The sequence below is a fragment of the Cheilinus undulatus genome, linkage group 2, assembly GCF_018320785.1.
Source record: "Cheilinus undulatus linkage group 2, ASM1832078v1, whole genome shotgun sequence".
Lineage (NCBI taxonomy): Eukaryota > Metazoa > Chordata > Actinopteri > Labriformes > Labridae > Cheilinus > Cheilinus undulatus.
In genome coordinates this window covers 35038307-35108956 of record NC_054866.1, presented here as the reverse complement: position 1 = coordinate 35108956, position 70650 = coordinate 35038307, and the positions used below count along the sequence as shown (strand labels likewise).

The following is a 70650-nucleotide window of genomic DNA, read 5'->3' as shown; positions in this document are numbered from 1 at the left end:
TGTATTTTGGGTGGAAAAAAAGACATTTTTAACTGAACTCTTTACATCTATCTTATACTAAATATTCCTCCTTTAAAATGACTGGATTTATGCAGATTTCTCACTATCAACTAAAATTCCAATTTTCTCTGTGTGACATTTGAACACATCATAAAAAGGTCTTAACTTAGTCCCCCCTTCGATACTAGAGTCTGAGTTGTCATTAAACACATCATAATTTTACAGAGGCTTTGTTTGCTCTGAGGCTGAGTTAATTTTGACTGCTTTTTTAAAAAAAAATTTGGCCTAAGTCTTGATTTTACAGTGTTTTTAATACTAGAAACATTTTCATTCATTTTAACCGTAATAGTTTTAGTCAACAAAAGCCAGAAACATTTTGGTCCAGTTTTAGCCAAGAAAAATTCCTCACATTTTAGTCTTTACTTTTACTTGAGGCATTTATTTTCTTTGAACTAATTCAATCAGCCAAACTGTAAAATAATAGAACCGTCACACACTTATGTTAAGCTCTATAAATACTTTGATTTGAAATACACTGATGAAAAATACTGAAGTTCACAATATGCACATGTGAAATATAATGGACTTTGAATATCCAACAGTTCAGCACAAACATTTTAGTCTCATTTTAGTCTTTTTGACAAAAAAATAAACTTATTTTTTCAAAGTTTTTATTGGCAAAAATGTATAATTAGCTAGTCTCAGTGAAGTCTTCATGGGAAAGAAGCTTGTTGATGAACAGTTTTAGTTATAGTTTTAGCCAACAAAATTAATACTGCTCTAAGGCAGTCAAATGAGATTTGCACATATTACCTAAAAGCATGATAAAATACTTCTGCATACTTTATTCAGATGTTTTTTGAAAAGAATTTCCTCCTTTTTTCAATGCAATTCAATTCCAAATCACTTGAAAAAACATGCCCCGGGGGCAATTCAAGGCACTCAGTGCTGCAGATTTACAAAAAAGCAAGATCTGAACTCTTTCAATGAATGCCGTAAATGATTTGTAAAAAATATATAGTACTGTGTAGAACTTTTAGAGCTATTTAGACCAAAAATTGAAGCTGAAGTAAGGCGTAGATGTGGGGAGTATGCTGTGGAAGGAGGATTGACACAACCCCAGTTTTCCGCTACCAGCCAGGGCCATGGGAAAATAATCTGACCAAAGAAAAACAAAGTACACACCTTTCTGGCAAAGTAAAGGGTGTATGTGTTGAGTAAGCATGGTGTAAGGTACGTCCAGTCGGGTGGTGGGGTTTTGAAGGGCCTCTTGTAGAAGCTGTAGATGTCCCAAGGGCCCTGAAACTGCTGGGCTTATTACCAGGGGTGAAAGGGCCCAAACAAAAGAGACACCATCAAGCTTGAATTTGTCTGCCAAGCTACACATGTGATAACGTGTCGAGGTTTAACACAAGCCTCTCCAGTCCCTGGCTGTGGCACACTGGGCCCCATGATGAATTCTTAGCACCATAAATGCTTACAACTTATTCAAATGACTGTTTGTCTTTTTTATATGTTTATCAATGAAACATTCACGTTCTCTTCTTTTTTTTTTTTACATCAATGAGTCATGTTTGGGTGTGGGTGCAAATGTAACTGCAACAATATTTCAAATACCAAAAGTAGCAGTCGTCATTGGAGAGAACTGCCTGCTCCATGTTAGTGGGCAAGGAGGTATATTACATAAATGCATACACCACTTTGCCAACACAACAGGAGAGGATAAGCAACATTTGTTCTAAGTTTTTTTTTTAATTCACTAAAGTATTAGTGAAGGTTACACAAAACTGTGGAAGCCCTGTGCAGACATAAATCCATTCATTTTATCAGACTCCTTTTTTTCTTTTTTTTATGAAAACAAGTAAAGTTGGCTTGTTGTCTTAATATTATGACTTATTTACCTTAAAGGGATACTTCAACATTTTGCCAAATTTGCCCATTGCCATAATCCCTATAGTCTTAGTAATAGGTTTGTTTCCTTTAGTTGTTGGTGTAAGCTGTTTGTAGATCTGGGGGGCTGATATGCCAGCTGCTCAGCTAATGCTATGGAGACCTCCGGTATTTTTGGCTTTACCTCATCAAACTCCTCAAATACACAATCCAACAACTCCAAAACGCTCTCATGGACAAGTTGTGACCTGCACATTCACCACACTATAAAATAATAATGTATGATTATGTAACTTTACGACACATGAAGCAAATACTCAGAGGTACTTTCTTGAGTAAACCACCGGGCGGGATGACACAGTGCGCACCTCAGGCAGTGCCGTAGTTACTTGGTTTCACCTGGAGTATCATTTGCTGGACGTAGCAGAAATGGCTTCTTCTCAAGTTTTGTTGAGGGAAGTACCTGCACTAAACGTGCGCTTTTGAAATCACTCCGCCCAGCAGCCACGACTGGAGTGTAGTTCCGGCTTTGCGTTTGCCTCTGAAACAACTTCATCTTGTAATGATCCATGATTAGTTCATAGCGTGGTGAATGTGCAGGTCACAACTTGTCCATGAGAGCGTTTTGGAGTTGTTGGATTGTGTATTTGAGGAGTTTGATGAGGTAAAGCCAAAAATACCGGAGGTCTCCATAGCATTAGCTGAGCAGCTGGCATATCAGGCCCCCAGATCTACAAACAGCTTACACCGACAACTAAAGGAAACGAACCTATTACTAAGACTATAGGGATTATGGCAATGGGCGAATTTGCCAAAATGTTGAAGTATCCCTTTAAATGAACAACACTGGTTTTCCAATGACAATGGATGTATTTCACCATCTGGGGTGTCAAGTTAGCTTTAATGTGCCTTTCAGCACACTTTGATTACGCTACTTCACCTCCTCCCTGCAGCCACAGTGATGTAAAATAAGTCTATCACTGCTCCTTAATGTCTCACTTCAGTTGAAAAAACCTCACAGACAGCTCAGTGGACAAGTCAAAAGTCATCTGCACCTTGCGAAATTAAACATTCATATTTTTAATGTTCCATAATTTATTTTTTTAAATCCATAACAAGTTTCTTCTACAGAGCAGGTCTGATTCTAAACAAGAAGTCAATTCCCCTTAGGTGGTGCAAAAAATCCCAAATTTCACAAAAAAACAGTGTTAAATGCAAAATAGGGATATTTCTCAAATTTGGAGATTAATTACAATTTACTGCAGCCATTCTGAAATAAATTGCAATGCCAATTTTTAATCATGACTGCAATGAAGTTGGCCCCCCTTTTGCAGCTATAACGAGTTCCACTCTTCTTGGAAGGCTTTATATAAGATTTTGGCATGTTTTTGTGGGAATTTGTGCTCATTCATTCCATTGAGCATTTATAAGGTTAGGCACTGATGTTGGGCCAGAAGACATGACTTGCAATCCCTGTTCAATCCAAGATTAAAATATGTTTAGATCCATTTTAGAAGTATTTATATGAATGGTGGCTTGCTTTTATGTAATTAACACTATTACTTAAATCAGTGTAAGGCAAGGCAAGTTTATTTGTATAGCACATTTCAGCAACAAGGGAATTCAAAAATTTTAAAAGTGAACCCCCTCCCCCCCAAAAAACAAATAAAACCCACAAAAGATAAAAACAAAGATATTAAAGTAAAAGTTACAGTGAAGAGTTGTAGTTAAAATTTAAAATTAAAAAAGTGATAAAGTGTTTTAGTCAATGGCAGGTGTGTCGTCCACCTTGATTTAAAAGAGCTCAGACTTTCAGGACACCTGATGTTTTCTGGTTTGTTCTAGATATACGGAGCATAGAAACTGAACGCTGATTCTCCATGCTTAATTCTGACTCTGGGGACGCAGAGCAGACCTGCACCAGACGACCTGAGTGGTGTGGATGGTTCATACTGTACTAGAAGGTCTCTGATGTATTTTGGGCCTAAATCATTCAGAGCTAGTCCTTTAATCCTAGAAATATTCTTGAGGTGATAATACGCTGACTTTTTATGTGGTTTTAAAATTTAGGTCTGAATCCATGACAACACCCAGATTTCTGGCCTGGTCTGAGGTTTTAAACTGTAGTGACTGGAGCTGCATGCTGTCTTTTAAACATTCTTCCTTGGGTCCAAAAATAACTGCCTCAAATTTTTCTCTGTTTGTCTGAAGAAAATTATGGCACGTCCACTTGTTAATTTGTTCAGTGTATTTATCCAGTGCTTGTATGGTAATGGTCATGGTTATCTGGGGACACTGAAATGTAGAGCTGTGTGTCATCTGCATAGTTACTATAGCTATGCAGCTAAGTAAGCTTTTGCAACTTATGCTTTAGCAAACGTAGCTAAAGCTTACATAGCTAAAGATAACGTAGCTGTATAGATAATATAGCTACATAGCTTATGTAATAGCCTATTTTTTGAGCTTATCTTGAGCTGCATTAGCTATATAGCTACATTATCTACACACCTTATGCAGCTTAAACAGCTACATATGCTGGATTAGAGTGATTTCATGGCGGACAAGTTTGTTTCCTGTAAGCAGACTGTTTACTAGGCTTCATTAAACATTGGGCAGTCAGGTTTTGCAGGTCAGTTTTTTAACTTTAACTTTCAGTATCCAAATGCTTACCTTAACCCTAACCCTAAACAGAAGTTTAATCCTATTTTTTTTTAAATAAAGTTTTAGTGCGTATTTCCATTCCTACATAGACAGCGCCTCACAGGAACGATAAAGCTGGACCATGGATCATGGCTTTGAACTAAGACAGTGCACCAGGAAGTATGTAAAGAAAAACAGAATGGTATGCTAGTGAGGCAGCAGGTTTTGGGTTCAAACTTGACTGGGGTCTTACCATGTAGGACCAAAATGCTGTAGCTGTCTCCTACTGAAGTAGGCGAAATGATTTTGACAATTTTAAGGTACTGGAAGGAAATCAAAAGCTGCCAGGAATGACTGACAGAGAAATTGATAGGAGGCTTCTAAGTGTGGTGGTCAGGGGTTGAGTGTGTTCTGGTTCTTCCTAATGAAAGGTGGAGTTTATGCTACTGTACTTTTAACTACCCAAATGGACTGGACAGTAGATATATATATGTATGAAGGTTACGGGTTAGTATTCAGGGAGAGCAAAAGGAAATTTAGTGCAAAAAAAGCTAAAGGGATAGGTAGTGAAGATTTTTCTGTCACTCCAACGACATATTACTTTAGAGAAAGTACATGCCTTGAGATATTTTACTATTGATTATACCTTGAAATATCAGCTAGCTGACATATTAACTGATGGACTGACTGATTAATTATCAATAACCTAATGTCCTGCCTACAACACTGTGACTGGCTCGATGTTACACAACTTACCACCGATCAACACTGTGGCCTGGGTGATACTGACATGGGGAGAGCAAAGCATCACTTCCTGTTTCCTCCTTCTACTGTGTTGCTCTGTAAGTTTCTCATGTTGACAAAGCTTGAGCTAAATTGTTTTTTTGTTCTTAATCTCTAATCATGCATTTTTAGTTTCATCACATTAATTACATTTTATTTTCCATAATAAATGCACATCAAGTCCAAACATTGGTAGTTGGTCTCATGCACTTCCAATAACCTGTAATATCAGTATAGGCATCAGTAGGAAAAAAGATCACATAGCTCCTGTACCAGCTTCTCCTTCTGAAGAAGTCAACAAATATTTAATGATAGTAATAATAATACTTCTTATTCTTATTCTTATTCTTATTCTTATTCTTCTTATTATTATGCCTTTGGTAAAATAGTTCATGTATTTTATTACTTATTTGTACAATATTTTTGCATTTAATTAAATGTTGATACATAATATAAAATACTTTTGTGTGTAATGAAACTTATTTGGCACTCAGTAAGACAGATTTTTTTTAAATTAAATACTAGAACATACTTTTAAAAAGTTCTTGTCTCAGTAATTGAAAGAAAAAACAATGGTTAATATTTTGCTTTAGTTAAGTATTTCTACTGTTGTCCTTCAGAGCTGGCATAGTATTAATTTTTTAAAACTCAACTTCCTGCAAAAGCAATTCAGTAAAAGTGAAGTAATGGTGCTTATGGTGCATTTAAGGAAATCTAAGAAATTTAGAGTTGCCAGTCGGATACGTCATCATAAATGCACCCTAAACTCAGAATACTGACTCACAAACTCTGTGATTCAACTCTGCTGAGATGTCATCCACTGCTGTGACATCCCACTTTTCAGGTAAATGGAACGCAGCATTAGTCCACACTTATGAGGGTTCCAGGATATGTGCCTCTAGAGGATTTTTAGCTTTTCTCAAGTCATTTTAGAAATCTAATTTAGATTTCAAATGTCAGCAAATCTATACACTTTGGGAAAAGATTGTTAACATTTTCTTAAAATGGAAAAAAAAAAAGGTATCCGATATTATTTTTAAAACCACACAGATTAAAAATCAGCGGTTTTAACTTTACTGTGAAAGAATCAAAAACAAAAAATAATTTTGTTTTGTCAGTTTGGCCACAGAAATAAAATTTGAATGTTGTGGTCATCAGGGTCAGTCCATTTATTATTAGCTAAGCTATTTCTTTTTGCCCTTATCTATCATTACACTAAACAGCAACATCGCACTTTTTTTTATCAACCTTAAATATTCAGGGCTTTTTGAGAAAGCATTTGGGTTGTGTAGGCCCTGCTCCACCTATAAAACCCTGTATCCCTGTGTATGCTGTACGGCTGTAAATCCTTGTGTCAGCCAGTTGTGTATCTAAGACTTTTATACACAAGTTAAAAACTTATTTATTCAATATGTAGTGCTTTATGATTAATTTGGTTTGATAAAAGTTGTTATTATTATCAAACCAAAATGCTTTTTATTCCACTTCTATTTCACATTTTATTGTTAGAATAGGGTTTTTAGTATTTTATTGATGTCTTTTTATGGCTTTCTTATCTCTTTATCTCTCATTTAATCACTTTAGATTTTTTAATAATCTGTTATGATTGTTTTATTACATTATACTAACTTTCAAGGTTGATTTTATTTGTGTATTTTTTTTTTACTCCTTTGCCTTTTAATTTGGCCTCTTATGATTTTAATGTATCTCTTATTTTAATCTCTTTTCTCCTGTTTACCTCCGCCAAGAAGGTCATGTGATTGGGTGGGTTTGTTTGTTTGTTTGTTAGTTTGTTAGTTAGTTAGTTTGTTTGTTTATTATTTTGTTAGCAACATAACTCAAAAAGTTGTGGACGGATTTTGATGAAATTTTCAGGAAATGTCAGAACTGGCATAAGGAAGAACTGATTAGACTTTGGGAGTGTTCCAGATCACCGTCTGGATCCAGGAATTTTTTAAAGGGTTCTGTACTATTGGGAGATTGGGCTAATGGCAGAGGTCTGCGCTGTTACCACTTTACACCAGAAGATGGCGGACATGAGTAACTTCAATCCCAGCAGCAGTTTCTGGGTGTGTTTCTTTTCAAAGTTTTGGAGTTTATAGAGTTTGAAAGACGCACGTCTGGTCAAGGAGACGAGTCGGGGCGTAACAGAGATAAGGACTGCGAATTGTAGTGAGAATACTCACAATCCTGGGAAGAATAGAGGAATATTCACCCTCTGCCATGACTTCCAGTCCTCCAGTGAGACCATTGGTGCATCTGATGGCACGTGTAGCAAAGCCAATGCTTTGCCTCACCGTGTTTCCACCCCACCGGGGAGGGAGTAATCGGCGAATGCCGTGGTTGGGGGCACATGAGGATGGATCCAGAAATGTTTTTAAAGGATTCTTCACTATTGGGAGATAGGGCTAATGGCGGAGGTCTGCGCTCTCTGAGTGCTTTTCTAGTTGTTATTGTATCAAATTCATATTGTTGTGCATTAGTCTCGCTTTACCATTCTATTTTGTCAATCCTCACTGTCTTTTAAAGAACTTCGACATGCAATTGAATCTGTCCTAAAGGTGCTATATAAATATAGATTGATTAATGTTGAGAACAACATTATTTTGATACGAGTAATGGTAGTGCTTTAGGACATCACTGATGCTGTTGTATGCAGGGTTCTGTAGGTGTCATATTTAAATATGGGAGGATTTAATTAACTGGATTTTTTTTTTTTTACTCCCCATGATTATTATTTTGTTCATGTGTGGTTCATTTGCAAACATCAGTCAAGTAAAAACAGATTCTTCCTCCATTAAAAGGACATCAGATTTTCACTCTGTAACTCTGTAGTACTGTCTTTGACCACACGATGGCAGCAGAAGCTAATTTTTACAAAGTGTTGCTGGTGATGACGTCCATGATACTAAAATGTCATATTTTACACATCTCTGGCGACTTGGTGGTGACACAGCTTTAAAATGGCTCAGCAGATGCTGGCTGGCCCCACGCCGTCACTGACTCAGGGTCATGGGACGAGGGGGCCTCAGCTTACAGTGATCTGTAAGATTACTTTCATACAATTATTGGATATATCATGGTTTTAGATTGGGTAAAATGTCAAGTTTGTTTCAGGTTATATTCATACAACTAAAACAAACCAGATTAAACATTATTTTTTCCTCATCATCCCTGTTAACACAGACTTTCTCTGTGAAAAGGCTACTCTGATCATTTATTGTTGGTTATACTGGATGATGTATACCTTGTTATTGGCAGGGTGGAAGAAAAAATGTATACCTCATTATCAACCATATACCATATAATATATGTTGTATATAAACACATACACAAAATTGCGTAACACCTTTTCAACACAGAGTTTATATGAATGTATTTATATCCTGATGGGTGTTTCACTTCTTACATTACAGTACATCCATTAATCCTGATGTGCACAATGACCATCAAATAATTTGTGTATTAAATGATTAAATGGCAAAAGCTTTGCTGTTGCTTAGCAGACTACACTTTCAGAACATGTATTGTCAGTTTTAATGGAAAGCCTGCATATAAAGACATGTCCATATTAGATTAACATTAGTGCATTTTTTGACTGTCAGTTGTGCTAAAAAGCACCATAGCTTTTACATTTTTTGAAAAAAAAAAAAAGCAAAAAACAACAACAACAACAACAACAACAAAACAAACAAAAACAAAAACAAAACAAAACAAAATAAAACAAAAAAACATTTACATGTGGGCTGCCATTGATGTGCAGTACATTCCAGGTAAAGATGATGATGACTGCATTGCTCTTCACATCTTTCCATTTGTACTCACTTCAGTCTACATGACCATTATTTCCTCCTTATTGCCATCTTCACTAAAACTACACTCAGGATAAAATTAAATAATTTAAAGAGGATTCCTCAACGGAAAAGATGCAGAAAGTAGAAGAATGCAACCATATGACACCACTTCCAAGAGTGCATTGCACAACATTGGTAGTCTACATGTGGATGTACTTTTATAGGGGAGAATGGGGTTGGTTGTCACACTTTCTACTTCAGTGTGAATTGCTCACCATCAAAACATCTTTTAACAGTCATTCAGACATTGGATTGAAGCTTAAGGTGTTGGCTTGAAAAGTGTATCCCTCTCATTTTCCAACTTATCTTAACAACGAGGTAAGACACTCTGACACATTGTGACAACCAACCTCATCACAGGGGTGGTTATCACACACTATCAGGCTGTTTGCCATTATGTTGTTTTAATGGGAAAAATCTTTAAAAGAAGGTAAAAAGGCATAAGTAAATCAAAACTTCAATTGTATTAACAAGTTGACAAATACACAACTTAACACATCTTAACACAAAATGAGCAGGGAACATGAACAGGAACATTTTTAGGCCAGCCTACAGGCCAATAGCAACATGAAGAACATTACAAATAGGCCTAGCAATTATAGCCTACTCAACTGGGCTACACACATTCACTATCTGAGTTACACTGACGGCAAATGTAGGGTCTGTGAGCTCCAACTAAGCAGAGCTTGTGTGCCCATAACACTTACCCCATACCTCCCCAGAACAGCTGTGACAACCAACCCCAAAGACAATGTGACAACCAAACTTAACTGGACTTTATTGCCAGCATCAAGGACAAGGACCGTCTAACAAGTTAGCTAGCTAACAACAATCTGAATTATAGATTTCCTTCAAACTTTTGAAGGGTAACAACCGTTTGTTATAAACCCATTGTGTAAAAGCCTACAAGAAAAATACAGAGGAGCTGAATATTAACAGGTTGACATGAAAAACACAAGTCGTCTTACCTCAAATTCAGCTGTCCTACTCCAGAGAAGACTATGAAGATGATCTCTGATCCCAACTCTTGAAATTTTCATATCAACTTTTGGGAGACTGCGCCCTCTGGTGGTAATGAGTGTTACAACTAGTGTGAAAACTGACCCCGTTCTCCCCTATTTGCTCAAAATGTAGAAACTTACTGCGTTTCTTTGTGCTGCATGCAGATGAGGATGAAATGTGCAGAGTAAAATAATGTAAGCATCCAAAGTTTAACTAGGATGTTTGGAACAGCTGTGCTATAAAATCATTGCTCTGAGAGCTACATACAAAGCACTTTGGGTGCCTGGAGCATCAAGAGGCCAGAGGGCATCGGCACTTATAAACATATTTTCTCTCTCACTGTGTGAAATTCATTCACAAAAAGAAACTTTGGTTTACTGTATCATACCTACACCTTATGGAGCTCAGTTTAAAAGAAAATTCACACCTCAGTTAGAAAAAGATAGTAGGCAACAGACATAGGTGGAGCACAACGCTTTTTCGGATCACCACTTGTACATTGTCACTTGAACATGTTCAGGGTTGTAGATTACAGATGTACATGTGTGCACGAATTTATGTGCACTATATTGCCAAAAGTATTTGCTCACCTGCCTTGACTCGCATATGAAATTAAGTGTCATCCCATTCTTAATCCATAGGGTTTAATATGACGTTGGTCCACCCGTTGCAGCCATAACAGCTTCAACTCTTCTGGAAAGGCTTTCCACAAGGTTTAGGAGTGTATTTATGGGAATTTTTGACCATTCTTCCAGAGGCGCATTTGTGAGGTCACACACAGATGTTGGACGAGAAGGCCTGGCTCTCAGTCTCCGCTCTAATTCATCCCAAAGTTGTTCTATCGGGTTGAGGTCAGGACTCTGTGCAGGCCAGTCTAGTTCATCCACACCAAACTCTCTCATCCATGTCTTTATGGACCTTGCTTTGTGCACCAGTTCACAGTCATGTTGGAACAGGAAGGGGCCATCCCCAAAACTGTTCCCACAAAGTTGGGAGCATGGAATTGTCCAAAATGTCTTGGTATGCTGAAGCATTCAGAGTTCCTTTCACTGGAACTAAGGAGCCAAGCCCAGCTCCTGAAAAACAACCCCACACCATAATCCCCCCTCCACCAAACTTTACACTTGGCACAGTGCAGTCAGAAAAGTACCGTTCTCCTGGCAACCGCCAAACCCAGACATGTCCATCAGATTGTCAGATGGAGGAGCATGATTCATCACTCCAGAGAATGTGTCTCCACTGGTCTAGAGTCCTGTGGCGGCATGCTTTATGCCACTGCACCTGACGCTTTGCATTGCACTTGGTGATGTATGGATGGATGCAGCTGCTCGGCCATGGAAACCCATTCCATGAAGCTCTCTATGCACTGTTCTTGAGCTAATCTGAAGGCCACATGAAGTTTGGAGGTCTGTAGTGACTGACTCTGCAGAAAGTTTGCGACCTCTGTGCACTATGTGCCTCAGCATCCGCTTCCACGTTGTTAAAACACCACTGACAGTTGACTGTGGAATATTTAGGAGCAAGGAAATTTCAAGACTGGACTTGTTGGACGGGTGGCATCCTATCACAGTACCACGCTGGAATTCACAGAGCTCCTGGGAGCGACCCATTCTTTCACAAATATTTGTAGAAACAGTCCTCATGCCTAGGTGCTTGATTTTATACACCTGTGGCCATGGAAGTGATTGGAACATCTGATTTCAATTATTTGGATGGGTGAGTGAATACTTTTGGCAGTATAGTGTATGTCTGTTGTCTTCAGTAAGATGCCTCTCCTTACAACCATGTTTCAGATTTCTTTTCTGAACTGGTTCATAGAATTAGTATATTTTTTATGTGGATATGTATTTTATTTCATTTTAGTGAAATGATACATGAAGGAGCAGTGGGGAACCAGTTATAGAGCTTAATTTCATCACAATTAATGCATTAGTGCTGACAGCCCTAGTCTTGATTAACCCTATGTTTTTAATAAGAGGAAATCATTCTCTTAGCATTAATGCAACAGTTTTTTTGCTCCTAAATTTTGTAATGAGAATCAAATATATGTAGTGGAATCAAAACCTAAGTCTGCTGATATCACACCCTCTAAGGAGGAAAGATAACGGAAGTTGTAAACCCCACAGCTACAAGGAAGGAGAGGCCCTTTCTCCTTCCTAAATCCTACCTATGTTTATAAACCATTCCTGTCTTTGGAGTTTCCCAGGCATTAAGACACTAAAACTGACACAATGATGAAAGACAGCTTCCAAGAGAGATAAACACCTTAAAATCGGAATCTTTCGATTGGTCGACCCAAATGTTGAACCCTCTCAGACTAAATGCTGCCTTCCTAAAAGCTGTAAAAGCTCTGCACCATGTCTCATAAATCAGAGACTTCTCCCCTGCAAGGCCCTGTGGTTGACAGTAACAAACCAGACAAAAGCCATAAAATTTCCTTAAGGTTGTGGAGCTGAAAGTTTTTTAACTCCATGAAACATCATGTTTTTAAACAAGAAGTGTTGATATCGTTCCGAGTCTGTTCATCAGTAACACAACAGTGTTTTTCTTATTTCTCTGAGACTTTTGGTTCTGGATTTATGAAATTTAGAATCTAATCTAGATGTACAGACTTCACTGATATCCAGAGACTGAAAATCTTTCATGGAACCACAGTGACATCCAATGGTCGTCTCGGTTATTACAGCTCTTCAAGAGAATCTGTAATTAGAGAAGAAATGTTCGGTTTTAACATTGTGTATGATCATTTCACCATGTTGTGTCATGTTTACTTTGTGGTAGTTTATTGATTTTATTCTAGAGTCTTGTAAACCATTTATGTTCTGCATTATCTCATTAAGTTACTAACTTGGTGGAGAGTGGCGATCGAGAGGAGGGCTTAGGATACAAACCCCTCCCTTTTCCTTCTTAAAAAGAAGCCGTGTTAGAACACGCGGGCAGTTCAACTGAAGGTGTTCATGAGAAGGGCTCTGTTGAGTTCCTCTTCGGCCTCCTAGGCTCAAATTTTTCCTCCAAGTTTGTGCCGGATTCAATATAACAATGGGATCCTGTAACTCTATTTATTTTCTTATCCAGCACAAAATCCTTTAATCTTTTCGTAGCCTTTGTGCTAGCTTTTTGTAAAGCAGAGTTTTCATTTTTCCTTTTTCCGTACGTCCATCACTTCATCACTGGGAGCCCACAGTCACATAATGTCGATGTTTTGAGACATTCATTCGATATCAATTGGAAAATCAAGAACTGTTTTTATTGGAACCAGACAAATCCACCAGAGTCCTTGGACAACAATCCAGTTGCCATGTTCACCAGGCAGAGCGACCCATCTGACACCGTTACAGGACCGGCGAAATATTTCTAAAATTCGATCTGATTCGCCTTTTAATGACGCAGAGACTATTTAAGATGCTTGAATCTCTTCTTGCCTTGATTACTGCAAGTCTTTTTACCTGCCTGAGTCAGAAATCAATAAATCGACTTCTGCTAGGGTTTTAACCAGAAAGTATGATCACATCACTCCTGTCTCAGCATCTTTAAACTGGTTCCCATTATAATTTTAGAATTGATTTTAAGATTTTAGTGATGCCTTTTAAAGCTCATAATGGCCTTGCTCCCAGCTATATCTCTGACGTTTTAGTACCATATGAGCTGACATGTACGTAGAGATGCTCAAATTCAGGTCTTCTGGTCGTTCCCAATACCAGACTGAAGACAAAAGGGGACATTTGAGAGCCCCAAAACTGGAACAACCTGCCCAAGGAAATCAGATCAGGTGAGCCAGTAATATCTTTTAAACTTCTTTAAATAAACTTTTATTAGAAAGCCTGATTTTTGACTTCCGAGATTCTTGTCTTTTTGTATTTCTTTAAACAACTTTTTTCTTTTTTGTTGAATTTTATGCCTTAATATTTGAATTTTACTCTTCACTTTGATTTTGATCTTATGACCTGTTTTTTGTTTAACTTTATTTTTATTATTACTTTTCTTTTATAGAATGTTTTAACTTTGTTTTTAAAAACTTTTAAAAGATTATTATTATTAGTAGTAAAATATTTCTGAGATTTTAATTTTGAATTTTTTTTTTGCGCCTTTAAACCTCCTCTTCTTAATTCTGAAAAACTGTTTGATAAAGACAACATAAAGCTCAGTGGCTTTTCCAAATGTACACTTTATTTTAAACAAAAGTACAAAAACAAACATCAGTTATTTACAATACTTGCATGGCAATGTTCACTTTCTTTGGTCATTCTTCCAATTTTGATGGATTTGAAACAATGTAGGCAACAAACAGCAGCTTAGAGGTCTGAGATTATCACATGCTGAATCTATATTCAACCAGACGCTGAGCAACCTACTCATGACTCACAACTTATTTATAGCTCGGTTAAGTCTGCAAGCAATTTGCCAAATATTTAAATCCAAGGTATGATTATTGAATTTGCCTACCAGGATGTTTTTTTTTAACTTGCACAATATAAATAGCAAAAAAAAAAAGAACAGAAAACTAAAATCACATACTTCACAATTATATCCTGGTCTTGATCCATTTTTCAAAATGTAGTAAATGCTCCTGAAGGACCAATAATGTGACATGTACAGCTGCGCGTATTCTCTCGTATTCTACACAAATCTGACATGAAAATATGAACGCTAGTGCACATCACAAACTGACGTTCGTACAGGTAGATTTTCAAAAGAAGGCAAACATATGACGGCTACTTTGAGACAGACTCCTTGTCTTCTCTTTGTTGTGGTTTACAAAATTAAGCACAATAAACAATCATACCGCAACACTGGTGGAGAATTCACGATAAAAAATCAGGAGCTATGCCTTTAGCTTTAGAAAAGCATGGTTACAAACGATGAGGTTATGTGTGCAGCCACAGCAGAATGAGTAATGCTTCACATTCTCTCAATAATCTACCTGCTTGTGTTATACAGTGGTTATGATGACTGTACAGTACATTTGAAAACAGAATTTTATCCCCTCCTGGTCACTTTTTTGAAAAAGAGGTACACACGATCATAAAAATGAACAAAACAACAAAAGTCATGTAACACCAAAGGACTCTGTGGCACATCAGCTACTTCCTGTAACGTGTAAATCATAGAACCGTCTATAACTACCGCCGAGTATCACAAAATACCCATAGCCCTTTCTGGAAATCTTCTCATTTATAATGCCTCAGTGAACGAAATCGAAAATAAAACAGATTGAGTACGATGATGTCGAAGGCAGAGCTTGTTTTGACATGAACAATGTAACCGTGTTGATGTTTAAGAGTCAGACTAATGACGGCCTACACATCCTTACAGTAAAGGCAACTGGTCTAGAAGTAATTTTACCTTCAATAGCTAACAAAACCAACAAAAATCCTCATTTTCTCGCTTTCCCAAAGTCCATTCTAACAAACATGAATCCTAATAGTAGACAGGTTTACACATGTATCAGTAGTGCAGACAAGTTATGTATTTAACATACAGTTTCCATTCATTTTTCTTTTTTAAGGAATGAAGGTGAGGGGCATGGGTGGGTGGGGGGGTTGTCTGGATATGCTTTTTTAGTAAAATTCTCCCTGAAACCAAATCCAAACCGTCTTCATCCCAATGTACACTTGATTTTTTTTTTTCTCCGTAGACAGAGGTGAAGAGAAATGTGCAAAAGTTCCATGTTTTCACTGGAAAAAGATAATTACAAGAACAAATGTTAATCAAAAGAAGTTTATTTACTTTATTTAAGTATAAGAAGTGAATGCCTTCTTTTTATACCTTTCACATTCCCAAAGGTGGCGGCTTCTTCTTTACACCTCAGCTTTTTGACTGTTTTCTTCCACTTTCTCCTCCAGTTTCTTCTCCTCCTCTGAAGAGCCATCCTCCTTTTCACCAGTCTTCCAGCTTCCTTGTCTGTTAAACCAAACATAGTGACATTATTCTCAGTTACTGTAATAAGAACGCATAAATGAAAGCTTTATTTCCTCCATGGGAATCTTTCTAGCACCAAGAGCGTAAAAATATAAATTACAAAAGATGTCCACATCTACTTAGGAGAGTACATAACATAAAATCAATAAAATACATCACCAAGGTCCATCATTAAGTAGCACATGATAACATGTGAGGAATGTCAACAAGCAAGGTCAGTGAAGTGCAGATTACTACATACATGCTATATGATCAGAGCTTATTAAGCAGCTGAATGTTCAGTGGTCCAAAGGATGTCATGTTTTTTTGTCCTCATCCTGGGTCTTCTGTACCTGCACCCTGAGGTTAAGAGTTCTTCACATGTGTAAAAAGAAGCTGTGTTTTGACTTCATATGTGCAGAATAATCTGGAATACACACGCTCCACCTTGACTAAATGGAAGCATCAATAGCAGGTTGTGTTTTTCAACAATGAGGAGCTAATTCCCCTAATTTGGCAAATGCAGGTTTGATTACCAGGCAGACAAAAGGGGCCAAGCACAAGATCTAATTTGCTAAATTGTTTGCTAATTTTGTTAAAGAAGTAACCCAAGGTTAGATGAGAAGATCAATCTCATATTTGTCAAATGAGGAGCTGCACTCGATCAGCTTAGCCTAACACTGAAAACAGGGGGAGATCATCCTGGCTATGTCAAGAGGCAACAAAATTCTGCTTACAGGTGCCTTTAAAGATCTCTTCACAGCACATTGCATGATGTTCATTTAATCTGTGCAGTTACAAAGTTGTAAAAATGATTATTTCTGGTAGGAGAAAGGTATGGAATTACAGAAAAGCAACTGCATGTCCTGGGAAGTCAGTGCATGTAACCAAGCTATAATCTGAGGTACATAGAGACTAAAGTGATAACTTTTTTTTCCATTTGCTAATGCATTTCTTATGTTTCAGATATGCAGGAGTGTGGTACCAAACTTCTCATCTGACTCTGCGTAAGAAAGCTGGTAAGTGTGCTTCCCCACATAATAAACTCATTCTTGCCGTCTTAAAATAAAGGTCATGTGAAATAAAGTTAGACTGTGCTTAAATGTTTTGTATTCATGCATCTTAAGTTTTCTTGGCATGTGATAAAGCAGATGTACTGTCCTCTGTGTGTACTTGAGAATCTTGGCGATGATTATATAAACACAGGGGATGTGATAGAAAAGTATTGCCTGTTCAGCAAAGAATTCAGATTTAAAATGGAGGCAGGCACGGTTCATGCAGGAGTATTTATTGTTTAGTTGAATAAGAGAGTTTAAGTGAAAATGAATTGTGTAGGTGTTTTAAACAGCAGTTTTCCTCACATAATGATAATGTAGTTTGGCACTAGGGATGGCAATCATGCCCTGCCTCATTTTGTGCATCGAATTTTTGGTGTTTCTGCTATTTCAATAGCACTTATCAGCAGAGTGCAGAATAAGACAGTAAGATAACATGAGATAGCAGCCTTTGAAATGTTTCACTCAATAGTCCTTTTAGAAAGTTTATTGTTGATGAGGTAGCATATTGCAACCAGGAGTACAGGGTAACATCAGCAGCAACGACTTGATGTAAAAAAGCATACAAAGCCTCCTTTTTAACCTGAGATGTAGCTTCTCAGCCTGTGCATTGAAAGGAGGTGCGCATTAGTTAATGTCTCTCTAGTGTACCAAGATTGTGATCACATACAAAGCAAAAAAAAAAACATCAAAAGAGAAATGGTCAGAAAATATAACTGGGTGGCACACCCAAGTATTGCCCATGTACTGGAAACCTTGTACAGTAGCTCACAGACATAGTCAGAATTGTTTTATTGTAGGAGATAGTACATAAATCTGTGAGAAGGCCCAGATGAATAAAGCTTTTTTCTTATGCTGCAGCCAAAACTGCACAAATCAGGCCATGTAAGCTCATCAAGCCCACAGTAAGTACTGAATTTGTGAATTGAAGCATCTAAGACTGTATTGATTGCAGCTGCTAATATCTCCAAAAATGTGCATTATTTGCTTCATCTAATTCATCTCAAGGTCTAATTCACCAACCATGCACTGCTTATAATATTCAGCTCAAACAATACAACTGTTTTACTCCTTGCAGTCTGCTCTTGTTTTTAACCTGGGTGTGGAGAGAAGCTACCAGCATCTTATCCTGCAAATGTTACATCTATTTCACGATTTAAAAACAAAGCTTCCTCCATGAGTAAAGCAAGCAAGGACAACTTGAGGGGGGGAGAAAAAAACATGCGTCAGGTCCAGACCTCCCCACAGATGTGGATGAAGTGTTAAGTTTCAGATTGATTTAACCACTGGTTGGATTAAGAAAGGCCGTGTTTGCTAAGTATTTACAGACTTTGAGCAAAATTTATTTGTATCTCATACAGAGGCAGAATTTTTTCCTGATACCTTGGAAGTTTTCATGTGACAACTCTTCAAAATAATGCATCCAAGACCATGAGCATTTCATTCTTATTACATGTGGCTGTTAGCACTGTTGCTTGCAAATTAGACACTTTTTGCAATGAAACTCATTTGAATAAAAAACAGCTAATTTTTCTAAAAACAAAAAAGGTTAATGGCTGACTTAAATATGCACCATCAGCAACAATGCATATAATGCTGTTTATGCATTTACAAATGCATTTAACCCTCTGTGTGTGTATTGTGTGAATTAGACACTGCCTTTGTGACTCATTTCAGTAGGTGCAAAAGCTGCAAAATCCTTTTTTTAATCAAACCCCCAGTCAGTACAAATCAACTGTACTATTTTTAAAGGTCAAGTGTTGATTTCTTACTTGGATTTCTTCGAGTAGACCAAGTACGAAACGCCTATAACAATGGCGGCAACAAGGAGACCGACAACAACTCCAACCACCAGCTTAGTTTTGTCGCTGTCGTCTGCTGTGTCTGTAACAGAAACAAAAGTGAAGCATCAGTGATTTGCTTACATGTTTAAGTATTAAACTCCAGCCTGGATGCATGTGCAAACAAAGAAGCTGAATTTAGAGCAATAAATGCATTGATGAGTGACCACATCCGCACTGTACATGGTTATGACCCACTGAGTTTAATGACAAATCTGTTTTTGGTTATGACTCGTTTCATCAGCCAATGGGATTATGGACAATGTGGACATTTAGTCAGGATGCTGGTAGCTCCATTCCTCTTACATCTGCCTTTTATTAATAAAAACACACTGTCCAAAGATCGACCTGTAAAGTTCATGGTGATGTTGAATATTTCATTAAGATCCTTATTCAGTGCCAAACATTTTTTACTCACCCCCCCACCACTGTTTCTTACAAGCAAAAAATCCACTAGAACTTACCTTGTTTATCCATTCTCACCTCCTCAATTACTGAAATCAGATATAAAATAAAAATTAACGTCCAACCGAAAGAAAAAAATAAACAGTGACTGCTCTACTTCTATTCTACTTACGCATGCAAGAAGTTCAGAGAGGAAACAGACTGAACCCAGCATCCCAACATACATACACCAAAAGAGGAAGGAAAGAGGTGAAATACAGTCTCACACACGCAGGAATGAGTAAGCACAGAGAGCAGAGAATGAATGTTAACACTGCATGCTTCCAACACACTGTGCACAAAGAGCGAGGTGCATGCACCGATAACATTTCGACACTGATTTGGCAGAAGCCCAGGGTCAGACCTTCACTCACTTCCAACCCAACAGAACCTTTTTATACCTCAAAAGTTTTATTTGTTATTACTGAAGTTTAAATATCATATCCTTTTTAAAATATTATTGTAGTTATTGTTTTCAGAATGTGTGTCTTTTTCTTCTATGAACTATTTTTTGATCAAAAAGAAGTTTATGGGCATAGATGGCCTAGTGGTTTAAGGTGCACTCCTGTAGGCAGGCAACCTGGTTTTGAGTCCGGCCTGTGGCACTATTACTGTATGTCTTTCATCCCTATTTCCAATTTTATCCACTGTCTTCCTCTATCAATAAAGGCTTAAAAAATCCTAAAATATACATCTTTAAAAAAAGAAGTTTATGCTCATGTATAATTTATTGTTATTGAATATATAAATATTAGATAATTCAATATCCTGATGTTTAACTGAATAAATTTTCTACTTTACTGTAGCTTTATTTATATAGTAACTTAACCCCAGAGTTTCAGCTGAGGTTTACCTGCCCTGGAACGTCAAAAATGCCTTTAAAACGTCATGGACAGTGGTGGGAAGGAGGGAGGATAAGGCACGTCTGCTCCCCCATTTCTACTGTCCCTTATCAGCCACAACATCATTCAGTCTATATGTCTTTATAGATTTTATTATTATCAATAATGTCATAACCCTACAAAGTAGACTTACAACAAGCCACCTCAGTGTGAAACAATGACGACTGGTCATGTAGAAGAGTGGTTCTCAACTAGTGGGTCAGGACCCCAAAGTGGATCGCAAAGCCATTTCCAGCGAGTCGCAAATGTGTGTGAGGAAAAAAATAAAAGCACAAAAAGTCTATGATGCAGGAAATTGGAAATACATCCATGCCATTATTTTTAGGGATGCACAATATTGGATTTTTGCAAGTATCTGATATGTAGTTATTTATAATTAATTTTAGCTTATACCAATATCTGAATGTAGTTCAGATCTACAACTGCATTCTTTAGTACACAATAAGAGTTTGAGCATGAACAAATTAACATATTTCAAAAGCAGACGATTTCAACCTGTGAAGGGCAGTTTCTATGCATAATTTAAACAAAAAAGTAAAATTTAGATATTTTGTGCTCAAGTGTGAAGACTTTAACCCTCACCGTTTAACAGCAAAACTAAATCCCCATAAACATACAGAAGTTTTCATCTTTATAAAGTGGTTATAGAGGGTTTAACTATCTTTAAGCATTTAAACATTGTGTAGAGTGAACATGCAGACAGAAAGCTCTAGTGAGGACAGGAGGAAAACATCCACAAAGGCAGATTAAGGAGCTCAGCTTTTGGAAAATATGAAGCAGAGAAGAGAATAACATTGATGAAACATCTGATCTTTATAGAGCCATGTGTGTTGATTAAATTTAATAGTGTTAATCTAAGTTAAGTCTATTGAAGCTTTTTTTAAATGATCATATTCATGCAAGTCTCTTTACACTTCTGATCTTCAGTTAATCTCCAAGTTAGTTAAAAAGTTTAAATGAATGAATACCTTTGTTGTGTACTTACAGGATGACACATTTATAGCTCTGGTATCCACACCAAACTCATTAGACACCGTACAAGAAACAGTCAGATTTGCACTGGGCACAACCGTGATCTTGTGTGTAATTTTTCCGTTGACGAAGGGACTCTCATCCAGCTGAACCACAAGAGAAAAGCACATTAGTATTCCTTGACAAATCATACCAAGCTTGAGTTTTTACACCTGCCACTGCCTTAAAAGAGAGTATAATTAGCACCACTAGGGGGCGACGTTAGACTGAGATGTGACTCAGCCTCTCCATGACAAAGTCAGTGTGCCTGTGGGATGTAGACAGTTCTAGTCTCAGAGGAAAACCTCAGACACAAAGACAAACTGCCAACACCCCTTTCACATCCTCTACATACACAAGAGGATGAGGCATTTTTGTAAATACCCATTACTGAGCACAGCATTATTCTCTCTGAATAAGCTTTAAAGGACACGATGAGGAGAGAATAAATAAACTTTGAGTGAAATGTAGTCATGTGCTTTATCTCCATAATGCATTGTCGAAGGTGAAAGAGTTCCCTGCACCTTTGGAGCTGATTAAATATTGCACACAGGCTCAGGTTTTGAGGTTATTTTTGAGGTTAGATACGGACTGAAAGGGCTGAAAAGAATTGTAACCATCCCACACACAGCCTCAGGTGCATATGTAATTCAAACTGCTTCACTGAATGGATCTGATACCAAGTGTACACACAGGTAAACCAAGGAAACAAAAGAGGGAAAAAAAGTATGTTGAAATGACAGACCTTGTCCTTGTTTTGTTGTAAAATACAGTTTGAGCCTGAGGGAAAATAAAGGAACTTGGTCTTTCCAAACACTGAGCCTGGAAACGTAGGACTAGATAAGTTCAGGAGAGCGACAGCTGGGGGAAACGCTTTAAGAGCGAGCAGCTATGTACATAAGCTGGAGTGCTCACTCTCCGTACAGTACAAGGTGAGAGGCAAAAGGCAGAACATGAACTGTCTCAGGACCAAAGCAACGACAAACCTCGCTTTGTTTGGTTTCCTCACTGAATCCAGAGGGAAGGACGCTCAAACAGACTCTTTGTTTGGTCACACCTTTACTGCTGATGTTATTCAGAGGAAAACAGCACTGGTGTATTTCAACAATCATATCTACACCTCAGGGATGTTCCTTTCCACTAATGGATTGTTTTCAAGTGTCCAGTAGTTCAGTTATCTTCATACACAGATTCTACTTAAATAATCTGTGCTAGGGTTTTATTTTCAGCATAAAAAAATGTTCCTGTTTCAGATTTGTAGTCCCAGCTACAATGTCCAATTACCTACTTACAGGCTTTGGCATACACAGGGAAAACAGACCTGACAAAGTTGGACTTTTCCATTTTACAAATCTGCCTCATGCACAGATTACGTCATGATAAAAGTCAGGGCGATGACACAGTGTAACTTGGTGGTGCTGTCTGGTTCAGTACAGTTTGGTGCCCTGATCTTGCTTGTGTTTTCACAGGCAGTCACTGTCCAATCTTGTTCATAGTGATGGGAATTGCCGGTAGAGATTCAGGCCATTTCAGTTTAGTAACATAAGCCAGTTTTTTTGGCTCCCAAACAGCTCTCCGTTTGCTATCAAAATGACTTTTCTATGTCTATTAAACAACAAGCAGAAAAAGGAGACCAGCTCTCAAATGGCACCTTGCTCCCATCATTCACATAAAAAACCGGCTCTTAGAGCCAGCTTATTTGTAAATTATGCATCACTATGGCTCTTTGTTGTTGTTATTTCAGTCTAGCCAGAACCCAACAAGGTTTATTTGCTGAATATTATATCAGTGTTTCCTTCAAAAGCATGTTTATTCAAGAGTTCAGGAGTTATTCAAGAATTTTTAAGGCCTTAAATTTCAAATGTCCAATTTAAGACTTTTTAAGACTTTTCAAGGATCCTTGTGAACCCTTTAAATACTATTGAATCTGATGGGAATCATGGTGTTGTTCTGAATGAAAAAGCTAAGATCGATTGTCCATTTGCCAGATGAATGACAGTAGAATTGAACAATATTATATTGTGCTGACCTTCTCAGAACCTTGTTCCATTTAAGCCACAATTCCACCAAGCGGTTTGGTTCAGGCAATGTACAATTATTTGCATTTCCACTGAAAAAGCTATGAAATGTAATAAGGCACCTGAGCCATACCATCCTACTCTTTGACAGCCTTCTGTTGGGTGATTGTTCGTCGATTAACCATCTGCTTGTAGAAATCATCAGGATTACATCTTGACAACCTTATTCACAACATCCAGATCCTCTTAAAAGGTCGTCATGGTTGTTAAAGCAAGAGTCTATTAATATCCTACATCTGACAACCATCATCAGAAGCTTTCTTTGACTACGTTCAAACTGAAATTAAAAGTCATCCAAATGTGATTTTTTTTTTTTTTTTTTGCTCATACGTTACTCAGTGTAAACAGATTTACTCAGAACTCAGATGATTACTCAGTGTAATCAGATCACATTGAATCTGATCTTTTCAGATCAGATTCAGGCCACTTTCACATGTGGTACTTAATCAATACATATACAGATGCTAATCTTTTGGAATTCTACCACCGTCTGAACAGCCAAACAATAAAAGTCATACCAGAGCAAAGAGATCAGAGTCAAGCATTTAATCCTGCAGTGTGATTGTAGCCTGTGACAGCCAGTTTGGATTTATTAGCAAAGGACAGAAACATTTCAAAGAATCTGACTGAATTAGTATCTGTTTTTAATGTGCTGTTAGGAGAAGCACTTCAGGAATAATCTTTATATGTGGTCACTTTTGAGGCTGACATTACAGTCAAGTGAGTCAGAAATCACAATTTAACAAGCACATGGGCGAAACCCTCCTGTGATCATCTTTGATAATGAATGTGAAGAGAAGCTGAGGAAAGCCTGGGGCTGAAATGCATTCAGTTCTTTCAGCTGCTGTTAAATACCTCTTCATTAAAAGAGTAGGACTGTGAGCGCTGATCTTTTATTTTTGCTATAATCATCTCTGATGGAGAAACAATTCATGCAGAGTTGTTACTACCCTTTTTCAAATGTGATGATAAACTCTGCAGTTTTACCAAATTACTTATGAGCCTTATTTAAACATCTACATATTACTTAGTTTGTTTTTCTTTGTTTTGGTTAAGGCTATTGTAAGCAAGGTAGTAGCTTTTATAATTGATATGTACATCCACAGCCAATCGGCCATTTTTTGTATTTCATTTCTGTATTCAAAGATTTACTCTCCATACTCTCCAAACAGTAGATTTGATTGCTAGCACTTTAATCTGTCTTACCCTCAAGGGGATTCAAACTGCCTACCTATGCTCAAGAGATTCACAGGACATGATGCAGCATGAAATCCAGCGTTACTACTACTCAATTACTCCCTCCACAACTCGCTTATCAAATCACAAGTTTTTCTGTCTGCACCAAAAAACAGACACACCAGCTGCTCTTCTGTTGTGTTTCTGACGGAGCTGCTCAAGACGTGTTTGCTGTGGTCTTAAACTAAACTCACCGTTACTACGGTAACCATGCGTGTTTCCAAATCCACCAGGACTAAACTTAAGAATTATGACTTAAAAAATGTTGTAATGATACCTCTAGGAAATATTGGTAAGGAAATTTTCCACAACACCTTACATGCATTTAATTTCAGCTGCCAGAGTGTGTAAAGGTGAGACTTTCAGAAATACATTTGATCTAGAAAGTCTTCATTGTGGGGTCTAAAAGCATCTTATGCAGCTTAGTAAAGTGTGAAACTTTTGACCATTCAGTAAAATTTAAAATATGGTACCTTAAACATCTTTGTGTTAGCTTTTTTGTGATTACCATAAGAGTTAATAATGTAAGAGTATGTGTGTTCATACCGAGGTGCCGTTGATGCTCCAGGAAACAGCCGGCTTTGGAGAACCTTCAGCCTCACAAATCAAGACTTTGTGTTTGCCGTCCCCACCGAGCTGTTTGGTCAGATGTTTGATAACCGGGGCACCTGCAACAGGATGTAACTCTTCAGATACATCTGAATGAGAAAATGATTTTATCATGCTTGCATTTTATTCAGTTGCCTGTGAAGAGTGATACACTATATTGACAAAAGTATTTGGCCACACCTGCTAATGACTGAATTGTCACAGTAGCCACAGGTGTATAAAGTCGAACACCTAGCCATGCTGTCTCCATTCATCTATGAAGATGGGTCGTTCTAAAGAGCTCAGGGACTTGAGGCGTGCTACTGTGATGGATGCTACCTTTGCAATAAGAGGGTTTGTGGAATTTCATTCTTGCTGGATATTCCACAGTCAACTGCAAGTGATATTATTAGAAAGTGGAAGCGTTTAGGAATAACAGCAACTCAGCCACAAAGTGGAAGGCCATGTAAAATCATGGAGTGGGGTTTTGACTGCTAAAAGTCACATAGCTTTGCTGATTCCATAGCTGAAGAGTTTCAAACTTCCACTGGGAACGATGCATTGCCATCTGTGAAGTTTGGAGGAGAAGAGATAATGGTATGGGGCTGTTTTTCAGGTTTTTGATCCAGTGAAGGTCAAACTTTTAGGAAGGCCCTTTTCTATGCCAACATGACTGTGCTCCAAAAGCATGGACTATAGAGACATGGTTTGATGAGGCTGATGTGAAATAACTGGACTGGCCTGCACAGAGCCCTGACCTCAACCCCATCAAGCACCTTTAGGATGAACTGGTATGGAAATTGCAAGCCAGGCCTTTTAGTCCAACATCAGTGCCTGACCTCATAAATGCTCTACAGAATGAATCACAGAAACAATCCAAAATCATGTGGAAATCCTCTCAAGAAGAGTGGACACTGTTAAAGCTGCAAAAAAAGGGCCAGCTACATATTAAAGTATTTGAATACAATGTCATTACAGTCCCTATAGGTGTAATGGTAAAGTGGCTGAATACTTTTGCCCATATAGTATACCACTCCTCAGCCTGTGTTGTCTTTAGCTGCTTAGTGTACGATATCAATGCCACATTTCTCTTGTTTTTTTTGTTTCTTTTTTCCCTTTTCCAGTCTTTAGACTCAGGTAAGCTAACTGTCTGTTGGTCATTTACATCTAGCAGGAGTGAGATCCTCTTTCTTTGACTCATAGAAACAAAGCAAATAATAATGAATCAAGAAATCTCTAAGTTTCCTTTAGGTCCTTACCTTCAACAGCCAGCTCAAAAGAAGCCTTTCGGCTAAGCAGATCCATTGTCACCTCACACTCGTAGCGGCCAGAGTCTGAATACGTCAGCTTGCTAAACTTTGGCTCTTTGTCCAGTTTCAAATTATCCTGAGTTACATTAAAGGAATATTAGCACTGTCAATAACCACCATAAACTTTTCTCCATTATTTCAACCTTGGTTAAAAAAAAGGGTTGCTTTTACCTTTGTCCAGAAAGTCTTTGAGTCTGAGGAGGCATCAATCTGAAGATTTAGATCCAAGGTCTCGCCAGCACTCTTGACAATATCTCCAGAGGGGCTTAAATTGATGTCTAGGTCTGAAAAGAGAGGAGAGGATGGTGAAAGGACGGTTCAGAGGATTGACAAAGGTCGAAACCTTACTGTTGTTAACCATACAACCTTGCTCTTGGCTGCCAGCCTTACAGAAGCAGCTTATTAGAGGAAGAGCGGTTGACACAACTCTTTTCTACACAAAGCGCAGCATGACAGGAAGGCTGGCAAAGAGAGGCATTAGCAGTTTTTCTCTCTAGAAAATGCTTTTCAACATCAAACTGACAAATTAAATAAAAAGGGTATTACAATGAACATGTTGTTGGTGTTTTGCAAAATCATAGCAATTTCTGTTTTCTAAGGAAATAATCCTCGTTTTGGTCGCTTACACTGAACAATGATGTCCTCAGTTGCTTCCATTGTTGGATTGTCAACAAGAGAGCATTTGTATTTGCCAGAGGAGTCGCGTGAGACGTTTGTGATGGTGTAACTGTTGGTGTTCTCCACTTTCACCACTTCGTCCTTCAAAGACACACAAACAGATAATTGGTTAACTTTCTCAGCACCATGCCCTACAAAAGAAAATCAAAACTGTACATTTTAGAAGAAATGCTGCCATGAGCTTATCTGCTAACTCATGTTTTATTTAGCAGATCTGCCTGGTCCCACTCTATTCAGACAGATTTCCGTCTGACCTGATTTAGGTCAGGCCAGTCACAACTGTTCATCTAAAACTGGGTGCATTTTAGTGATGTGCAGACGTTTCTTTTGGCTGCAACCAAAGTGGAATGACAAAATCTGCTATTTTTGACTAAATGTCAGGAAACTTATCATTTATAAGTGTTATCCATTTAAAGCTCCTGAGAGGGCTTTTTTGGCTGGTTATGAAACAGACCGACTGCTAACTCTTCAAGACCAAAAAAAGCAAACAAAACCATCAGTGACAAGATAAAATACCTCTTTACAATAATTTTGAAATGGGATAGTTTTGTACTTTTTAAGTTGGGTTATATAAGGTACGAGGCAGCAGTACTGACATTAACCTCAAGAGATTTCAGAGTGTGTTGCACCTGTAAGGAGACCATGCTGGGAGCACTGGCCTGGAAGCTAGGCTATACAGCAATACAGTTGCTACACGAAATTATTCAAGTTGTAGGTAAAAATGGGCTTTAAACAATGTCGTCTTACTTGTATGCTGTATTAAAGGTTTTTGGGATGTTGGATGTTTGGATTTGCAGATTCAATAAAAACAACAACTATACTAAAACAAACAAACAAACAAAAAAGCCATAAATGAGACATTTAAATTCAAGGGCATGACATGCTGTTTACTCTAGATAAGAGAGCATTCTCGTATGACCCTGAGTACACACAGGAGCAACTTCTACAGATGGACATTTAGTGGGCCAAAAGAGAGAGAAGAGAAACTTTAAAGGAAACTGGCGAGCAGGAGAGATCCTAAGTTCCCAAGCTGGTGTGCTAACTATGAGCCCATGCCCACGAAAAGGGAGAGATATTGCTGTCAGAAGTAGAACTATCTACAACACTTCTTCAGTACATTTCTGATCAAGGATAGTGGTTCACAGATGCCTGAAGTCTGCACCACTCCCCATTCAGAGTTCCCTGCCAGATAAACTGGAAATAAACAACCCTGACCAGTAAAGCTGAATAGAAATTTGTCTTCCAAGTAAGTTTATGGCAAGCTACAGCCAACACGCTATGTTTACTTTATGAAAACAATATGTCAACTGGAAAACTGGGCTGAAATAACTCACGGAAGAAGGCGGAAGAACATGTAGCTGAAACTTGCATTGCAAAACAGGGTCAAACAGATGCATTCCAGGTGAAAAATAAAACAGCTTAAATTTTAAGTACAGTGTAAAATGAACCATAATTGTTTTTTGGCCAATTTTGACCTGAAACATGCTAAATTACACATAGCAACTGTACCCATCTGTAGTTCTGTATAGTCTAGTTTTTTTTAAGGCCGGTGGCCCCAGCTATCTCTGCGTGACGGGGCAATGCTCTTTGAAATCTCTGGTGGCTAATGCTACTACTATTGCCAAGTACCTTACATAACTCAACTTCAAAGATACCAAAATATCCCTTTAAAAACTCATCTGGGTACGTGCCAGGTGAAGAAGCTAACAGCACACTGCAGAAACCGCCTCATCTTTAAAGTAAAGATTCAAGAGTGAAACAATGCTCTGTTAAAAGACAGCAGTATAAAACTTTTTCTTCATAAAACCTGCAGATTCTTAAAAAAAAGACTTACATTGGATGTTTTAAATTTAAGGCCAAAAAAGTCTTAAAAAGGTTTATTTTTACCAGTGAGTTATTTTATTTTATCTGACATTAATTCTAATTAATCATTCTTTTTTGAGTATATATTTGTTGGGGTTGTTACAATAAATATCACTTTATCACATACTTACAGAAGACATTTAATATGCCAGGATTTATTAAATTTGTTCACATACAGTGCTTAACAAAGTTATTAGACCACCTGTCATAAAAATGAAAAAAAACAAAAATATTTTAGATATCTTTCAAAAACTTGTTTTAAAACTAAAAATGTTATCGATATTTATTGGGTAAATAACAAACTGAAACAACTAAATAGTCCTTTTTCACATATAATAATCAAAAAACTTCATATTTTGTATGGCCTCCTTTGGCCTTGATAACAGCTTGCATTCTTGCTGGCATTGTTTTTTATGTACTTTTCCACAGTCTCTTTTGTTATTGAGTTCCAAATAGTTTCTAGCTGTTCCCACAGACTTGCTTTAGATAAAACTTTTGTGCCATCAATCTTTGAATCTACTAAATCCCAAATTTCTTCAAAAGGATTCAAATCCTGACTTTGACTTGACCAGTCCATCAGTTCCAGTACTCCAGACCCTTTTTCTTGGTCAGATCTCACTGTGAGAACACTTTATGTCTTTCCCATAAAAAATGATTTTGGTAATTACCAATGCTGTTAATTTAGGACAGCTGTGGAATAAACCTTACTTTGGGTGGTGGTCTAATAAATTTGTTAAGCACTGTTCATGACAAAAAAATCTTTATCCTATACTAATTGACATTTCATAAACACTGAATTGAACCCTATATTTAAGCAATGTCCAGTCCAAGATGTCGCACATGCCTTTTTCTTTATTTTTGACAGTTTCCTACACAAACAATGTTATTATTTTCCACAGCTCAGTACTTAAAAGGTCTTAAATTTGATTGTTAAAAAGTGAGCAGGAACTCACATATAAACTGTGAGGCTCCAAACAAATTCACATTTACAAACATTAAGGTGATACCAGGCATGAATAGGAGGAAGTAATTAGGTGAGATATTGATGTGTACCTTGAGGTGGAAGTTAAAGCTTGTAGGAGCTGGGTTACCATCCGCCACACACTTCAGAGTAACACTGTCTCCTTCCACCAGAGGGTCCTGAGCAATGACCTGAAGCACGATGTTCTCTGTGGAGTCTGTGAAGAGAAAAGGATGTAGAAAGTCAGGAATGGGGGGATGTGCTGTGTGTGGGTGTATTAAGTGGAGCGTGTTCCCCCTTACAGCTCGCTGCAGGGACGGTAGAATCCTACTGCGCTATAAGCTACAGAGAACTGAAACTTTTGTGCCTCAGTGTTCAGTACAACCAACTTCAAAATGCAGCTGAGGAGATGTTTAAATTGCAGTCATAATCTCGGGCAATCGACCAAGCAGTTCTTTCAAAACTAAATGTTTCTGCTCCATGTGAGACAAACTTTGCCATGTTTCTTGTACAAAAGTGCTGCACAACTAACAAAGCTTCAGCGAGCAGACAACTTCAACATTTTCTGCTGCGTTTGATATGCACCCCAAAAATCCAAAGTGTTTTCTTAACATATTACCACTGTAAGTGCTGTGACAGGTGTCCTTTATGTTATCATAGTTTGAAATATAATACAGGTGGCAGTCTGTCTCCACTGGCTACAGCTGAAGTGATTTAAAGAGTTATCCTTTGTGTCTATGGAAGATTCATGGGTCAGGAGTAGCAGCTGATGAATCCTAGAAAGCCAAGACTAGTGTTTTTTTTAACTTTATTATTCATGTCACAATATATTAAAGATGACACATCATACCCCTTCCCAATATTTTAATACAGTTCCCAGTGGTCTAAATAAATCAGCTTTTAGTCAAAATATGAAATGAATAAAGAACCAAAGGAGATTTTTGACCCTGTATCAACCAGCCCACTTAGAATGCTCAGTTTTAGTGTTTGTCTCTTCAATGAACTCCTTCTCACCCCGCCTCTTTCTTCCATAGGATGTACAGACATGAGAACAGCTGTGAACTGCCACGACTGTGAGTGAAGACACCAGGTGAGGGGCAGGTGTTATTATTATGACACCCACTGGGGTGTGACAATGAGCATAGAGTGTGTTCCATGTTTTCAGAGATAGGCCGATCACAAACAAAGGACTGGGTTGGCTTATTTCACAATTTGTTGATTGGTAGTTACTCTAGATGAGTCTTTCTCAACCAGGGTGCTGTGGCACCTAGGAGGTCTTCTGGCATTGACAGGGGTGCCTTCAAAATAGATAAATTCAACCAACTTTCATGTCAATACTCACAAATGTATCATTTTCCCTTTTACTGGATGAAAAAGCTTACTTCAGTATGCACTGGGCAAGAATCATGCAACACTTAAACAGTTAAAAAAAAAAAAAAATTTAACCTGTAAAAGTCATTTTCATTTTTGTAAAAACAACAGGTAGGTTCAAACAAAATAGGAAATATGCCAAATCAAAATCAAGATAAAAGGTGCAAATTACAATAGTTCAACAAGGGCAATAATAATTTGCTTAAGATGGCGTTGATAGGAAGTTTAGGCCATTGGTGATAATAAAAACCTATCAGATTTCAGTCTTCTTTTATTCAGAAGTTACAGTTTGTCAGCACATGCCATCCAGCTCTTCCCTACAGTGTGTCCAGTGAATGTTATCGGTGTATTTTGGTTACTCACAGGTTATACTGAAGGTGACTGGAGAGGACGCCAGCTCTGTGCCTGCAGTGTGCTGACTGCTGCAGCTGAACTGTGCATCTGTGTCCTCCTTCTCGGCTGAGTACTCCAACATAGAGGTAGTGGTTGAAAGGCCAGTAGCTGGGTCAACAAGCACTGTAGCCTGGATGGAAACCCCTAGATGGAAAATACAACTCAGTGTGAAAACTCTAACAAGGAAAAACACACTGGTGTAATGAGAGAAGCATTGCTTCCCACTGTCTGTAAATGCAGCACTATTTGAGACAAAGTAAAGGTCTTAGAGAGAATTATCATCACACTGGATAAGTGTTGTTGATAAAAGATGTTAGGATTTATAATTTTTCACCAGGATTATACACACCTTTCCCATCAGCCACCAGTGGATTGTTGTTCTTCAACCATGTAATGTTTGCTGCAGGGTTTGCATCTTTTGCAACACATGTTCCCAGCTGTGAAACAAAAACATCAAAGCAATTACTAAAATGGCTAAAAAACGAAAAATAACCTGACAGAAAATCACTATTAGTGTCTACAGATCAAATCTGCATCTTTTTGAACGACTAAACATCAGTGGAAATTAGCTTTTTAAGCACCTGTCTGATACTGGAGGACTGAGCGCTTTTCTACCCAACAGACCATGAAATGCCCAGAGCATTTCTGAGGCCCCTCAGATCCTTTGGGGATTTTAATTGAAGCGAGGGGAGATTCTGCTCGTTACTAATTCATGAGAGTCACTTCAAAGAACTCATTACTGTAGTAACATGGTCCCTGCTACGCCTTACGATACCTTAGCCTGAGTAAGGGATTTCCCTTGATGGTTTACTGCTTAGAAATACTGTCAGAACAAGCAATGTTTATCATTAAAAACACACCTTAGTAAGCTTGCCGATCTCTAGCTCTTCTGCTTTGTCCTTAATCTCCAGACCTGCCGGCGTTTCTGCAAAACGTAAAAACATGTTAATGAACAGGGTGTTGTTTTAGTTGACTTGTGCTGCTCATTTTCAGTCAAAAAGGTATTTAAGACTCACTGTAGATCACCACGTTAACAGGGTACTCTACGATGTCTGCACCAACCACCATCATGCAGGTGAAAGTGCCCTGGTCGCTCAGCTCGGCAGCAGAGAGCAGCAGGCTGGAGTTGGCAGCCAGGCTCACACGGCCCTTGTATTCATCAGTAGCACTGATTGAAACATTCTGGTTTTTCTGCTTGACCAGCAGGTCTCCAGGTCCCTTCTTGTTGTCCTGAAAGCAGAGCAGAGTGCACCAGTTACTCTGTGTCACATATGGCACTGGTTTCCAGTTCAAATAAAAGCACCCTCTGTTCATGTCATATGGAGGCACAGATGCATGCTCTAATGCGCGGCACATGCACTCAGACTGGGCGTGGCTCAGACATGATAAGTGGGTGTCAGACAGTCTTCACCATTCTGAATCCATTGACCTCCGCTGTGACTTACATATTTCCATTTAAGGATGAAGACGTCTTCGGCTTTTATGGCTCCATTGTTGCACGGGATCTCAAGTGTGTCTCCGTACAGGCCGATAACGGTCTCCAAACCGCTGACTGCGAGAGAGAAAAGCAGAGACACAATTTTCAATTACTTTTTCAGAGAGGGGCTAATCTGGTCAGCTTGAGCACAGCTTGAAATGTTTTGACTGAAAATTGAAATCCGCTATTATTCCAAATGCTTTACAGCCCAACCTCTTTGTACATATTTGAAGGCTGTTTATCAATACTGCTAAGTGGTCGCTTACATGCACTAAGAACAGTCGTTTTTATAGACTTCTGATAATTGTACAGCTGTCTTTAAAAGGAAAGCAACCTTTCCTGTTCCAAATTTCATTCAAAACATTGCCATGGAGACAAAGTGCTGAAGAGGGGGATGGGGGGAGTGTGCCAGTAGAAGTGTCTCAATGAGGCGATGAGGGGTTAAAGCTAGAAGGCCACAGGAAAGAAAAGGGTGCCATGGCCTGACTGAAAATGAGGAGTTGCTGTTTTTTTTTTTGTATTTTGCTTCACATTCAGACTCTAAGGAGTTCAGGCAAAGGTAATACATGGGTGGTTGCTTGAATCCGACAGTAAAACTCCACAACAGCAGCTCGGTAAAGTGTTTAGGAACAAAGCAGTTTCTATCGGCAGGATCAGTGGCAAACAATGTTTGAGTATCTACAGAAAAAGTGCAAAACAATGAAGATGCTAACATAATCTGTGTGCATTCAGCCCTGAAATTGTCTGATTATGTTAATGCACAAAACAGAAACTGTAATCTGCCTTCTGTTAACCACCAAAGTTTTATCATCTTCCCACTTTAAAGGTTTCCTCAAAGTTGTGCAAAGACAGGAAGGAAAATTCATTTGCTATGATACTCATTTAAATCACATTTGAATGAGAGTAAATACTTATACCCTGGCTACCATTGTCTACAGTCAGATACACTAACAACTGGGAGCCTGTAGGCATATTTACACAGTTGCTTGTGATGTCTGGATGAGCCAGCAAGTCTAGAAGTGCAGAAAAGTCTGCTTCCTTCTCTCTTTGTGCTGTTTCCATCATGTGAAACCTCATTTTTCACTTTTATTTGACATCAAGACACCAACAGAAGATTATGAAATTGCTCCATACCCATGCGGTGCATTACTTCATTAAAGAGACACAACAACAGCTAATAGGTTGCCCCAAGTCAACAAAATGTGCTTTTATTGGTGTCCTCTTGGCACTCAGCTGAACAAAGTTGATGCTCCGACACCTGTCACTCATCTTTATGAACTGTCAGCTCTGAAACAACCCACAGTTGGAAGCTGGCGGTTGTAAAGCGTGTCAGTGGAGCTGCTACAGCAAACAGATGACAAGCAGCAGACAATTCAATAATCTGATTGTAAAAAGGGCATGTTTTGGCTCATGTTAGGCTCTGCTGCACTTTCTCAGTGTCCTGCAGTTGCTGTCACTGATAAGAATGCCCTGCCCTTCGGCCACTAGTTTAACTTTTTTAAATGAATAAATTGACATTTGGGAAAGACATTTATTTTTGCACAGGGAGAGTAAGATAAGAAAATCGATACAAATCATGTCTGTTAAATATGGGGCTGCTGCTAGCAGGCCATTAGCTCAGTCTAGCTTAAAATCAGAAGTACTGGGGTAAGAATTTCTTGTTGCTTTGCCAAAAGAAGAAACATTTTAACCACCAGCATGTCTAATGGTCAGAAAAAAACATCTAAATAACATTTATTTAGATAATCTTAAGGCTTAAAAAAATTAATTTTTGATTTAAAACAAGAGCTATGACAGTCTCTTCTGCATTATTAGTGTTTATGCTAAGCTAGGCTAATTGCTTCATTACTGTAGCTAGACAGAGAAGTGTTGGAAAATGTTGCATTCAATTTAAAGGATTTAAGAAATTGGACTTTTGTCAATATCCCATATTATGATATATACAAATTAATTTAAGCTAGTACCAATATCGATATACAACTTCAGACTTTAAAACACAATTTAAAGATGGCTCGAGACACAAAAATGAGTCCTAAAACACACTTCAAAGTCAAAAGTAATAAAGTTGAACAAAGAAAATGACTTAAGCTGATGAAGGTCTGTCTGTCCTGCCAAAAACTCCAGAGTTTGAGGGCCAATAATTAGGCTACATCCAATATAGGCACCTATTAACAGCCAATGCAGGCTGATATTCACAGAAAATAAACACTATTTACTGCCAGGATATGAGCAAAATTTCATATCTGCCTATATCCATAACTAGCTTTAGGCTAATATCTGTTGATACTGATATACCGGTGATATCATGCATCCCTATTCATTATCCAATAAAAACATATTCAAACAAAATGTGTATTTATTGTGAATGCCAAATCAGTCTTTTTTTTTAAGTAGCAGCTTGCCAAGTGTTACTTGTTTTTCGCCCTGTTTTACTGAACATTTTTTTGTCTTTTTAATTGCTCAAACAAGAAAGTGAAAGCTAGCGCAAACAAAGATTAAAAATTTTTTTTTTTACTAGACTGAAAATATAATTTGTTTACAGCACTGAGAAGGGGTAAAAAGAAAACAAAAAAGCTCTAAAAATGTATGAGGTTTATCAGCTGTGATGGCAATTATCAGTGCTTAGAGCTCTTTCTGTGAGGCAGGAGCATCAGATATGAGCATCAAAGCAACCGCCCAGTGAAAACTATTTGAGGAACGCCGATACAACAGCCTGTCACCCGAATAGATTCAGCCCCTGCATTTAAATAAGGCTCGGCGACATTTAAATGTGACAGCACGCTACAAAACAATCCTCAACTCATCTCAACTGCTGACAGCCTAACCAGGAATTCTTCTAACACAGGGATAAGCACCGTCACTCGCTGACTACAGCAGCAGAATTAAAACTACTTTCTGTGGTGACACCACAAATTTCTACGCATCTAATCTGCTGCCCTCAACATCAAGTCATGCACTGATTGCATTCTTTTTGCTGGGTCACAATGTTACCCTCAGTGTTGCACAACTCCAGGTATATTTGAACATTTGAATTCCTATATTCATGAACTGGCTTGAATAGTTTCTTTAGCATCTGAAAAGCTGTTTCATTGTGTACGTGCACAAAATGTGAAGTTTGCTGGGCTGTAAATCTGTGCCTGCATTTCACAGACAGTTGCTCACATCCAGATTTTGGCACCAGGGTGCACATCAGTCCGTTACACCTGAAATGGTAATGCCGATTGCTGGTGTGAACACAGCATCCTCATGTAGCCATCCCACTCTTTCTTCTTTTTGTCTTTCTGATGTAAATCTAATGAAACTGACTCTCATGCTTGAACGAGCTTCGGCTAGACATGCAGTTTTCTGGTCCAGACAGAGATGGTTGTACACGCTGGGCTTGAAAAAAAGCAGACATGGTGAATCCATTAGGATGAGGTATTTAATGAGCTCTCTGTGCAAGACATGGGGACATGTTTTGCATATGTGTCAAACCTGATGATATCCTGCTACATTTCATTTTTGCAGGTGGGAAGGATGCCAAAAATTATCTGTCAGGATCTAGATTATGTGCTACACCTCAGCGTGTTTGTGCCAGGAGAAGCCTAATGGCCGAGGAAACATCCAAATGTTTTCCTGCAGAATCTCATTGGCAGTGTTGGTCCACATATGCTCTGCTTGTGTTTTGTCCTTGGAGAGTTTGTGGCACAACCTGCACTGCTGAATCTCACAATTGCTAAACAACAGCAATCAGTTATATTCAGGTTTAACTGCAAACACAGAACTGCAGGAAAGGTTATCGCACCTCCTGTATAATAGACTCCTTACATTTCACATTCAAATAGAGATTTTTGAATATTCAAATAGAGCTGTGTTCAGCTTCTCTGAGAACTTTATAAGAGTCTGTATTAAGGCAACAGCTTTATCAGCACAGATTACACCGTAACACAATGAGAACTAATCGCACGTGTTAGGTAGGAGAAGACAAAGCTCCTGCTGCTCACTGAGATAAGGTAATCCTTCGCAACAAAAGTAGGTGAACAGTGCGACTTCACGTTGACAAACACAGGCACGCAAGCTATGCATACATAAAATTATCACCTGCAGCAGCTGTCTATAGGATGAGAGGGCAGCGGGAAGTGGTGATCTGTGTTTGCTTGCGATTGGCTTTACTTCCTTTGTGTTTTTGGCCCTGCAGACCCCACTGCTGTGAGTGTAAAGGTATAAAAATGATGTCAGCTTTTCCCATGATATACTTTTACTTTTTGCCCAACATGCAGAAGAGAATTGAAAAGTGAATGCTTCTCTTTGCCTCAAAGTGAACTTGCAATGAAAGAAAGTGTATAGACCATACAGCCTGCTTTGTGTACCAAACAGAGCCATAGAATCAGGATTAGGGCTGGGTGATATATTGAGTATACTCGATGTATCGCGGCTTTTGCCACGCACAATGTATAAATTACTTTATCGTGAACATTGAGTATAAATCATGTGGAAGTTTTGAGCCGTCAATTGCTTCTCCTATTGTCCCTGAACGTAACTCTCACAGCAGAGAGCTCTCTCTCTCCCCTGCCCATCCAGAAAACTCTTCCGCACATGTGCATTTTTGTATCAGTGGCAAGAGAAACAAGGGAGAGGAAGGTAAACAGAGCAGCGTGGCGAGTTAGCTGCGTTTTGAGACAGACAACGAGAAATAGCGCTGGATCTGCAGTGTTGAGCAGTCATTCAACTTTGAAAAGGAAGAGGTCGAACTCACGCGATAATCGTTATAATACGCTGCAAGATGACTCCGAGATAAAGGCAGCAGTAACACAACACGTCACTAAAGACATGAGCCCAGTGTTGTTGAAAAGCCAGGATTAAAAAAATCTCATACAGACACTTAACCCAGAATACGTGATTTGGCTGGGGGCGAACATTTTGCTGAAAACTCCCTGCAAGAGTCGTACATGTCAGAGAGAAGACGGCCCAGCAGCAGACAAATGTGATCCATTTCTCCACAACTACAGCACCTTATCTCAGCTGAACAGTTCAAAACACCCACAATGAGGAGTTAAAATGTTCCTGCCTCCAGACAATCCTTTTCTCCCATGATCAGATAGGAGGGTTTCTTGAATAAGGTCTAAAGACGCTCTCATGTTATGAACTTCTCAGAAACTGGTCCAGCATTCATCAGTACAGATAACAGGACTAATATAATCACAGCTGTGAGCCTGAATGGTGGACTAGACTGCAGAGTTTTGGCCTGAATGGTGGACTAGACTGCAGGGTGTTGGCCTTTGGCTACATGCAGAGTTGGTGAGTTTTGTGTAGGTTTCCTTCATTCTTAATGAGAAAATAATCATTTTATAGTCAGCAATAGTAAACATAACACAGAAAACATTTCAGGACTTTTCATACACTGTAAAAGACAGAGTATTTCATGATTTATGTATTTTTGATTTATTAGTAAAAGATTGAATGAAGTCCTTTACAAAATAAAACTGCTAAATTTGACTTTATATTGATTTTGACCCTTTCTGCAAACAATTTGATTAAAAACAAATAGAACAGTCTCTTTTAATCACCAAACTGGTGTCATTTGGGGCTGAATTAAAAACAGCTGCTGAGAGGCCATTTCAAAATATCGTGATATATATATATATATATATATATATATATATATATATATATATATACATACATATATATATATATATATATATACTGTATCGGGATACAGCAAAAATATATCAGGATATTAATTTTAGGCCATATCGCCCAGCTCTAATCAGGATCAGGATCTGCTTCATTGACCAGGTACGTGATAGGGATGATTAGAGATGCACTGATGCATGGGTTTAACATTGGTGTTGTGATATCAGTTATGTTGACAAGCACATCGGCGAGCACTCTGGCATGAAGTCAGATGAACTTGTAGTGTAGTATTAATTTAATGCTGCCATCCAGCATATATGATTGCAAATTTAGAGAGGGAGTTTTTTATTTGGCAGAAGAAGTGACTTCTTGGATAAACTTTGATCTTTTTTATGGCCTATCGAGAGAAAATGTTTTTTTTTTTTAGAGTTTTATAACAGCAAAAGTAATCTAGAATCTGATTAAATGCAAATTATGATTAAGTTTATCGGAAAAACCTCAAGTCAATTAAATACACTCCCAACTTCCCATTAACTTCACATTAACTTGCATTAATGCTGATGCACCACGTTGCTGCTAGCAAATCTTTACCTCCTCCACCCCAGCCTCCTCCTTTACAGCATAAAGCTGTTGCACCCTCACTGAGATTTATGCTGCTATGTATTAACTGTGTTGATCTAATCTGATTGTGTTCCTCACCAATTATCATAAATGTATGTTATCCATATGGGAGTTTCTGGCTATGTGCTCACTGGAAAGTCAAATCATGCTGCTTTATTAACCCAGGGAGCATCTTTTGAGCAGAGTCTTCTCCACCAAGTAAAACTGTATATCCATTTTGCAATAAAATGGTTAAATGGATGACAATCGGTTCCTGAATGAACCTTGATTATCTTAGCAGGTTTACGTCCGCCTACTTGTACTGAATATGTCACACAGTGCTCCAGTTTTATGTTAGTCTAATCATTTCTAGATCAAAATAGAGCTAAATCACGCCATTCCTATGAGATGCTATCGATGCTACCAGTTAGCAGTTGTTTAAATCAGATTAAGGAGCATTATGGCAGCATGGCAGTCATCACTGAGAACAGCTACAGTGGCTACTAGTGGCAGATGGCTACATTACAGTTTAGTCAGCGCGATCGTGGGCCTGAAATTATCTTTAGAAATGTTAATTAGCCTAATAGTTAAACCAAATCCTAATGCTGGTGCTGACTACAAAGGGATCAGACTATAACTGATTAGCTGACAAATCATGCTCATCCCTTGTTGCAATGTGGCATTACTGTCACATGGACGCTGTGGAGTATCTGAAATCTTTCAGTTTACATTAGATAACACAAGAAGAAAAAAGCCCTTTTTTTTGTTTTTTGGAAAACGGCTGTTGTATTTTACTTTATGAAGGTGTGACATTAGCTGAAAAAACTGGTTGGAGATTCAAATTCTCATGTTGGTATTGCCAATAAGGAAAGTTTATATTTTACTGTACAACTCTGTAACTACTAGGACTTGACAATTAAAATTCAATATTTCTTTTGCTTGAAATTTGTCTTAAAAAAAACAGTTTCTTTATTCTTTGCAGAGTTGTTAAGCTCTACACAACTCGTAAACACTGAGGCATCAGTTTTTGCAAGAATAGTTTACAAAAACTCATAATTTCCTTATTGCATGAATCGTTTTCATAACCAAAAATGTCATTGAATAAAAATCATTCCATTAATCCACATTACATCTGCAGTATAAGTAAAAAAAAATCCCTGTTAGATATTTTTCAAAATTGTTGAGCCCTATTTTCATGATTGCTACAAGGTTTTAGGTTAAAAAAACAGTAGACTCCAATTGCTGTGAAAGAAGTAGATAAATAAAGATATGCAGTTAGATCTGATTTATGCATCATGTTAGGCTATATCATCCTGACAGAAAATCCCTGCCCACAGGGAAGAACAGTTTATGTTTACTCTTATACCTGTTTTTATATTATGGGATGATTTATTGTTTGTATTTGTTGAAAAACATACAACATAAGAGGAGGAACTTAAAAAAAATAATGAAATGTCAAATTGCAAAAACAGAACTGAAAAAAAAAAAAAAAAAAAAAAAACTGCAACTGGGTTGGTTTCCCAAACATTCAGCTCTAGTAGCTGCCCAGTACGTTAAAGGGGCTCTATGTAAGATTTTTGCTTTAAATTTCCCACTTTTGAGTATATAATGGTGCGCACTTTATCCCGATGTGAAGAATGAGGCTCTTTATGTCTTCCTTGTTTGCCTGTATAAGCCTGTGGAGTCATTTCTCTGTGAAACGTCATGCTCATCCATCTGTGAGAAAGTTAGTCATTGCTATTAAAATTGTATTCAAGCTGTTACCAATGACTTTTGAATAGTTTATACTTAAAATAGACATCTCTAGTTTGTGTGCACATACGAGAAATTTGACTTTGGTTAACTTTGCACACTACACACAAGCATTAAAAATTAAACCTTACTTTATGAAAGCAGACAATTAAAACATCAGTGCAGGGTTGAAAAATGCAATAGCTGCTGAAATAAACATGATAATAGACTATGAAAGGACTAAGAATGAGAAACACTTAAAAATTCCAATCAATAAATTCACATTTAAGGAGGAGTATAATGAAAATAAAAAATCTATGCCAGTCACACAAACAGAACATACTAAGATCCATTTTTATCCGTGTGTTACAGCCTCACACTATGTCTAACATCCGAGCTTGTCTTCTTTCAACATCATGCCTATATGCATCACTTTTGAAAATTAAGAGCCAGAAAAATTACATTAAAGAAAAGACTTACGTGTTTTTTTAAGCTGTCAAAGAGGACTCAGGTTGTCTGGGATGCCAAAAAGAAGATTAAAGTTCTGATTAAGACTTTGTTCCAGTGTAGTACACCCATGTCCTTTATTATCATACCAGTCCTCAGAACCTTAAATAACTTTGCCCGTCATTTTTGATGTGAATTTCTCCTCACTTTTAAAGCAGTGCTCTCATAATGGACACAAAAAATTAGCTAATACTGTGTCTGTACCGAGTAATAGACAGGCGAGTGACAGAGACAGGAGGCAGCACCACAGGAGACACTTTCATGTTCATGATTAAGGCTCCTCTTTCCTGGAGAAGAGACAGGTGACGACAGCTCAGATATAAGCTCACCAGGGAAATCAGCTACCTCCCCACACTACTTTCTATATCCCTATTTCTTTTACCTTACGCCCTCCCGTTTCTTTGTGTTTGTGTGAATGTGTGTGCATACCTCCTTTGGCTCCAACATCAACAAGAAAACGGAGGCCTAAACTTATTAAGTGCTGAAATGAGGACTGTGCAGTGAATAGAGATCCCATGGCGCATGTCCTCAAAGACTTGATGGCAAATAGCCTTGCTTCAGAAGCGCTTCAGCAGAGAGGAGGGCAGACAGATTCACTTGGGCTGGATCAATAATACTTGAGGAAAGGCTGGATTTTTGTAGTGAATGGTGCTTGCCTAAACAGCAGGAATTAAAGGAAAGCCTAACCTCCCGTGACATTCTGCTTCTTGTCCTTGTCTTTTTTTTAAATAATTTAACAAGTGCTGCATTTTGATAAGCCTTATCAAGTATTTTAAATGAGAGGAGATCAGATTTAACAAACTCAGTTTGTAATTACAAGCTAAAAGAAAAAAAGGTTTACTTCCTACTTTGTCAAGGTTCTGGGAAAGCTGCTGAGTCTACCACCAGGGTCAAAGCTGGGCTCATACTGTCAGAATGTTAAACTTTTATATGATAGTAAAGAATCAAACATTATTATACCACAGCTACAAAAACAAGAGTCTTGAGTTTCAGAGGTATTCAAAATTTCAATTTGATTACACCCAAAATATACATCTGTTTGGTCTCAAGTGAAGTAGATGCAATCTGTAAGTTAACTTCAGACTGGAATGATGTGAAGTTAGTTTACAGAATGTGCCTAGCATAAGGCTTCACCTCTTAGCAGGTTAACATCCACATTCCTGTGCTGTATATTGTCACTCAATGCCTGGATATATGAGTATAACCTAAAACAGCGTCTATTAAAAACTACTCGGCATGATAACAATTTGTTATCTGCCAACATTTGTATGGTTTACAAAACTAAAATAAAGCATGGTAACAGATCTGGAGCTTCCACCCTGAGTGTGATGTTGTAAAAAATGTCTATCACTTGAATATCACGAATAGGTCGTTGTTTTGTCAGCTCTTTCACTTTGCAGACACCCTCAAGTCATTTTTTTTTTTACTATGACTGTATTAAAATTCTGTTACAGTATCAGTTGAGGAAGTGTTCCAGACCAGTTGAAGAGGGATTTTCCTTCAAAAATACACAGATAAATCCTCACTATCCCTGTCTGACTCTCTCGGGGGAAAGGGGTGTAATCATGTCACTGATGGATAACTGACAGCACACTTGCACAACATCCCTTTCACACGATTCTCTCAACGATGCAGGGTTGAGGCACTATTTAAAGCATCAGCATTGTATTCACTATAATTTTGCCTTTTCCTACCAACTGTAATTGCCTGTCAGTGTCTTCACAGCATTAAACCAAGAGCATCAAGCTTTTATTCTTCTTTGTTTTTGCCAAAAAGCCTAGAGCTGGCCGTCAAAAAGGCTGAGAGGCTCATTTTGTCAACAGGTAATGAGAACGCATACTCAGCAAAGTCTGCTGTATGTTCTGCTCTGTATGAGGCGGTGAAAGAAAGGTGGTTGTAGCTTTTTCCCAATCTAACAAAATTACACCTTTGTCACGTTTATGGGAAGGCTTCAAACTGTGCTGCCATGCTGAGGCCATGGCCCTTGTGATGTCTATTTTGGTCTGTCAGAGAATTGCCTCTTTGGTCTAGGCTGTAAATCTTGACAAATGATGGATGGCTGGCCTTAACATTTGAACAGACAACAGAAACCAGGGGAAGTTTTTCATGGTTCTAAGAACTTTCTTTTTATATTTTCTCTGTGTTCATGATGTAAGAAATGGGAACAATTATAGTTGGAACCCTGCTGAAAGCTACATTTTAAGCTCCAACATCAGAGTGGGTTTTCCACCTAGATGACAGGAACCTTTAGAGATACAGTGATTGGTAGAAACATAGAGATAACTTAATCAAATATGCTTGTGAGTCACTGCCGCACCAGAAACCACTATTTTTGGAAACCCTTTCAAAACACTTGGATAATTGGAAAAAAAATATTAAAACTACACCTGCAAATCCTGTTAGTTTCATGAAACCCAAGACCCAAAAAATTAACAGCAAGCAGCCTAGTACCCTTTTGTAAGTGGTGATCTCTGTAGCTTTGCTTTACCAGTTGCTTTATGTCACTTTATATCACATCTGGATTGCTACTTTGGTTCACCTGCAAAGTGTGTCTACCCCTCTGGCTTTAGTTTCACTATCCAAGGTCTTACCAAATGTCCTGTATACAACACAACCTGATTGACTAGATGCCATGAGTTCCAGCCAATCAACACTTAAGCCTGGGTGCCACTGACACAGTAAGTGTATGGTATCCTTCCTGTTTTCCTGCTGCCTTATTTCTTTTTCAGGGCCAATACTGATGTAGATTCTTAGTAGTGGACGAGCAGCAGGAAGTGAAGCCATACACTCCCTGTGTCAGTGCCCCCCAGACCTCAGTGCTGATTGGCTGGCAGTTGTGTGACATCAAGTCAATCAGATAGTATTGTGGGCAGAACATTTCACATACTGATAATGGGCTAAATGCCAAACATCGGCATTAATAATCAGCCAGGCTTGTTAATAAGTATACCACTAGAATTCTAGTACCTGAATGGCTACTGTGGGTGGATGCCTGGGGCTCCTTTATTTGTCGTTAAACAAAACAAAAATAAAAGCTACTTTATTTCTACTTGTACTGAATTGCAATTTTGAACACCTGTTGTTGGTAGAGTTGGTGACCTCCAACTATAAGGTTGGGGGTTTGATCCCCAGCTCCTCTAGTCACATGTTGATATGTACAGACACTTAAACCCCCCGTTGCATCAAGGCTGTGTGAATTTATATAGATGTGTATGAATTGGATTGGTTAATGCTGATGGCTGCTCAACATGGCAGCCTTCAGCATCATTGTGTCAGTGAAATGGGTGAATGGGTTGGTGTAACCCATGGTGTTAAAAGGGCTCTGAGTAGTCAGACGACTAGAAAAGTACTATACAAGTCTAAATTTAACATGTATAATCATTATAACCATGGTTGCGCATAAAACCAAAGAAAAGTCCCAAGAAGTTGTTGGATCCTTGGGTAGTGTGCCAGCGTGCAGTCCAAAGAACCGTTTGTTTTCATGCCAACACATAGTCCCAAGATGATGAACCTCTGTGATTTTGGGAAACTCCTAAGTTTTCTTAATGAGTCAATGAAGCTGGGCTTTCTTGTGAATTTTGTCTACGTAGTGATTGGATGTCATGAAATTTAGTTAAGACATTCTTTCTCTCCTCAAAAAGGACTGTAACCACTTGTGTTCCCTTAACTTTTCACCTCATTATTTCAGCAACATGTAACTATCAATTAATTAACCGATAGACCATCCATCCATGAAATGCCAAATAAACATGAAAACATCTACAGACATGCTAAGGCCAAAATTATGACTTTCCCTTTTTTTCTAACCCAAACCAGAAGTTATAATCCACTGATCTTTGTTTTGGTATATAAATGACAAGAAGTGCAGCAAAACCCTCACTTCAGAGAAGTTTTATCCAGAGAGTATTTGCTTGTATAAATGATTGATTGCTTAATAATTGCTGAAATTGTTTCAGGTCTGGTGCTGATGCTGACAAACTGCCTGATTCGATCTATTTTGCAGAAATAAGCAGCAGGAATGAGTTTGTTCTGCTACTTCAGGATTCACAAAAGCCACATTATGTGAAATGAACTGCACTCACATGAAGACTTCGGGCCATTTCCAAAGTCCCATTTTCTGCCACACCATCTGTTTCAGGACACTGGAAAGCTAGGAACCGCACTAAAGAGGTTGCCCTGTGTCTCATTGACCTTCAGAGGGGTGCAAAGGTCTTTAAGAGTGATACAATTTGAAAGACGGTCCATTATGGCCAGAGTGTCTCGGAATAAAGGTTTCATTTTCTGACGGTATATCCCTGTAGGCTCTTTCTGCTTTCTAACTGCAGCCTGCCTGTCTACATCTTTTTGTTTTTAATAAGTGATCCACTCTCTGTGGACTCTTATCTACAAGTAAAAAGAAACATTGTTCAAAGTCTAACACCTTTATTAGTTTATGACGGAAAACAGAGAGTGATGTTTTCTGACATTAAAATATTGCCAAATTGATGCAAATGCAGTTTTATTGCTATGCAAGGCAACACTAAAATGGATTATTAGTTTCAAGAACAGCAGACTAATTCATTTTTACCTTCAATAAAAACATTTTCCCCTGAAACATACACAGGAAAGGTTTCTCAGTGGAAAGTTTTTAGCTTTAAACTGGAAATAATGTCATCTACTTCTGACACTCAGAAAGGGCACAGTTCAATCTTTAACCATTAAGTTGTTTAAATGTTAATCTAGCCTTTGTTTTGAAACTTTGGTGAGTTATTTTGCAAGCAAACTGGACTCTCCTTGGTTTTAGATGTGAAGATTTACTGCTTCTGTGCTCCTATGTGACTGTAATTTTGGTTCTGTTGGTCAGTGAAAACTTGCAGCATCAGTGTAGACTCCAGGAAATGATGTCTGAGATTTGACATAAGAAAATTAGAATTGATCTTGACAATCGTCAGTATCCAGTCTACTGAACAAAAACAACTTTTGCATGTTTGGCCTTACTGATGCTTAAACCCTGCAGGGCAGGGCAGTGACAGTGCATGCTTCCTCAAACACAGGATATAAAAACAAAATTCAATTATAAAGTTGTATAAATACTCTGAGATGACAGTAGATTTGTGGCTCTAAGGCTCTTTACATCATTTATGTATCTGTAAAAGACTTCTTATCAAACTACCATAAAACCCAGAGATAAAAGTTGTACCAGAAAAGAGGAGAGTCTGTTTGGGACCTCCCAAGGGGACAGAAAGGCTTTAACTCTCTGTGCAGCCATGTAGCTCTATTTAAAACAGTTGCTGTCTACTGGTATTGTGTTTGAGCTCTCTGCCTGCAGTAAAGTTCACAATTGTTAAGTATGAACCAAAAACTGGCAAGTCAGCCCCCCTGCCTGCACTGGCCACTCTTTGTCTTTTGATAAAGAATATTTTTAATCAAAAAGCATCCCACAAAGTTTATCTAAATAAAAGCATACTACATTGCTTTCTCTGAATGAATGACTGTGGCCTAATGAGGGAGAAAAGCTGTTAAAAAAATAGCACCGCTAGCCTGATCCGTGTCTTTATGTACACCAGAATGTTCATAGCAGTGAAGAGGCCACTAGCAGTTGGAGATGGGCAATGATTTTGGAGTATTCAAATAGAAATTGATCATAAAAAAAATGGTTTCACCTCTACAAGATGGTGGCTGTAGCACATCTGAAAGCTGTTTGCTAACCACCATTACAAAACCCTTGCCTTTACTCATCTCAACTTATAAAAACAGATTTTTTTTGGTAAAAACTAGTGCCAAGCAGTTCTTCATCTGAAAGCCCGTGAATGGTTGTTTGCATTATGTATTAGCATCAAGTTAATAAACGTTTCTGTTGGAAATGTGCATTTTCTTTAAATATTTGCTCACAACTTTCAAAGAGTAACTTTCCTTTAAATGCACCTCTCATGTGGTGAAGCAATATTCAATAGTCGCATACAAAGTGTGATGTTTGCATCTGCTATCAGTGATGGCCTGTGGTTCTGGGTGTTATACTAGTATGTTGATCGTGGGGTTCTGCCTACTTATTAGGTGAAAGACGGGTATTTAAAGTGCATCCTATTGATAGTGCAAAGTCACTCCCTGCTCTCCGGAGTGACCACGCCCCCAACTGGGTGAAAGCAAGCTCCCTGTTTGAGTGGCAGTCTTTGGGAAACAGAAAAGCCACGATTTACCATGTTTTTTACCCTTAACTGATGAGGGAGAGTAAAAGAAGAGTTCCATGTCTTTGGGCTGACAAGAGAGGATTATAGCAGTCAGATGTAAGACCACTGCTGTGTTTCTACTGACTTTAAGCTTGCGATCGCTCTGTAACAACAGGAGCAGCAGTCTGCTCACTTATACACAGATTTTTGGCACATTAAACAGGGCATTAATGATGTTTTGTAAGTTTAGAATCAACTCAAGGTTAAAATGCATGCATACATAAGGTCAGGGGATGGGGCCACTTGTCCAGTTTGACTGATAGAGACTGAACAGTCACTCATATACCCCTAAACTTAGTTCTTTTTAAAATTCTAAGATGCTAATCCTCACTGAAATGTCAAGAGTTTTTATTCATAACCCTCTAACTATTGGACTCAGACACAGGATAACCATTAAAGTGTACTGTTTTCATATTTTAAGCTTTTAAATCACAAATGACCCAAACTTTCCCATTCCCCTCCATTTATTTTGTAAAACATTTTCATTCAGAAAGGATGGGACCGGCATCGTTTGGGCAAAGTACCCAAATAGGTTAAGGCTAACAATACACCTGATGTTGAGATTATTAAGATGAGGAAAAGGCTGATTTTGTTCTTCTATGTGTTATTCTCTGTTATTCAAAATTCCTGCCTTCAATAATTTAAATCCTTCTGACTTGCTGCTACTGAAAACAGCTTAAGATTTCTGCTTTTAAATGACTTTGGCAATTGCTCAGCTGTTACAAAAGATTCAAATTTTCTGTCAAGCTACTAATTGTTTAATTGAGATACATTTATTAAGCTCCATTGAATTTTTCTTGTCAAAAAAGAGACAAATTCAAAAGCACAATGCACCACAATAAAGGGAATAAAAACCCCTCTGATTCCACAGCCCACACTGTGCAGAGCCATGTTTGTCACCTCAGGGCAAAGCAAACCTGTGTTCAGCTAAAGAGGAGGAGGATGATGTAGACTATCCAACTCAGTACTACGAGTGTGAGTCTATCTAGGTATAATGGCTCTCCCTCCTCCCCCCAACCGCATGAGCACATTTTTAGACTACTGTGCAACCAAAACAACAATAGCCTTCATGCTTCACAAACACAACACCCAATAACACAACTCATTTTAGTATTCTGTGCTATTCAGAGAAATAAGACGAAAACTCTCGTCTGCATGGAAGAATTTTTCACAGAAATAAAAATGTGAAGGCACAGAGGAGTAAAGTGAAGTAAATAACTCTCATCAGAGCACTCATTTCATCTTTATATCTCCATGTACCTGAAAAAACAAGAAGTCTAACCTGCTTTACAGCCCTCCAGCTACAAATAAACCTATGTCTCCAGTGTGAATTTTATAGGCAGACATATAGAGAGCCCTGTCCACCTCAGGCAAAAGACAACAATGTTCATTTGCAGCATCATGTGTGGTCAACGGACACCAGCAGACAACAGCAAGCCGGACCACTGCTAATGCATCGCCTGCAGTCCCACCTGTCAGGCTCCTATTGTTGCCTTGTGACTGAAAATGTTGGCTCCATTTCCTCTGGATTCAGACTCATCCGGAGGAGGGCTCACTACCTGTGCAGACCTGCTGAGGGGGGATCAGGTTGCTGCTTCCGCCTCTCGTCGGGGATCGAGACAAGAGGACAAAGAAAAGTAAGAAGAGGCTGGAGATTTATTTTAGCTTTAGGTGTTTGCAGCCACTTGTGAGATGGGGGTTGGCTGAGAAAAAAGTGCAAGAGGGAAAAAAAGCTTTTAAATCCTAAATAGTTCACACTGGACTTAAAGGCTCCAAAACTGTAAAAAATTATCTTCTTATTAACACTTATAGTCTTACATAAAAGAAACACTTCCTGTCCTAGATAGATCAGATTTCTTTGTTTCACTGGAAACATTACTTTGTTTTTGACTGACTCAAAAATTCTTAAATTTTCAATGTTCAAAAACAACTTTTCTAAAGCTTTTTCTTTTTTTCCATAAGACTTTTCACATGCAAAATTTATGTGTTAACTCAAGCTGCATCTTGTTTGCTTCTACCCCTGCGATTACTTTCAGTTTCCAGCATACATGCTGACATTCCCTTGAGAACAGGCGCAAACACTTGGCATCAGCTGTGGGTTATTCGTGTAGGTGAGGAGAATAATAGCATGTGCACTGGAATAATAAGCCCAAAGGTAGATGCAGGTCCTTTTTCCACAGCTCAAAACACAGGACGCCTCGTGACCGTGCTGCATTCTGGTCCATTAGGGACACCATCAGAGCAATCTATCTTTTAGTTGTACCTTGCTCTTCAAAATGTTCATATAATGAGAGAAAGCATGTCATCAAAAAGTTCCCGCTGGAGATTTATATTGTAAAGTTTTCCATTAAAACTCTAACGAGGCTGCTGTGGAAATGTCTCAACATGGTGTCAGGTTGTCGGTGTTTGAGACGTTATCTGAGGTAATAAGAAAAAACACAGAGCCAAACAAGAAAACAGACTGCACACTGTCAGATAGATTGCCAGACCTTGTCTCATTAGCTCTTACACCACAGAGATCCTCTCATATCACTAACAACACACTGAAAAGAGAAGCATTGTGAATTTCTAAAGTTATTTGATAAAAATGTACAATTTCAGCTGTAAACCAAGGGGGCATATGATAGGATTTAGAGAACGTCTTTAAAAGAAGAAAATTTGAGACCTTTTGCATTTTTCTCTTTGATTAGAGCTGAGTTTAGTATAAGATTTTTTTTAAAGGAAACGATTGTCAAGTGCTTTGAATAAATGATGATTATGTTCCTTTATTTCACCAAATCACTTTAAAGATGCTGAAAACACAATCAAAGCAGAAAATTCAGCTTTGATTAAACTTTAACTGTCGTCTTGAAGCTCCAGCAAAGCACTTAGAGAAAATTAACATGCTGGAGGAAAAGTTAGTGCTTGAATTAATGGAAGCACAAATAATGATACTACAACCCTTAAGCTTGTACAATTATGAAGAAAGACACACACCTTATTTAAAATATCTGCAAAAAGTATTTAAATCTTCTATATGCCCTGCAGCATTACAGGAAGTCTTTTTGTTTCACTCTCCTCTGGGCGAGACAGATGGGGAAGATAAAAGCATATTACGAGGAGGGGTGATTATCGCTCTAAATGACTTGCCATAAGGTTTCCTAGAAATTGATCTTGTGGCACCATCATTAGTCTTTCAAATGTTCTTCTCTGAACTCCCGACCACACAGGCATCCGTAAAACCCTCTTAAAAAATGTCATAAATTGTGTCCACAGATGAGCCGCCACGGCTCAGGGACTGCTCTTAAGACAGCCGGCTGCAGGAGTGATCAGGATGGTAAGTGCACTCAGAAATCGCGTCCATTATATCGTGAATTATGTATTCGTGGGGCGCAGGCCACGGGGCCCGAGGGGAGGAGTGGTTGTGAAAAGGCTGTGGGTTAGACTTGAGGGCAGATCATAGGAGATCTCGCAGTCCTGACTCCAAACGTCCACTGAGAAGTCCCATTACCGACTTGCCATTAAAAGCAGCATTAGGCCATTAACTAGGCACACTGCTTCCTACTTGTCCATTAACCCTTCCTAACATTTTGGCAATGACTTCACTCTTCAGTTTCCTGGAAAGCTGGAATTACCTCACCCCGGTGACTATGAATGAAACTGATAGATTTTTAAAATACCAGTCTGTATCAGAGGCTTTTAATAGAGCCTCATGCCTCTACTGTGTCCCAATTATGTGCCCACGGTTAAATATCATCACCATCATTGTACAAATTACTAATACTTTTGCCCACATTGTTGGTCTACTGTTATGCCACAGTCACTGGGCCTTCATCCTCTGCTCTATGACCTGGATGAAAACAACCACAGCAAACAGACCGCATCTCATTAGAGCAGCACTGTTTAGCAGTATTTTTCGTTTCATTGCTAATTTTGAATAAATTATGCTCAGTTTGAACTGCTTCTGATAAGGATGTACAATATCATTAGCATGATATCAGCCTTGGCAATACTAGTTTAAAAAAAACCTCTTAAATGTCAAAGTGTAGATAATTGAATATATATGTAATATAAAATATGTGACTGAATAAATATTCATCCCTTCAAGTCAGTATTTAGTAGATGCATCTTTGGCTGCGATCTGTGTGGATAGTTCTCAATTAGGCTTGCACATCTGGACACTTCATTTTTACTCCATTCTGCTTTGTAAAACTGTTCCAGCTCTATCCGGTTGCTCTGAGGTCGAGCATGAAAAGCCCTTTTCAAGTCCAGCCACAAATTACCAGACAAATGATCTCGGCCTGATCTAGGCAGATTTACTCTTGTGCCATATTCCTTCCATTTCTTGATGATGGATTTAACTGAACTGGATTTTCAGGATCTCTGACATTTTTCTTTATCCACCTCCAGACTTGTATGTTTCAACAACCTTTCCTCTGAGCTGATTGGGGTGTTCTTGTCTCCATGGTGTAATGGTAGCCAGGAATACAGATTATCCAGAGGCTGGACCTGACAGGTGTCTTTAAACTACAATCACTTGAGACACATTCCCTGCACTCAGGTGATCCCCACTTTACTAACTGGGAGACTTCTAGCACCAGTTAGCTGGACCCGTGTTAAATTAAGTCAGTCCCTTTAAAGGGGATGAATAATCAAGCAGTCACTTATTTTAGCTTACATATCTTTATTATTTTAACATTAATTTGTAGAAATCTGTTTTCACTTTGGCATTAAAGATGTTTTATTTTTTGTCTAAGCAGCCATATATGGCCTTAAATATTAGCAATATGTATAACTCTGCCATCAGGTAGTAGTAGGTAATTTCTTGGGGTGCCAAACACTCAAAAAGGCCCAATGGGAGCTCTGAACATTTTGAAATAAAATTCCAAATGTGAAACAACTACCAGACTGTCTACTTCCCTATTCCTCTCACAGCTCCACTTGACTCAGCCTATCTTAGCACATGAGATACCTGATGTTTTCTAAATTAAAAAGGTGTATCAGTATCAGTATCAGCATGTGTTTGGAAATGTCAGCATCTCTGATATCATCAAAAATACAATATCATGCATCCCTATTTTCAAAGTGTTTTTTAATCTTTATACCAGCCAGTTCAGCAGAATTTTAACTTACCTTTAACTGACTAGGAAATGAGTCGCCTGGAAACGTCCATAGTGTCAATGACCAAGTTTATTCAGGTATAAAAATTCCCTCAGTACAAAGTCTCTCTAAGTGGATCACAGCTTCACAGGGCTAAATGGATTAATCATAATGTAAAAACTGGGCATTGCCAACTTGAATCCCTCTGCCACCTGGCTAAAACTCATTTTAATGAGGTTGTGAAGATTAATGTACAACCTGATTAAGTTAAATTGCTTGAAGGCATCTGTAGGCTCTGACAGGCAAATCAGGGTTTAGACCTTCAGAAATTCACAGAGTAAAAGTTGACCTTCAGTCTTCTAATAAAAAGCATCTGTATCTATGTTAATCTAAAACACATTTTACTCATCTATTGAAGCCACTGCTGCTCAATCCTCAGTATTTTTTTCCCTGCATACCTTTAAGGATGCAAAAAAGAAAGTCTATAAAATTAGCCTAGGAGTTTATTTAAGGTGTAGCTTGTGTGCAGAGGATGGAAAGTCTGGAGGCCTTATTAACTCCCCATTTCAGAAGTGTGATTAGAAACCACTCGTTCAATCTTAATCATTTCTGGGTAATTTAAATGTGATAACTTTCTCATATGCCAAGAAGCCTTCAAACTTTATTACAGCGGCAGATCCAAGGAGCGTTATTGAATTCGTCTTGCTCCCTGGTGCTTAATGAAGAGCTCGTATGCATAGCAACAGCACTGCTTCTTATCACAGAGCCTTTGAATTTAAGTTTGTCAGTTAGTGAAACATCTCTTCTAAGAATCTTTTTTGAGGTTTAAGTTAAGCGTTAAGGATTTTTTAAAAATCTGGTGCAGATCTGTAGACGTTCCGCTGCATTAATGTGACATAATATGCTCATTTTTACTGGGGAGTAACACATCTGCACCTTGTGTGTGCATTAAAGGTAACAAGCTTTAAACACCATCTGCAACTTTCACATACACACATATAGTGTTTTTTTGTGTCCTTAAAGGCCCACAGCACTTAAGGCACCTGAATCTGACTCTATAGCAAAGCTTCGATAGCAGGTATCTGATCACATCGTTCCTGGGTGCTTTTACCAGGTTGGAGATAATAAAGTGCAGATGAATGCACACAGGTTCTCAGAGGGCACGACTTCCTGCTTCAAAACACTTTTTAGCTCATGTAATTAAAAATAAAGCATCACCTTTTCCTCCAGGAATCACAGGAGGCATAATCAACCAAATTAACACTTGAAATGCAGTCACAAAGATAATACCGTAAATGTTTACAGCCTTGTAAAATAAATGTGGGGGTTAAAGAGGTGCAGCAGATGGTGTGATGCTGCAAATGGACACTTTCAACAGCGAGAAACGCTTTTCACCGAAGTGCCCTTTGAATCTGTGACACATTTGAACCGATATCCATAAATCTAAGTGCAGGAAATGAATCTTGAAGTTATTATAACACTTTCATTTTTCACCCCTCTACCTTCCCCCTTTTGCTCAGCCAGATGTGCTAATAAGAGCCTCTAAAATATTCCTGACACATTCAAAACAACCTCCTCAACATCAAAGTGCTCGTCATTTCACCAGGTCTCTTCAAGAGGTTTCACATCAGACAGGACGGATCTTTTTTTTTTTCTTCACATACAGGCCATGAACCTGTCAGCCCCACTTGCCTGCAGCGGACTGACTTCTGTGTGTGTCTGCTCTCTGGATTATAGATAGGACAGAGTTTATAATCAATTTTATTACAAGCCTGAGGGTTGTTGGCACTAACGTCATATCCATAAGAGAGAAACAGAGACGCACTGGTACTAGAAGCATTAGTTGACTAATTGATTAATGGATCCGCAGATATTAACCCAAATAGTTTAATCGATTCATCCTTAATGTCACAAATTATGAAACGTTATGCTGGCTGAAGAATCTACGCTCTTTTCTGTTTATATAAATGTAAATTAAATGACTTCAGGATGTTTGTTAAACTAAATAAGCCATTTAAAGATGTCACCTGGAATGGGTTTCTCTGTTTTCTGATAGTTCTGAGCTAATTAATTAGCTGAATTGAAGGATAAACAACTGATTATTTTGAAATTAAATTACAAACCATTACAAATCCTCACATGAAACATTATCTCTGCAACAAGTGATGACTGCTATAGCCATGAAATTATTTTTTAGTTGATTTTTTAATGGCAGTTGCGGTCTACAACAATGAAATGTCCCCCAAATGGCACTGTGGATAAAACCTATTAAAAGGGCAATTTACCTAGTCACTGAGGGCTTTGGGAACATGTTGCACACATTTTCAATTTTTTTCTTGGACAGAAAAGCAGCTGAAAAAGAAATTTTAGTGAAGGTCTAGTTCAGGGATGGGTAACTTTGGGAGCCACAATAATTTTATTATCAATGTCAATTAGTGCAAAATGTTGGAAGTTCTCAATTTAACTATTAAACTCAAGTGCAGAAAGAAATTGTAAATTGAATGAGATAAACACAGAAATCCCAAATCCCTTTTTAATGCAGTGAACCTGACAGATATTTTCTATTTTTCTTTTTTTACTTATATATATATATATATATATATATAAATTAAAAACAACTGTAGCCAGCTGTAGCCAGATTTTGTTGTGTTTTTTCTTCGAGTTTATCATTTCGAGGTATTTGAGACCTTGGTCTAGCTTAAATGCAACAGCAAATATCCTCTTTCTTGTTTTTATTTTATATGCTGGAGGAAGAGTCAAAATGGAAACATTTACTCCACCATCAGACTAAAAGTAATATCCTACTGATGGTAACTCCAGTGCATCACATTAATTCTTTTGTTCGGAAAATATCAGCCCAGCTGGCAGCTAGAATCCACTGTTTACTCAAAGTGCAATCAGTTTTTTGTTCAAGTACCTGCCTGCCTGCCTGCCCGTCTGTCTCCACCACAAGTGCTTTTATTTCCTGTTAAAATGGCCCCGCCCTGTCCCTGCCCCTGTGCCTCCTGTCAAAAGGAAATCCTTTGAACATCTGTAGCACATTGGTCCTTGGGGAGCAGTTGTGTTTACTATTATACTATCTCTATGACCATATTACATTTGCAGTTAGTGCCTGAGGATACCAATCGAACCCGCTGCCCTGTTGGAGGTAAAGTGATCCATTCTCTACACAACAACAAACTCACACACAGCCTTGACCAGTGCAGAGGAAGGGAGGAAGGAGATGAATCAGCCCAAGGCTCATCATTTCTCTACGTGGGTAAACAAGAATGGATCCACTTATCGATCTTAAAGTGCTTCATTAGACGCTGCATGAGGCGAGGACTAATATTTTCCCACCACAAATGGATGATAAAACAAAATATGAGCAATAGCTTGACTGTGGTCCGAATGTAATGCTCCCCTCCTCTTTTGCTGTATCAATAATGTATGCTTTGTTGGGCCACAAACAGAGCAAGATAATAACAGGTAGATATTTTCATTTGCTCAGAGCATGGCCGGTGTAGCTTTCATCTCTGGAAATTGCCTCAAAGAGGCAGATACTTGTACATTAGTTGAGTACAGAGACATGTATGCTGTTGTGCAGCTGTAATGACGGACCTGACCTTCTAACCTTTCACTGTGAACAGTGCAGGCGTCGCTCCCCATCCTAATAAGCACAACAGCCTGGTTGGTATTAAGGAGGGCATGACGGTTTCAGATTGTGTCCCGCTTTAGCTCGTGGCTCCGGGGGGGTCCTAAAGCCTCTGCTGGCTAAACAGAGCACAGCACTGTGGGAGGAATACATGGAATGCAGATAGTACATACAAAGGATTATGTACATGCTCGCACATCAAATCTGTTTGGTTTCACGTTTAATACCCATGAACCAGCGTCTGCTTTGATGGAGAGCCGTGAAAGGTTGGAGATTAACGTACGCTGTCACACCGCTGAGTCTTCCTATGACTTTAGGACTTTCAGATTTATGTGGAGGGAATAACTGTTGATGTGATTTGGCTGAAAGGTTTAAAACGTATGAGCTCAGCGCTTGTTATTGTGTATGATGAATTTATGCTTTCAATGACAGGAAAAGTGGTTTCTTAAGTGAAAGAAATGTACTTTTGTTCAAAAATAATTACTCTTTTGTAAAAGCAAGGTCACAAGTATTACTATCCTTTAACAACAAAGAAAACTGTTACAACAAACCCAATCTGCTCTTTTGTTACAGTCTTTTGTTTCTGTAGGATGAGATAACCACTCTCTCTGTTCAAACCATTCAGCAGATGTCATATGTCTGGGATGCATGGGACATTTCAAAAGGCTAATAATTTCATTAGTAGAGGCTAATAGATTGTCTCCATCCATCATGAAGCCACATATGGAGGTAAGTGCTTTTAACCATCCTGCCTAGCGTTGCACATATTCAGCCAACCCCCATCTGTGTCTGCTGCTGCGGTGAACAACAAGAGAATAAGAAGCCCTGCAGATCGAACTGATAGTGGAGCAGCAGAGAAAACACCTCACTACACTCACACAGAAAAAAAAAAAAAAAAAACATGTCAATAAGCAAAAAGGTTGCCAACAACTCCTCAACTACTGGTTTGTATCTACAGAATATAAAAATATCTTCAACGTGGCCAAAAGAGTGCTCAGGAGTTAAATTCTCCATGGACAGACGATCCCCCCTTCAAGCAAACTGAGTCGACACGCTGTTCAGAGAGTCCTCTGGAGAAGCTTCTACTGCTGGGTCAGACAAAAAGCCTAGCGCTTCGGGCGAAGACTCCCCTCAAAGACGGGAGGAGGCTATGAATCGTAACTCGACGAAACACCCCTGATAATTAGGAAAACTCTATCTTACTGCTACAAACTAGACTAAACAATGAGAGCACATGAATATATTTTTGGAGGGGCTGTTTGCAGCATGGATGTACTGATAGAAACACCAGCTATTGTTTGCTCCAGACAGAAGTATCCACACAAAAAACATGATTTGCAATTAAATCTTATACAGATACAAATGATGTAGTGAAAAGAAAAAAAAAAACCAAACGTTTAATTGGAAATGTGCACAAAAATGCTCTACTGTCCCGATGTAAACAAGCATGGTTAGTCAGAGCACATCAGAGTGGCAGTACTTTCATCTGGAAAATGGACACATGTTTGTTTGTTTGCCTTCCCTGGTTAAACTGGTAAATCATCTGTAATGCAGAGCATGTAGAAATTTGCATATTTGCTTTCACTTTAAGGAGCACTGACAGCTGCCGCTGGCACTGCAAACCTTAGCCGTGCACAACAAATCTGTTTACAGGCATGGAAAGAAACTAATTGCATTTACTCAAATTACTGTGTTTTTTGGGTACTACATTTTTTGATACAAGTAGCGATATTTGGCATTTGGCTGATTATCAATATTGGCTTTTAATTTTACTCTACACGTATGCATTTTATGAATTAAATAATTTCCTGTTTCCTGCTGCTACTGTGTTGCTCTGTACTGCTTCTCATGCTAGTAGAGCTTGAGCTAAGTTGTTTATTTTCCATCATTTTCTAATGTGCAGTTTTACTTATACCACATGAAGTACATTAGAGCCATATAAAATAATCATATCGGTTCCAAATGTCCTCACGAACTACCAATAAACAGTATCAGGCCTGAAAAAACAATATTGGTCGACCCCTAATGACACCCCCATCTTATTAAGTTATTATTATTAGTGCTCATCTGGTTCTATATAACTGTAACTTCTTTACATTACCTCATTACTCAAGTTAAATTAAAAAGGCTTTAAAGATGGGGAAAAACAATGCAACCAAGTTGACATTACCACCCAGAGTGCATTGCACAACAGGGAAATCTAGTCTAACAAAAATGAGTCTGTAATAGAGCCAGCATGTCTTCATGTGCAGGGTTCCTTTACAGCATTAATTAAGTAAGTGCTGCTAGCATGGCTGCAGACTAACTTCTAACTCTATAGAAAATAGAATGCAAGAAATATGGAAAAACAAACAGCCCGAGATGGAATAAATTATCACTAAAGCTTGTTATTCTTCCCTCTGTTGTCTTCAGTTACACTGAAATATTAAGATTTATATTAAAAGAACATCCAAACTTGCAAATATATGACCTGAGATATGAAAATATAGAAGAGGCAAGACATTACTGAAAACAATAAGAAGTAAAGTCACTAAAGGCTGATGTATGGAGAAATGCATTCCTGAGCAGCAGTGAATGAAGTTGTTCAATTATTACAAACCCCTGAAGGATAATATTGTCTGAACAAATATCATCGTAGTAACAAACTGTGGCTGTGATGGTGCTTCGGTTTGGTGTTTCTGCTTTTGTCAGCTCTGTTTATAAATGAAACTGCTGTAGCAAGCCATTCACAACAAGTCAAGTAATCCTGTGGTTTCCCAAGAAAAGAGCAGAAATTGATGTTAATTTTTCAGAGTCAAGTTATGGGCTATGTGACCCAAAAATCAAGTCATTACCATTACAAGAGGAAATGCTGCATTGTCTATTCTGAAGCTGCTTTTGAATGGAGGGTGGTAACATTATTGGTTATGACATCTTCATTCCTTAAAATTAAAGACTCCAGTTAATCTAAGAAAGGCCTCATTTTATAGGATTGCCAGACAGGCTAAAAGAGCAGCTTATGTCTGACAAAGACATTATTAGGTAGAGTGGCTGCTTTGGATCTCACTTTTTAATGTTTCTACTCCCCTTTTAGACCACACAGCAGAAGTCTGAGTCAAATCAAATTGATAAAGCTATTTCTTTGTGCTAAGTGTACAAGCAGGTGCAGAAATCAGTACTTAAAATGCACCACTGGGATGTGTAGTGTTTAAACCCCCCCCCAAGGAACACAAGGCTATTGACCTCTTAAGATGTCCCATTAGAAAATTAAGTATGGCGTCCAATTACCAGACAAGTATCTCTTCACCTTCCTCCTAAGGCCTGGCAGTGAAACAGCTGAATGCTTAACAGAAGAGCGGAGCATCTTATCATAAATCAGACACATTCACAAGTCAGACATCAGCCAACGCATTGCAAGAAGGTGTTGTTGTTGTCCGAAACGTCCCCACTTAAAAAATACTCACAATGAGTTTGAAGAAATAGTTCCCTTTGTGCTGATGCTATCATGATGATTCAGAATATTACAATAAAATATATTTTTGAGGTTAAGTGTCTTTTCACTTGACCATGGTTGTAAATAAGTTGCCCATTAGGAAGTCTATGCCCTGAGGCAGAATGTTCATGGACTGGAATGTGAAAATGTGCTGCTTTCATAAGGGATTAATGGAATATGAACAGTTTAGAGCAAGGACAGCTTCCAGAAGGGGTCAAATAATTAGAAATACTCCAAATATATGCAGAGCAATTCTTCCCGTGAATATACACAAGGCAGACTTACACAACAGAAGATAATGAATACAGCTTGTCTGACATATTGCTACACTCCTCATCACCTCAAGTATGTTTGCTATTTAAACTGATGGGAAATCTCTGTTGCAATAACATTTACGCACTTGCTTCTTGGAATTATAATAGATGGATGTTACAACCACCTATCCAATACTTTTGAAATGTTTTATTTCAAATGTTTTTTCATATCTCAAAAAAACTGGTTTCCAGTCTGGGGTCTTACAGGGCTGACAAAGCTGGATATGCACTAATTAATATTTTAAGTTGATTCAAAGGTATGTGGACAAACCTGTGTAACAAAAACACACATGCACTGTCAATCATAATTATCAGGCTACTTATTCAGCCACATTTCTTATTCAGGTTCAAATACTCACAACCTATCTAAAGTGTTTTTCAATTAATGCCATATTTGTTCTAATATCAACTGTTTACTGTTAAAAAACATAATTTTACATTAATAAAAGCTGATGATTCACTTGTATGTCTGAAGCTAACTGGTCATTATCATTTTATGCAAGTTTTTCCCAGAAAAAACATGAGACGACTAGGCCACTGTAGTGTTTTTGTGTTTGAAAAACCAATCAAAGGCTTAGTAATTCAATAAAAAAACATCACAGCGTTTCATGAATGGTTGACAAAGACAAATAGCCAGTTGTAAAGAATTTTGGGGTTGCCAGTTAGATTTTAGAGGGGCCCTCATGGCCTAGGCTACAACTAAACATAGCACAAAATGTAAGGAAATTTGTGCTTGATAGATTATTTCTTTTTGGCAGTTTTATGCCGCTGGACAGTCTGTTTATTTCCCTTTTAAATGGCGCCACATTTGAAGGAACATGCATCTGTGGGAAGAGCAGAAGGGCGATTGTAGGCTGCACCCATGAAACCTTGGCTAGATCTTCTCTGCCAATGCCAAACGGCTGATCTTGCCATTTTCTCAGTCGTTGCATGTCTTATTTATTTGCCATTGAAACAAGACATACTGGCAATTCCACAACTTATTCATGTAACAAACAGGAGCCTCAGAAGCGTGTGGAAGAACCGTACACAGCTACAACAGCCTGGCAGCTCCTCCTCATTCTGGTCACCAGCCTGGTCAAACACTACTGCAGGACTGCATCCCATTCTTCAACCAGCATTAGTACAAGTCAGCCATTGTGGTTGTGTCGGTCCATTTAAAAGGGAAATAAACTGGTTACCAATGGTAGAAGATAGGTATAAGATATACTGCCAAGAAGCATTGTTACAACAAAGAAATAATCTACCAAACACAAACTTATTTACTTTTTGTCCCAGGTTTATATCTACCCAACTATAGATGAGAGCGAAGCCCCTTGCAGCAGAGAAGCAGCAAACTCTATAGGATTGCTTGGTCTTGAAGATGATTAGCAGATTGATTAGCAGAGCAAGTGAGTGTGATTTGTGTAACTATTTAGTGTCTGTATTCGTCAACGTACTATGTGAAATATTATTCAGGTTGTCAATACATTTACCATTTAAGTCATTGTCTTGACAAAAGCACTGAAGTTAATTATTTCTGTCAAAATGTTTCTTTACAGAATTAACACAGCAATGCTTCCTCCTTAAACAAAGAAGTACAACTAAAGTGAAGCACAACTTTCATGCTTATGTGGGCCATACTTCAGTTTATTTGTGTAATAGGTGGCAGGCAATTTAAAAACTAGGCTGCAGATGGCCCCTGGGTCAAAGCTTGGACTCCTCTGATTTTACATCATTGTGCATTTCTTGTACATCTGTTCTTGATGAAACAACTTTTTTTAAATGTTTAATCTATTAATCAACCAATATCAAGTTATGGTGTGACGTTTTTCCTATTTAACAATCAACTTTACAACATGCAAATCACTTGTCTTTAGAAAAGCAACCATAAAGGTAATAGGAAAGTAGTTTTGCTAAATTAAAACCCTGCGTCCACTACTTTTATGAAATGTTGTTGACCCTATTTTAGTCTAAAACCCCAGTGGAACATTTTTTTGTGTCTAAGCACTAAAAGTCTGTGACCATAACACAGAAGGACAATGACGTCTTGTTTGTTCAAATTAGGTTAGTTTAAATTTAGGAAAAGATCAGAGCCTCATATCTTTTTGCGGCCCATTTGGTACCAAGAACAACAGTATCATTGTTTTTAAAAAAGTCGTTTATTCTGTTTAATTAATCTAGCATTTCCACGAGCCACATGCTCACTGGCAGTCTGAGTGAACTTGCTCTGGAGTCATGCATAAAAACTGCTTGAAATCCATTCAGAGAGAGCTTTGCAACTTAATAACTTTCCCTTTAAGAATAAAAAACCTTCAAAATGAACCAGAATTGGAAATTTCATGACAGGTCGGTACAGTGTAAGAGCAGGTTTGGGCTTTTCTTTCCCCTTTAACACGTTATAGACATTCCTTGTGCACTTGTCTTGCAAGTGTATATTGACGCATTGATGACCCAGAGAAACCTGCCAACCATTTAATCCTCTATCCTGTATCCTATTTAGATACTGACAAAATGGCAGCCTTTTTAATTCCAATCAAACATACGCTCAGGCTATCCCCTGTGAGAAAGTGTCTCCCTGAATAAGAACTCCTGTCTCCTGCAAGTTCAACCGAAGCAGCGTGTAATCAAAGATAGCTTCAGGCGACGCAGACTGCTGCTGCTATGAAGGAAGGATGGTGGACATCAGCACTACACAAAGAAACAGCTTTTAAAATGGCAAGAATGTGAGGTCAAATGCAGACACAAGACGGTTCTGTTGAGTCCTAAAGGCGGAGAGCTGCGTGATGTTTCATGAATGAAAAACTGCCAAACAGTGTCTGAGTGAATAGGGCAACTGCTCAGTATTGCTAAAGAGCACTGGACCCAATGAAGGATGATTCAGGAATGAATTGAAAGACAAGAACTTTGTCATTTTATTGGCTGGAAATGAATGTTTCACCTTTAGCATAATAGCTGAGTGGTGTCCCTGAACCTTAGACAACATAAGAATAAAAATTAAAAACAATGGCAGCCTCCTGTCCCATAAAAGCAGAAATAAAGCTTTTATGGGAGTGCAAACATAAATACCAAAGGTTCAACTGTGATCTCTCTTTGTGAGTCAGCCGGAGCCCTGCTGAAGTCACAAGAAAGAATAATGATACTGTCTTTTCTTAATCTATAAGATAAATTTGAATGACAAATAGAAGTTCATTAGATGTGATTCGCAAAAAACAAAGGCCTCATGAACATGCCTCCGGCTTTCCATACACATGCGCCCCTTCTTGGTAAATTCCCCTAATATTCACTTGAGTCAAATAATTACCATCACAGTTAATGGAGGCCTCTTAAAGAATTCATTAACACGCAGCAATGACTCTAATGGAGGATTTGAACAAAGATCCAGGCCCCTGTTGGAGCTGGGTGTGGCCACAGGCTTTTCATATGGAGGAGAGATGCCCCCCCCCCACGCACACCCCTCCTCCCTCCCTCCGTCAGGTTGCACATGTGAGGTGCGGGGGACAGGCAGCAGCTTCTCTGTGCCCTCTCAGAGGGGTGTGTGCTGTTCCATATTAATGACAAAGAGACGAGCGGGAGCAAGAAGTCGCTATCATACACTCATTTGTTTAAGAAGAGCCGGCCTCACAATACAGTCGGCAGGAGTCCACAGGAATCCAGTGAAAGCTGGGGGCTGCGTCAATGACAAAAGACAGAAACAACCTCACTTTTTTTTTGTCCCTGAAACAAGGGTCGCCCGATTTCAGAGTGCTCCTAGTCTTTCACCAAAACCAGGGATACCTTCATGCATTTCAATGGGGGTATTCCTGCATAAAGAAAGAGGCACTACTGCATAGCACACTCATCTCTCTCCTGTTGTTAAGCCGTTCTTTATGGCTGAAACAATAGAGCACTGGTCCCTCCCCTTGGATAGCAAATAAACCATTATTTTGCATGGCAGAGCGTGGAACCTGTGCAAAAGCAGGAAAACAAGAACACAGCAAAGAGAAAACTACAATGTTAATCTGTCTTGTGAACATTTCAAGGTTTTTCTAACACTTTTAAACATTTTTCCCTCGGTAGAAACAAGTGAACTGCATAACAACACGTATTAAAAGTCGATAAAGCCTTTCTTCACCTGACGGGTAAATTACACAACAAAGAAACTGCCAACCAAGGAGGCAATTTTAACAGAGATTATAAGAATTGTATATATCTCATGCTGGCTTTAAGAGTGGGACAAGCCGATCACCAAAGTGTAATTAAGATTCACTTGCTCCTGTTCTACTGATAATCCTGTGTGTAAAACTGTCACAGGCAAACAAAAGGTCCTTTTTCCTCACAGAGAGTGATTACTTTTGCCACACAAGTCTTTTCATTTTCTCAAGGCAAAGTCTCTCATACATCTCCTCTGCTCCCGGAGTCCAGCTGAGAGGGATTGCTCTCTGTGACACATAGGAAACTCAGCATGTTCATGTGCTCGCTCTTATTTTTCTCTGTTTGTCACTAAATCTAACCCAAAGATGAGGTTGTGGTGAGAAATGACAAGTGGGAGAAGATATTTCAAAAACTTTTACAACTTTTGGCAACACGCTCTTAAAGGTGAATTTAAACCAAGATTAAAACTTTTAAATGATCATTTGGCTTAAATGTTAGCGGTGGTAGTAAGAGCTTTTCTTTAGACAACTGCACACACAAACAGAGACTATAAAGAGACACTCGCCCCCCCTTCACGGCCCTAAAAACCAACATTACTCCACCTGTTCAGTGTCCTGCTGGGGCTGTGTGTGTCTTTTTTTGTGTGAGTGAGTTCGTGTGTGTGTGGGAGTGTGGTTTTGAACCACTTTAACCCACACAGGGGTGCAGGGCAACCAAAGACAGAAAGAAATGACTCTTCAATGCATGCCTAAATTCAACTGTGTTGCATAAGAGCTTCATTTTTTGGAAGTTGTGCTTGATTTGCACGATTTAAAATAAATTATATGCCTACATTTGTGTTAAATATACTTTATTTTTGTAGGTTAAAAGTTCAGTTAACCATATGGCCCTGATGCATTTGTTCTGAGCATCGTTTCTCCAGATGTCCACCTAATTTCTAGTAAAAGTTTCTAAAACAATCTTCTTGCACTGACTCTAATCTGAGATTTCCACGTTTTAGATTTGCATTTAAACCTCTTTGCTCTTTTCAAATGCTGCTTGCAAGATTATGTAACAGCTAGTTTTTAATTTCATTAGAACCGCAGGTTACTCTTAGTTTAACATCACCCAGATCTGACTCTATTTGCAGTTATGTGTAATTTAAAGCTCTAGTTAGGATGTGAGTGGTTAATTAAGCTTGATCCTCACATCTCGGCTATAAAGTGGCGCTGCTAGGGGTGCTGGGAGGAATCCTGCACCCCCTGATGGGAAGTGACACGGGGCTCCTTTCCAAAAAAAAAATCAGCTTTAATTTACAGTATGGCCTCGCCAGCTTGAGCAGGAGTCCCTGGAAGCAGCATCTTATTCTTATTCTAAAGAAGACATATAAATAAACACAAGCAGAAAAAAATAACGAACTTAGCCTCAATGAACATCTGTTTCTTTCAAATATCTCACTCTCTCGGGTGACTCATTGTATCTTCTTCTGCAGAAACAACTTTTGTTTGTGATTGCACAAAAGATTTCACCTCACACTTTTTCAGTCCAAACACAGGACAGAAAGCCCTACAGAGCCTCTTGAGGGACATTTCAAGCTGCCAGAATTGGGTTAAGCATCCAGCAGGATAATGAGATGTGTAGATATCCCATTGGGGCCATTTTAGGCATTTCTGCTCTAATATGTGAGAGGAACTATGGATTAATGGGAGGTTTGTTCCTTTTGTTAATGTAAGATCTTCTTCAGCCCAATTCAATTTTAAATCCTCTCTTATTCCCTCATGTGTTTGTGCAGTTATTTAGATGGTCAGATCTGATTTTATGATTCAGTTTTGTTTTGTAGTACACATGCAAGCCATTTGAATATCTGATCAAACAATAGCTATTGTGAAAGAGAGAGTATTAAAGAGTTAAAAGTGAGGAACAGTGCATTTTTATTCAAAGCCACAGTTCGCCTGAGTTGCCATACTTCTCATGACTGCATCTGAATTTTGCATGGAGGGATACAATACTTTGCGAGTCACAAAGAGATCTCAGTTCAAAGAAGAAACAAGCTCAAGCAGTCTCCAAACATCAAGCAGAAACTGCCTATAAACAAGGCGAGTGGTGTACAAGTGCACACAAGTACACAATCTCACATGTATCACAAGTGTACTTTTCCCCGCTCATTAACATCAAAACATCCATGGGACAAGTGCGGACACAACCCAGTTAAAGATGAAAAGCTGGAGAGTGGATCTATCTCAGGTGAAATTGGGTGACCCCCACCCGCACAAGATTAGTCCATTAGCGAGTGGGAGAGCCCCTCTCACTCGACAAGTAATGCCAGCTGTGACACCGAGCGCTGCCTGTCTGTTCAGGAGGAGGGGGCGAGGGTGGTGGTGGTGGTGGGGGAAGGGTGGAGACGAGGGAGTGAACAAAAAAAAACTGATGCATCTTTCTCTCTAGACTGTTTGTTCTTGGAGTAACCCAGGGCTCTGTTTTCCTCATCTGACTTGTTGTGGCCCTGATTCCTCGTGGCCTTTGACGCCAAAGCCCTGCGAGCTGTACCTTCGTCATCTGTTCAAATACAATAAACACAGGCCTGTTTTTTTATTTCAAGTATCGACGTATGTTTTATTGCAAATCCCAAGCCAAATAAACCCTTTCAGTTAGATTTCCCCCACACTGATGAAATCAAGAAAGACTCTTCTGTCTGTCAGGCGGAGAACTTGCAGCGTTTGTCTTGGTGAAGTGACCATCTGTTGTGTAAGCAAACATACACACATGTTTTGACCATCACTGCAGGCCGCACGACTGCTAAACACACAGCAGTGTGGACAGCCATAAAGTGTAACCTCATTACCAACTCAGTGCACTCTCTTCCAGTCTCAAGCACACGGCACTGCAGAGGCAGAGCGCTGTAAAAACGCCTTAAAAGGGCCATTCGTTTCCTCTCAAATAAACCACCTGAGCCTGACTGATAGGTGCTGCATGGTGTTAATTTACAACAACAGGCGCCACCGTAGTGTGACGAGGCTGAAGGGAGTACAGTGGGATCAGGCTCCCCACCTCCCTTCTTTTCCAAGGAGGTCCTCTGAGCTTATGTACAGCTTTGCTTAATGGCCTGGCTGAGTGATGGGAACACATGGTGTAACTACCTGTTGGCCTGAAGGAGCACACAACAAGGAAACACAAAGAAACAGGAAAAGCTCTTGTCTTTGTTTCATCAGCCACCAGGGACAACATAATCTGTTTTTCAAAGAATACTTTAATCACCACTTAAAGCCAAGTATTCAATTTTTAACTAAAGAACCAAATTTCCCTGCTAAAACCATTCACTTCTACAATCCATTACACATCCACGTCCAAAATGAGTCCTTTCCTATGTGTAATTACTAGAGGGAGCCTGTCAGGAGCTGTTTCCCCAAACCAACCAGGCAGCCTATAATTACAATAAATCAGACAGGATGTGAACGCGGCATCGTTATGCTCAACAGCATTGCATTAGTAAGACAGAAGCACACAAAAAATGAGGCATCATGATGACATCATGGCACGAGCACATGTGAGGAATGGGTGATGATGACCCCCCCCCCCACACACACACACACCCTCACTGCCTGCCTCTCCCATCATGTGGGGGGTTTGGAAAGAATGGGGGTGGCACAATGGGCAATATTTCATGTCATATAAGCGAGTTACACACAGAAAAGTCACTTTTATAGACAGGGGGACACATTTAGTTAACCAATAACTAAGGTGAGGAAAGTTAAAGTAACTGCGCATTTAGCTAAGTACAGGTAATTAGGCTTTTATTTTGAATTTAACTTGTGGAGAAAAGACTTAACTGTATTATAAGTGGTTTATAAGCTACCAAAAACAGCAATACCACGATTCTTAGAGGTTCTTTGTGTAAATACAAATAGGCTATAGGCGAATTAATAGCATAATAGCAAGCAAACCACATCGATTGCCTTAAAAAGATCAAAAGGAGCCGCTTTAACTTTCTAAAGCACGGCAAAGACTAATGATATCTAGCCAACTAACTTATAACAAACCGCCACCCTCGTGCTCTGTGCCTTAACCCAGAAATGTGCTCCGTAACCCGGGCTGAAGTTTTTAGTGGCACCTGCATGAAAACTGCCGAGACCCCCCCTTTCCCCCGGAATACCTGCGGCTCTAGTGCATGAGCGCACCCCGCTTAAAATCCCCGTAATAGTGGCCGGTTAATGAGACAATAGCTTACCTTTGTAGAATAAAGCGGTGAAGAGGAGGGCAGACACGCAGCTGGCGGACAACAAGTGCATCCTCGCGACTCTCTCAGGTCCTCAGTTTGTTTCAGAGGTGCGTTATAAACCACTTGGTAGAGGTTTCTGGTGTTGTTTGTGGAGGTTTGGGTTGAAAATATGGTCCTCAGGAGCTTCTGCTACCGGTTAAAGACAGTTCTGTTCAGACTTGGCTCTTCTCTCACCGTGGCATGTGCTCGCCAACACGCGCTCACATCAGTACTAAAGGAACAGGTAATTTTTGAGGGGCACAGAGACGAGCGCGAGGGCGGGGGATGCTGCCTGTAGTCCCGCCTCTCACACCCCCCCACCCTCTCCCTCTCTTGCCATTCAACTAGCACCACTCCCTCCCCCTCTTCCCTACCTCACCCACACAAGTTCACCCCACCCCTTTTCTTCAGGCGCCCCCTTAACTCATCCCCCAACATCAGCCCCCCTTCTTCTCCTCCCACTCACCCTCTTTTTACTCTCATCTTCTCAACTCCTCTCTTTTCCTTCTTCCAACCTTCCCCCTTTTCACACCAAACACACACACACACACACACACTGCCACACACAAAGGAGGGAAACCTTCAATCAAGCAGCACCTCAGACTTGTTTCAAGAGGAAAAAAAAATAGAGCGAGACCAAATAGTCTAATCCTCTAACCTGTATTTAAAGTCTAACTGACATAAAAGAACATTTCAGTTGCCAAAGTATTACCAGCATAAGTCTGAGAATTATTTACTCCATTAGATAATGACTAGTTGGTTGATAAAGTGTCAGAAAAGAATGAGAAGGTGCTATTTCCAAGTGCCAAAAAAGATATTTTAACTTGGAGGATTAAATCCTAAAGTGCTTGAATTATTTTTAAAAAGTAGCCCAAAGCTGTGAACTGATTCTCTGTCCGTCACCCAACTAATTATTAGCTTGAACATTCAAGTATCATAAAAAGTCTGCATTACAGAATTCACATCCTGCAATAACAAAAACAAAAAATCCTCATTATTACAATGTTACTCCAATGTCAGAAATGTAAGTGACAGCTGTTTACGAGGGCTGCGGGAAAATGACATTCAGATTTTTTAAAAATATATTTATTTTGTTATTTTTGACTGACAGCTGTGACATTCGGTGAGCGATTCGCAGCGTGAAACCAGAATCTGCAAGGTAACTACACACATCATACAGGTGCAGTAGGTGTAAAAAGAGAAAGGCTACATCTGAAATGTGGTAAAAAAAAGTAAAGCAGACATCTGCCTTGACGGAGAGTGCCAGAAGCTCAATCTTGTACTTAACTGCTGTGCAGGAGCCAACGTATATGTTGTTAAACACTGCTGCTGTCTCGCACGTAATTCCTCACGAATGCATATGCACCCCTGGCAAATTTATAGAAAGTCTCAGGCAGGCTGCTCTGGCGTCTTTCAGAACTGCTTGATCACTCAGGGCAGGACATGATGGAAACGGGACTGCACAGACATGGCAAATGACGCAGGAGTATGACGCTTTGATGACCATTTTTTTCAGGATATCAGTGCAACATGTCATTTCACCATACCAACAGATGAGCAGAGAACATATTGGTAATTTGAAGTAAACACAAGATACTCGTGTAATCCCTGCACTCTTAATACACAAGTCAACCATGCCGATCCATGGACTGCAAGAAGCCAGCACTTTGCCTGAGTTGTAAAGTGAGAACCTCCCTTCAATGATGCTTCATTCAGATGGTCTGACGACAACTCCAGAGGGCTGAACAGTGAACCAGGCCCCCGTTCTAGCCTCACCGCCCACCATACCAACACAGATACATACACTGCATGGACAGTAGTATTCCCCTTCCTGACCGTTACACCAATAGGACTGTAATGACACCGCAT

General features: G+C 38.8%; 1 protein-coding gene across 2 annotated transcripts; it reads right to left on the bottom strand.

Moving 5' to 3' along the window:
- Window positions 1–14321: 14321 nt before the first annotated feature.
- Window positions 14322–68995, bottom strand: LOC121517789 (CD166 antigen homolog A-like). 2 transcript variants are annotated; one of them, XM_041799825.1, is made up of 16 exons: window positions 68752–68995; window positions 33244–33350; window positions 32815–33028; window positions 32659–32723; window positions 32148–32235; window positions 31769–31942; window positions 30127–30251; window positions 27159–27291; window positions 26704–26816; window positions 26482–26608; window positions 25181–25302; window positions 21295–21427; window positions 19428–19457; window positions 18895–19006; window positions 15936–16070; window positions 14322–15844 (listed from the first exon to the last, which is right to left on the bottom strand). In XM_041799825.1, exons 1-15 carry the CDS (start codon window positions 68810–68812, stop codon window positions 15968–15970), a joined length of 1707 nt encoding a protein of 568 aa, XP_041655759.1. In that variant the 5' UTR covers window positions 68813–68995; the 3' UTR covers window positions 14322–15844; window positions 15936–15967. The 2 variants fall into 2 exon arrangements, with proteins under 2 accessions (XP_041655759.1, XP_041655767.1); XM_041799833.1 differs by lacking the exon at window positions 19428–19457.
- Between the last annotated feature and the right edge of the window lie 1655 nt (window positions 68996–70650).

What these genes read in the sequence shown, in the direction of transcription:
- LOC121517789 (XM_041799825.1), bottom strand. Translation starts at nt 68,812, where the DNA reads ATGCACTTGTTGTCCGCCAGCTGCGTGTCTGCCCTCCTCTTCACCGCT. An exon ending in TCATCCTTAAATGGAAATAT is followed by an intron (nt 33,029 to 33,243) that starts GTAAGTCACAGC and finishes CTCTGCTTTCAG; the next exon opens with GACAACAAGAAGGGACCTGG. An exon ending in TGAGGACATCATTGTTCAGT is followed by an intron (nt 26,817 to 27,158) that starts GTAAGCGACCAA and finishes CTCTCTTTTCAG; the next exon opens with ACCTAGACATCAATTTAAGC.